General features: G+C 36.3%; 2 pseudogenes; one reads left to right on the top strand and one right to left on the bottom strand.

The window, feature by feature from the left end:
• Window positions 1–19,356: 19,356 nt before the first annotated feature.
• Window positions 19,357–19,885, top strand: LOC110224012 (large ribosomal subunit protein eL20 pseudogene; annotated as a pseudogene).
• A 31,317-nt stretch (window positions 19,886–51,202) lies between these two features.
• LOC110192287 (ubiquitin-conjugating enzyme E2 L3 pseudogene) lies at window positions 51,203–70,257 on the bottom strand (annotated as a pseudogene).
• Between the last annotated feature and the right edge of the window lie 1,832 nt (window positions 70,258–72,089).

Here is a 72,089-nt window from a genome sequence, read left to right as displayed (position 1 = left end):
TGTTTTCAGTGAAGGAAGGATTTCTAGGATATGAAAGAGAAACTGCCTTTCTAATAACTCATGGACGCTGTGGCTACTATGTAAATCTCTTTATCCAATCAATCAGTCCTGAAATAAAAGACACTGAACTGATGCTCAGTTAGAATATAAATTCCCAGTCACATGAGGTTTTATGACTTACAATACAGAAAAAAAGGATTTCTCATTCCCTTGTAAGATGATATCCACTGGGCTCATTAGTTTCAGTGAAATATTTTGGGATCTGGAGCTTATAAGGTAAACAGGTTATTATATTCTGGGGAACCATCTCTGAAATAGTTAACATGGCTCATCTGATGACATTAGCTTTGTAAGTAATTTCCATGATGTCAAGGGCACACTGGAGATTAAAGAGGGATTAAGGCCTACTTGCACAGTCAAAGCATCACAGTAAATTGACTTGACTTGGCAGGCTGCACCTAAAGTTGGCAAGTTTTCACTAACTAATCATATAAAATCCAGGTTTGTGGTGTTAGTTAGACTACACTTTCACGACAGCCAGGAAACGTTAAGCTTTCAAGGTGGGAGGTTTAAAAGGCTGGTAAAGGGGAGGGCAAACTGTCAAGGAGAATTTCTCAATATCAAGGTGCCAAGGGATTCTAAGCAAAGCAAAGGCCCTTTTCTATTTTTGGATAGTATTTTCAAAAGAATTTGGATTTATGTCCAAAATATCTTCCCTGCAGTCCCTGAAATTTTTTTTCCCTGAAAAACAAACAAACAACAAACAAAAACTGTCACTAATGCACTCTTCTGTGAAAGGAATATGGCTTGACCAGGAACTTCACTGAATAAAGATGAGTTTATATTTTAAAAAGGAAACAGCTGGATGGCAAAAGCAAGGGAGGTAGGCAGCTCTTGTTTCATTAGCTAAGGGAAACTCAGGGGCCCCAGAGAGAACAACTGGGATAGCAGCCATGACAGAAAGAAAAAAAGGAAACAGAAGATCATAAAGAACTAATAATGAAAAATGGAAAGTGAGAAAGAGCCAAGAAAAACAAGCAATAAATAGATTTGAAAAGGGGGGAAAAGAAGAAAAGAAATAGAAATCAGGAAGGCAGGAAAGAGGCAGTGAAGAGAGCATGTGCATTTCATTTTTAAAGATTTAATAATTCTGAAAATCATTAAAAGCCCAGTGGAAAAAAAAAGTGAAAAGATAACCTTTCAGATGCAGGTTTTATTTCTTTATATCATTCCAGAGCCTATTCCAATGCTTGGAGGAAAAAAAAATCAAATAAGCTCAGAAGGTTAAAGTCAGTGTATGGCAGTGTATAATGTACCAGTGTTGGCCTCTTTTTTTTTTAAAGTTCCTTGCCTGATGGTAGGGAGAGGAAGTGATTAGTTTGACAAAGTAGGATCTAGAGCATTTCCAATCTGATGAATCAGAGTTCTCTAGGACTAGCTCATAAAACATATATCCTATGATTGTTTAGAAGTATCTAATAAAACTTTACCTATACAGTAATCACTTAATGTGAGTTTGTATCTAATGAGGAGTGGTTAACAAACTCACGAGTCCTTCTCTAAACAGTTTCAGATGAAGAGAGAGTGGATTTAAGGAGGGGCTTAGACGAAAAACAGATCCTAGTCTGTCCTTTGTCTTGAAATCTGTTCAACGTGATAAAATATACAAATGAGGCCAAACTCCATATAATTCAAGGCAGAACAAGTGTTGTTGTTGTTGTTTAAACCACCCTGCTACCAAATCCATAGTAATCCTGGAGCTTTAACTAGTTTGCAGATAATACCTTACTAAAAGAAATGGTGCTATTTTAAAAAATACAGTAGTATTCATTAGCTTTTAATAGGAACAGTTGTTTAAGAGGGAAAAAATTAGCTTGCCGATGCATACTGGAATGTACATTAATCTTGTTAATGACAACACAGTTAATGGTTGGCAAAACATTACTTTTGAATTAACCTTTCTCTTGAGGTAGCTATGTTTGAGAAGTAAAGCCAGGACACAAAAGATACAGGAAAAATGCATGAAGATGGGGATACAGGATTTCCTATGATTTTATGTTGTTCTTCATTAGGAAGCATATTGGCAGCAAATGCTAACATGTGTTAGGATGTTTAGCTGTAGCCAAATAAATGTTTTCTATTACAACTCTGAATTCCTTGCCTAGTCAGAGCCCATGCTGTTCTGCTCATGTCTTACAAAAATCCTTTATAAGTCATCCTAGGGCCAATTTTCTGTTGGCTCATATAGCTCAACTACTTTAAACATATGTATAGATATGTATTTCTAAAGGGTTACCTTCCATGCTGGAAGGTTAGGTGGTTAAAATACCTAAATACCTAAACACACATGCACACATATACATAACATTCACATACATAATGAATGCATGCATGAGGAAGCCTTTGGCTGGTGACTCCTGCTTTCCTAATAGTAGTTACTTGACAAAAAAAAAATCTTTCATGAGCATGCTCAGTATCAGCAAAAAGTAGGAAATGGGTGTCATTGACCCAAAACTCTAACTCTTTACTAATATTTGTTTTTCTTTACTTGGTGGAATTGAAGAGAGAAAGAAGTAAAGAAAGGTAATGGATTTTATATTAATGACAGTTCTCTACTTGAATGGGGTATATTCCAAAAGTTTGGTTGTGTGGGACTAGGAAAATATTTTCCACAGAAGCTTTTGTGTGTGTGTGTGTGTGTGTGTGTAAATGGTATACACGTTCTCAAATGAATCCCTAAAATCCTGTTTAACCCATGATGTAACTGATGTACAATTTTGTACTAATAGTTGTGACCTATCTCCTTGAAACTAAACTCAGGGTAAAATCTTGAGTGTTTCCCAATAACTTCCATGGCTTGTGCTCCAATCCAGGATTTCCCTCATACAAATATTGGCTTATTTCTTGACAAAATCCCAAGACAAAGTTCACACCTTGTTAGACATTTCATAATTGTAAAGGAAGCATATCTTACTTGGGTTTTCCAAGGACATAGTATGAAGAGGAACTGAGCATCATGTATAACAGTATTTCCTTGGGGTTGGAGAGAAATTAATCCATCTTGTAATACGTTTCCTCTCAATCTTTCCCTCTTTCCTTGTCACAAATAAGAGTTCCAAGCAGCAGATGGTTAAGAAAGAAGGAGGAAGAAATCTCAAAGATCAATAATGGGGAGCAAAGTAAAGTTCATATGGGCACTGAGCCATATAGTTGGAATAGCTATTTGATACCTCAGTCACCATGGCGTAGAGGATAAAAAGGTTCTGAAGCCAGAAATACCCAAGTTCATGTTGCACCTCTGAGACAGTTGTACTGGTTGCATGAACTTGGGCAAATAATGAAACAATACTCTAAGTAATCCTCTCATAGTATTAGTTGTGAAATAGATGTCAATCTGCATTGTTTAGAGGAGTTGCCAGTTGCTTCAAGATCAGAGATCTATTTACTTCCTACTCTCTTGCTCTACTTTATAGAGCTTCACTCTTATCAATGTGGGCAATATCCTCACTAGTGCAGATTATAACCTACCCACACTTTCTCATCCTGGATGACTTCTGCATCTTTCTTTTATAGATTCTCCAAAAAGAACCAATCCAATGCACTTGGGGACTTGCTCTAGGCATTTTACATTTGGCAAGAACCAGAAGAGCAATCTATCTGTGATATTCTTCTCTCTTATCATATGACTGTCTCTTTTCCTTTTCTGATCATGCATTTTCTCAATTATATATCCTAGGCCACTTTTTAAGTCTTGGTAATCATCAGGACCATAGGACAGCCTGCTTGAATCCATCACCATCTCTGCATTCCCCTAAAGGGTACTTGCAATGATTCCCACTCAAAGTGAGCTTAGAGTCAGTCTCCAGGCCCAGGTGAACTACATCAAAGGTACTAACAGAACTGGTGGATCTGATTCTAAACCAAGGTCAGGTCTCTTCCAACAAGGAGATTCTGCAAAAAAGAAAAGTTAGGGGAATGCGGCATGTTTTGAGAGGAAGATGATGAGTAAAGCTTGAGATATGGTGAGTTTGAGGACTCTGCAGTACGTCTCAGGGTAGCTATATAGCAGACAGCTGGAAACACAGGCTAGAGCCCTGGGGAACAGTGAGGGCTGGAAATGTAGATTTGGGAGTCATCTGCATAAGGGCACAGACAAGTCAGGCCTGTGTAAATGGAAGAAGACTGTAGGTTATAATCACTAAGGTAGGGGGATTTATTGAACTAAAAGCTGACAATATAAACTCTGTAGCATGTTAGGAAAGCTATCTGCTCAGATAATTCTGTTTGGGTTAATGGAACCTCTTATTAATTTATTTGTATTTCCTTAAGTTCTATTTCAGGGACAATTTTTTTCTCTTTTCACCTATGTAGCAGAAACTTCTAGAGTGCTCAGTGGGCATGATACCTGGAGATTTATGCAGCTTGGAATTTTGATTAGTTGTTACCAAATTCTTTTATTTGCTCTGCAAGTAAGGGATAATCAGGTTCTGAAGCAATGCTGAAATATTTCTAGCTTTTCTTTTTTTAGTTATTATTTATCCACATATCTAGCTTAGAAGTGAATTTTCAAAGTGTTGCACTGGGTTTTAGTAGTGTAGCCCCCATAGACTTTAATAAGAATCAGTCGTACAGCTAGGTGGTATCATAGATAGAGTGCTGGGCCTGGAGTTAGGAAGACTTATCTTCATGAGTTCAAATCTGGTCTCTGACACTTGCTAGCTGTATGATCCTGGGCACAGTCATTTAACCTTGTTTACCTCAGTTTCTTTATCTGCAAAATGAGCTAGAGAAAGAAATGACAAATCACATTATCTTTGCCAAGAAAACCCCAAATGAGGTCACGAAGACTTGGACATGACTGAAACAACTGAACAACAACACACATCTAAAAAGCCTCTTCCATTGCTTTGAAAACAATCTATTTCTGTGTATGGGATGAATGGAAAACAACTAAAAAAGGCGAAATGCAAAAAAAAATTATATTCTGTTCCGGAAGAGAAGGATTTTTCTTGGTCTTTCTTAAATGAAGCCTGATGAACTAATTATGCCAAAACCTACATAAGCCATGAAATGAAATGACCCAATATCAGAAGTAATTTCTTCTTAGGAGAAAGGAGGAGGAAGACTGTGGTATCTACAGCAGTAACACCCCCACCCCCATTAAATAGTATAAACTAATTACTAGTTAATGTGAAATCATTGAAATATTTCTAGACCTTAGATGTCCCTCGGGCAAACATAGGCTAATTCTCTAATAGGCAACCTAAAGAGGTATTACAATAGACAGGATGAAGTATTTGTAACAGCTCTATTTCCTCTTGCCTTGAATTTTATAAACAGAATAGAGGCTGCGCCACCGCACAGATAAAAAGATTCTCCTCTAGCTTGACTGGTAAAGACCTATGTTTTGAAGCTATAAACTTAGAAGCACTTGGAGGTGCCATAAGAATGAAGAGGGCTCTGTCATTAAAGCTACTCAGAAAATTAAGACTCCTCAAGATTCTATGCCTATAAGTCTATCAGAACGTTTCCATTTCCCTCAGTAGGAGCACAAAACATTTCATATTACATAACCTTTAATGTTCACTTATGTTGATGCTTTTGGGTATATCTCATAACAATTATATCAAATTCAAATAGAAACAGATCCCTGTAGCTATATATTGACTTAGAAAACCACAAATTAACATTACATATGTTGTATTATACTTTTACTTATTTCGTTAAATGTTTCCCAGTTACATTTTAATCTGATTCTGGCTTTCTTGGGGAGGTTTGCCTCAGTTTGACGTCTCTGTCTCAGACTCTGTACATTAGGCTAATAAAAAGGAAACACACGCTTATGTATATAGACCCAAACACATCAGGAACATTTAAAAGACAGAAAATTTTACATTCTCTGAATTATTAAATAGTAAACATTTTAAGAAAATGTAGTGGTGGTAGTGGTAGAACAGAAAGCTACAGTAAACCATCAGAAGAGATAATATCTGTAAAGTTATTGGCATAATGCCTAGCATATAATAGGCACTTGATAAATGTTTCCTTCTCTTCACAATCACAAGGAAAAATAGAATAAATTATTTGGAGCTGAATTCCTGTTTTATAAGGCATTATTTACAATATTTTGTTTCTATACGTCCCAAATGCTTCCCATTGTGTCCAGAGGATAGTAAGTACTTAATAAATGCTTATTAAGTTGACTATAGCTACATTGCTAACATCCAAAAGAAAATACCATATTAAATAAGAATTAACTCATAATATCAATAATCCATATTTTCCTAATCATAGTGGTTTTATCATGAAGAGATGTTTGTTCAGAACTTTGCTGATTCTAATATATTTAGTTCTAATGGCTATGAATATAAGGTTCACCACACTTCCTGTCATAGTTATAACTATTCATGTTTATAGTAGAGACTCATGAGATGGGGAGGCAAGGAACTGAGAGTGCTGAAAGTGATTATTTTCAATCTGGAAGTTGAGGAAATGGTAAATCTGAGGCATAACTGAGAAGGGTCCTAAACATTTTTCTGAAATATGTAGCCCATCAAAAAATATATTGTCCAAATTAAAAAAAATACAGCACTCTTATTGGTTCTTCATGTCTGTGCTACAGACCACCATTCCATGCCTGATAGATATCTCTTTGGAATTGATAATGACACACAGGAAAAGTAGAGCCTATAGCACCTACTTTTAGCACCTTTCCCAGGATGGTAGCCACTATTGTTGCTTTATATCCTTGATCAGCTGTCACTATTCATAGAATAATCACTGCCATTAACACATCAAGGCTCAAGCCATCTGCTACTACATGGCACAAGTCTGAGTTGTTAGGTTGAAAGATAAACAGTTCTACTATTTTTCACCATTGACACTGTTAGGCATGAGAACCCTACCATTGGAATGGAGGTATGTCATTTTCTAGGGGAAAAATTTAAGGGAGACTATTAGTGAGAAATCAGATCGTTGGAATAATGCAACTGGCAAAAGTATTTTCTTAATATATATAGAAGCCTCAAATAAAATTTATTAGATTAAACAGCCAATTTTCAATATTGATAATTTATGGACAAAAACATCAATTCCTTACGGTCATCACATCAAAAAAATGAAGTGAGGCTACCTCACTAATTTTGCAATTAAGGTAGAGGTTAACACCTTCCAAAAGGAAACCTCAAATCATTGGTTGAGGAGTTCAGCAATGGGAATAGTAATTTTTTTTGGTGGGGTAGGTGTTCTCCCACTGGTTATTGTGCTTCCTCTGAAGGAACTATCTTGAGCAAATGGCTAATAAATAAGGAGGTTTTTTAAAAATTGTAGAGTCATAAGGAGCTCAAAGACCATTTTGTATTCTTTTTTTTTTTTGGTGAGACGATAAGGGTTAAGTGATTTGCCCAAGGTCACACAGCTAGTAAGTGTTAAGTGCTGAGGCTGGATTTGAACTGAGGTCCTTCTGACTCCAAGGCCAGAGCTCTATTCACTGTGCCACCCAGCTGTCCCTTCATATTCTTTTCTTAAAAGAAAACAATTTAGGTTTTTCAAATCAAGCTAAGTTTATTCTGCTCTTATTCTTGTTAAAGGATTCCATAGAGGAAGAAACCAGTGGGTAAGAAATTTGTACTAATTTCAGCAGTTGCTCTGGTTTATACAAGAGTAGAAAAAGAGAATTCTATCTCTGAAGAGTATAGATCTAAGTCATTGAATACTTAAAAAATAGACAAAGATTTCATGTTTGTTTTTTTTTAATGTTGTCATAATAGAAATAATGAAGGAGGCTAGTTACAACACATCTTGCAAGAAGTTGTGACAGTGGGGGGAAATACAGTATTTGAGCTCTGCACCTAAACTGCACCAGAAAACTTTTTTTTAAAAAGAAATAGTATGTTAAAGAAACGGTGTACTAAAACAGTATTTTAAAGAAACAGCATTCCCTGAGATTCCCTAGAGAAAGAGCGTCTCCATTCTTAGCCACGGCATCACATTGATTCCACTTCAACTACAGATGTAGATATACAGCATCTCCAACCTCAGATGTGTCCCAACATAATTGAGTATCTTTATTAATGATGGTAAGAAGCACCACCAACTGAAAGGTACATTTTTAAGGTCCATATTGCCTTTCATATTCTGGTTGTTTTTTTTTTTTAGTTAATTGGGGTTAAGTGACTTGCCCAGGGTCACACAGCTAATAAGTGTGTCAAGTGTTTGGTCTGAGGCCAAATTTGAACTCAGGTCCTCCTGACTTCAGGGCTGGTGCTCTATCCACTGCACCACCTAGCTGCCCCCTTTCATATCCTTAAACACCTAAATAATGCTCATGGTCATAAAGGCCACAAATAGCAGAGCCAGTATTCAAACTCAGGTGATCTGACTACATATTGCTTTTCAATTAACTTTCCAAGTCTACACATCTTTTAGCATCTCACCTCCTCCATGAAGACCTGTCAGACTAAATGAAAGAAATGAGCCAATTCCTCTAGTTATCCTGTAAACTTTTGTTTTATTCACAGTGTTAAGTTCAAAACCCCAAACCTTGAATTCATTTGTAGATAGGGCTAGGACTTATAACTGTGATTTTGCTGATATAGACAAGGAAACTCCCTCTATCAATGCAAATCAGTACCTTCTTTTTGACTTACACTCTCAGAGACTTGACTAAACCTTGAGTTAAATTATTTGCAGAGGGTAACACAGCCTGTACATAGCAGAAGTGGGTCTCAAACCCAGTAATAATCTCTCAATATTTGTCTCTAATAAATTTAACAAATATTTGTTGTGCCTACTTTGTGTGGGGTTCTATGCTAAGCAATAGGGATAAAAAGATAAAAATCTAAATAATCCATGTCCTCAATGGATAAGCTAGGTGGATAGAGTAACAGGCCTACAGTCAGCAAAACTCATCTTCTTGAGTTCAAATCTGGCCTCAGACACTTACTAGCTATGTGACCCTGGGCAAGTCACTTAACTCTGTTTGCCTCAGTTTCCTCATCTGTAAAATGAGCTGGAGAAGGAAATGGCAAACCACTCCAGTATCTTTGCCAAGGAAACCCCAAATGGAATCATGGAGAGTCAGACATGACTGAAAAATGACTGAACAACAACAAAAGGTGTTTAGGAGAGGGGAACGAAGCATGTATATAAACAACTATGAGACAAGTTAGAAAATGATTAAGTTTTTAGGAAAGGTAAAACAGAGTGACTTGCAAGATTTTCAAAAATGATGTGGGATGGAAGAAATCATGGAAATGTTCATAGAGGAGACAGAACATAAACTGAGTCATGAGTGAAAAGAAAGATTTCAATAGGTGGATATGGAGGGGGAAGGCCATGTTATTTCTAGGTACTGGAGACCACATGTTGCAAACATACGGAGGTATGATAAAAGTCAGTAACTTAAGTAATTTAGCTTGGCTGCAGTGTGGAGTGTTCAAAAAAAAAGTATCATTAAGGTTGTCCTTCAGTTTGCTTTATGGCATACATTTATAGTTTTTTTCAGTTTGTTAATGTAAGTTATTTTATAATATGAGATCTATCATTTATTATAATAGGCAGCTGGATGGCACATTGGTTAGAGTACTGGACCTGGAGTCAGGAAGACCTGAGTTCAAATTTAGTCTCAGATACTAACTAGTTCTATGACCCTGGGAAAGTCATTTAGCCTCTATCCATCTCAATTTCTTTATCTGAAAAATGGAGGTAATAATAACATTTACCTCTCAGGGCTGTTGTGAGCATAAGTATCAAACAGGCTTGTGTAAGAACCAGATTAAAATACAATTGGGAAATAATTAACAAAATAAAATATGAAAATGTTAATCTGTGGTGTTCTAAGTCAATACCCTGCCTACAGGGATTTTTATGTATTCATTCAGTGGCCTTGTTTCCATTTGAGTTTGATACCACTGGCTGTAAGGATCAAATGAGATATTTGTAAAGCACTTTGAAAAACCTAATGAGTATATAAATATTAGGTATTGCTATTATTATTTAGTTTTGGCATCATTAATAAACACTATTTGATGGTGATTATATATCTAATTTCTTTTGCCTAATGAAAAATATAATTTTGTGGGGGTGTTTTTCACCTTGCATAAATAACTAGTAGTTATTTCAATTAGTAAAAAATATTAACTTAACATTTTTCTCTATTTTTGAAGGGGGAAGAGGAAAGCATGGAGGTACACAGGAGGTTGAAGATGGAAGACAACAAGCAAATTTCACATCATGTTCTCTAAAAATTCAAGGTGATAAAGACATGAGTAGACAAAACCTCAGGCTTGGGATTTTGATTTTGTTTAGGCAATAGGGTTAAGTGACTTGCCTACAGTCACACAGCTAGTAAGTGTCAAGTGTCTGAGGCCAGATTTGAACTCAAGTTCTCCTGACTCCAAGGCTGGAGCTTTATCCATTGTGCCACCTAGCTGCCCCAGAAGATCAGATTTTGAACCGTGGCTTTGAAAGGTATTAGCTGCTTTGCCTTGATGAAGCTTTTCTTTGGTCCTTGGTTTCCTCATGTGTAAAATGAAGGTGGTCATTAGATAATCTCTAAGATCCTTTCCACCTTTGAATCCTATAAACTGTTAGAACCTAAAAGTGCTGTATTACAATGAGACATGTTTTCTTTAAAAGGTAGAATTATAATGAATCAATAAATTCAAGAGGTAGTATGGTTCAGTAGAATCAACAGGTTTAGAGTCTTGGTTCCATCACTACTGGTATGAAAGTAAATTAATTTCACCTCTCTGAGCCTCAGTTTCTTCTTCTGTAAAATGAAGGATTTGTGCTAGGTTTTCTCCAAGGTTCCCTCTAGCTATGTGACTGCCAAAATGATTTCCCAAAGCATAGTTCTGACAATGTCACATTCCCTTGCTCAGCAAACACTAATGGTTCCCTGCATTCTCTATTTCAACTCTATACTTCTTAATTTGGCATTTTAAGCTCTCTATAAATTGGCTTCAGTCTTATTTGATGCCTTATTCTATTTTACTCTTCTTCATGCAGACTCTGATCCAGCTAAATTGGGCTTCTTACTGTTCCTCCTACAGGGCACTCCATTTCCCATTTCTTTGCCTTTTCATAGGTTGTCCCCCATTCTTGGAATGCTCTCCATCCTTACCTCTGCCTCTTTAAATCTCCAGTTTCCTTCAAAGTCCAGCTTAAGGATGACCTTCTACCTGAGGCAGTTCATGATTTCTACAGAAATTAATGCCTGCCTCCCTCTCCCAGTTATTTCTTATTTTTGTACATCTTTTGTGAATATACTTCTATGTGTATGTGTTGTACCACACTCCCCTTAGAACGGAAATCTCCTTGAAGGCAGGCATCTTCGTATTTGTCTTTGTATTCTCCCCACCCAGAAGAGAGTGCCTGGTATTTAAAAAGTGAAGGCACTTTTAAAAATGCTTCCATTGTTTCTTAAGAGCAGCAATATAGCTTTTCATGGAGATACAAACTAAGATAATCTGAATGGGGCAGCTAGGTGGAGTAGTAGATAGAGCGCTGGCCCTAGAGTCTGGAGGACCTGAGCTCAAATTTGGCCCCAGACATTTGCTAGCTGTGTGAACCTGGGTAAGTTAATTAACCCTGTTTGCCTCAGTTTTCTCACCTGTAAAATGAGCTGGAAAAGGAAATGGAAAACGACTCCAGTATCTTTATCAAGAAAACCACAAAAAAGGAGTCATGGAGAGTTGGAAATGACTGCAATTACAACAATAAAGCTTACAGGAGGCAGCTAGGTGGTTCAGTGGATAGAATGTTGGGCCTAGGGTCAGGAAGACCTGAGTTCAAATACAGTTTCAGACACTAGCTGTGTGACTCTTGGCAAATCACTTAACCTATTTGCTTTAATTCACTGGTCAACTGAAGAACGAAATGGCAAACCACTCCAGGATCTTTGCCAAGAAAACCTCAAATGGGGTCACAACGAGTCGACAAGACTGAGCAACTAACCAACAACAGTGTTTACAATGTAGTTTCTGTTCTCTGGAAGTATCAGATAAGAGAACTTCTGCATATAGTTGGTGGGATTTTTGGAAATCCTATTAACAGACACATGACATGTATCCAAATCCTGAAATTATTTTTCTGAAATTATTTTTAAAGATCTCTCATTAATTATAAGAAATAAAAATATCAACAATAATCCAGGATACTGGCCACAGATATAAGTAAACAGGTATTATTCTTGTGGAAAGGCAAGCATAAAATGATCAAAATTTCTCAATGATGAAAGTGTTAAAGTAATAACTTTTGCATAATCTATAAAACATATCTATATACAGCAGCAAAACCTGTAAATGTGTAATGGACAAAAATAATAAAACTATTGAAATAATGCGTTTTCTCAGTACCAAGACTATCCATTAATTTTTTACAGTTTTCCACTATATAACATTAGCCTTCATAAAAAATGATATTTTAAAATGAGATGGTTGGCAAAAGAAACAAGTGATAGTTAATGGAAGAACTGGATTACAATGCTGTGCTTTGCTGGGTAAGGCAGAAGGAAAAATAAAAATCATTTGGAGCATTATATGAAATTCAACAGTTATGCACCATATGCTTTAAAGGGGTGAACAATGCTTAACAAAGTTAATAGGATTTTATGGCTTTATTTTCTGTTGTTTGCTTCTTTTGTCTAAAACAATCAAATATAAGCCATTCAAAATAATGAAACCCATTTTCAGATCCCTGATAAATGAAAATCAGTATATCCATTATCAACATGGTTGTAATTTCAGCATATGCACTGAAAATTTTAAATCTCCAGTGATACTTGGAGGTATGGGCAATCTCTAAATAAAACAGTTGTAGTCATTATTATTATTATTGCTATTTCATAGTAATAGTAGTATTCTGATTTAAAGACTATGGATTCATATTTGTGAAGTGAGGGTAAAGGTATTATAAACATACAGAGATCAAAATTATAGTTTAGCTTAGATCTCTGCCCCCCATGATCCTATGCTTAGCTTAAACTTTTTCAAATTAGGGAAAATGTTGTCAATTATTATTATTATTATTATTAATTAGTGGTGGTAGAAGAACCAAATTGGTTTGCTTTAGGATTTAAACAGAATTTACAACAATATCATATTTCATTATAAAGTCTTCAAATTCCATTTTGTTTGAGTGACACAACTTTAATCTAAGTTCTTTCATACTGCAGCACTTCCAAGGGTACCTATGCTTCTAACAGTCACACCGGCTATCAAAGGCAATATGGACGTCTCCTAACTTCTGACTTTTCAATCTGGTGCACTGACAAACACTGATGTGGTTTAGTATGCAGAGAAATGGATTAGAAGTGAGGATACTTGGATAGTGTGACTTCAGTGGCATGTTTCATAACCTCTTTGTACTTTAGTTTCTTTATCTTTAAAATTAGCAAATTAGATTAGATGATTTCTGAGATTCCTTCTAGCTCTAAAATTCCATAATTCCAAGTTGGATTATATTTCTCTCACTGTGTTCATAAACTCATAGATATGAATATAGTATAAACATTTATTGAGCTCCTACAGTATGCAGATCATTGTAATAGGACCTAGTAGACATACAAGGTTTAGATAAGACCATGACCCCTTTTCCAAAGGACTCTAGTAGAGAACAAAATAACGTAGCTAAAAGGTTTGTCTCGGATCCACTTATGAGACATTTAAATATGCACTGATAAAAGGAGACTTTCTTACCCCTTATGGATATTGCTAAACTCTTCTATAGCCAGGATTTCTTGTTTTAGTCTTTATGTGATATTGAGAATCCAAAGAGCATTCCTTTTTTTTTTTTCACTTCTTAAATGCATCTGTAACAAGTATTAGCCATTAACCAAAGCTTTTCCAGGTGCAATATAAGAGCTCAGCCACAAAGACTTTGCTTCCATTTCTCCACTCTGTAAATTACTCAATTCAAACAGTGGAACCACTTCCAGAGAAGTAGGTTTTGACTCAAAAGAATGCATTGTAAATAAAACAATGTGTTTTCAAAATTAGTACACATACCAAAAATGTATTTACTTAATACACCTTAATTGCTTTTGAAGGAGCCATTAGGCTCAACTGAGTAAATAATATGCATTACCAAAATATGTATAGCACTTGTAACAAAATATGAATTTGACCTAGTAAATACAGTGTGACAAGGTACTTTTCTCTTATTGAATTCCCCTTTACTTCTCTTTGCTAAGTATTCTTTTTATCCCAAGACTGTTATTAGTGAAGAAGGGAGTTATTTTTTCCAAGGCTTTGAGTGTTTGCTTGTTCTGTTCAAAAGTTCATAGTCATAACTGGAAAATATGTTAAACCTGCTGTCAGTCTAAATGATGGGGCTTCCCAGATGGTTGGGACCTAGTAGATTTTCCCCTGTTGGACCTTATAACAGAACCATTCTGTTTAAGAGTTCCAGAGACCATGGAATAGCCTGGGAAACACAATGAAAAAAAAAGAAAAGTTTTCTTTAAAAACCATTCATAGATTTCTAGGCATACCAGGTTAACACAGCTGATGTTCATCCAAGTGGAGATGCCAGCCTGTGGCTTTCTCTCACTATTATTAGTGAGAAGCTGCAGCAGAAGGGTTAGTAACTGTTAGGATCTTTTTTTTTTTTGGTAAAGACATGAAACTTTACAGAAATGGGAGTTGAACTGGAAAGCTCACAATGTTTAAAAAAAAGGCGGGAGAGAAGGTCTGGAAAACTCACTAAAGTATGAGAAAAGGAAGTTTTTCAAATTGGTGTAAAATCATGGACTTTAGAGAAACTACAGGAACACTGTAGAAAAGGACTTGTTTTGTGTTTGAAGACATGAGTTTAATTTCAATTTAGAGACACACTGGTCAAACATTCAAAGTTCCTCCACATTTTTCTGGAGAAAAGGAACAATGGATCTATTAGGCAACAGAAAGGACCTCATTCATTTTCAACAATACTTTATGCATTGTTTACAAAGCATCAATCTTTCAGTGGCTGTGGGAGAAGTCAATGTGCAATTTAGTTTATTGACTTTTATTTCTAAAGATCTATTTTCTTTGTTTCCCAACTACCTTAGTAACTGTCTTTCCTCTTTGCACCAGGATGATGTAAGGATGGAAATCAACAACCATGGTAGCCCTAACTGCTTTGGAGAATAACATCCTTTCCCTCAAGCCAGAATGTTAAACACTTTTGTGAAAGAGAATATAATGATGTGCATTTGTTGGCTCTATTCATTGTCCTGGCCTAGAGAAAGTGGAATATTTGGCAGCTAAAATAGTGGGATCTGCAGAGGATGAAAGAAAGCAAAAGGTGTTAAAAATTTCCCAGGTTGAGGTGTATCCATGATGGAATGAACTATTAAAACATATCTAAATTGAGGGGAACAATCGGAGATTTGAGAACTGAAAGCAACTCTGAAGTGTTAACAGTAAGAGTTTGGTTCAGATTACTATTCAAAGTAATCTTTATACAAAGCCCTTGGTTTTGCAGACTTGGGATAAAAATCTCAGAAGAACAGCTTTACTTGTGAGCTTTTCGATATTTCCACTTCTGGTCCTGGCCAGAAATACTGTGAGAACACCCTTTCCTTTGGTATTTGAGCCCTTCTGGTTCTGTTCCTGGCTGGAAACCAAAGTGAACAAAACACAACTGAACATTTCAGAACCTCAAAATAGTAAACTAAAAAAGGTTTGGTATGAATTTGGTTCTAAAAATGAACAAGTTCAGAAACTCATTTCTAAATGAGCTAGTTCATCTTTCTCCAATGTGTAATAAAAGAGAAAACTGGTTTGACAGACCCAAAGGAAGGGTATTTGTAATAAAAATCTAAAAGGAAAGACAATTCACAATGAAAATAATTGTAATGAAATAGTACATTCATAGCAATGGAGACCAGGTAATATCAAATGCTGTCTAATGCCATTTTACATAATTTATACCCTCATATGGTCAGATTGCTAGGGACTGAACATAATCTGGTTATGTGAACACTTGGGTAATACAAGCTTTGAGATCTTTCTCTTAGGGATTTACATGTCACATATTTCACTGTGTGAATTGACGCAGTAACGTCTCTTTAGTCTCTGTCCTCTGGGTCCATATTCAGTCAGATGTGATATTATACGTAAATATATGCTGCACAGTATGGAAGTAGATGGGGAAGGACACTAAAGTATCCCACTGTGCAAACTCCACATACGAGACTCCACTCACTAGTCTTTGCAAAGTCTGGTGTCTAATTTTTACTAAAGAGAAATGGACATAAAAATAATGCAAGCAAAATGACAAGGCCAGTGGTCCAACAAGAAACCAAACTCAGGTCTCTTGATTTTCCTACATGCTGCTTTTAGGAAATCATTTGAGGGACAGAAGTGATTAAGGTACACATAATTTCATGGAATCATTAGTATAGGAAGCATGGTTGTTATGACATTAAACTAATTTATTTTTAGTTGCACTCATATATATCTATATACTTATATATCTATACATATGCATATACATATATAATGAAAGTGTTTAAATTTGGTATATGTATTTAATTGCATTTGAGGAACTAGAAAAACATTTTCCTTCCCACTATCCTCTAGCCCCAAAATATTTGTGGGGGAAAAGGCATTGGTACTGTCGATGCCATTCCAGATTAGGGAAAGAAATTGCACTATTGATAAGTTTGCTTCTGTTCTAGTTACCTATTGCTCTTGCTTTCAATGTCAATCTTTTCTTTTTCCATAGTGATCTAAACTATTAGACTCTCCCTAACTAATCATTGCAATCTGGTCTGCAAAAAACTATTCTCTTTTAGTCATTAAGGATACTACTACTACTACTACTACTACTACTACTACTACTACTACTACTACTACTACTACTACTACTACAATGATGATGATGATGATGATGATGAGAGAATGACGATTGCTACTACTCATAATGGTAATTATAATCATAGTAACAAGGATGGCTTGGATTTATATGAAGTTTTGCAAAGATCTTTATATATGCTATCAGAGCTTCACAACAACCCAGTGAAATAGGTGCTATTATTATCCTCATTTTACAACCGAGGAAACTGAAAGGGAGAGAGTTTAAATGACTTACCCAGGGCCACAAAGCTAGTAAGTGTCTGAGGCAGAATGCAAACTCAGGTTTTCTTGACTCCTATTTCAATACCCTATCCAAATCTCCTAATTTACAAATACAGTAGTTCTTTCTTAGTCACAGAATCACAAAAATGTTAGAACTAGAAGGGCATTTAAAGACAGTGTGTTGTCCAGCCTCCATAGAGGATGAGTATGATTTCCAAAGAGATGAAAGTACTTGTGCAAAGCCACACAGCCAGTCAATGACAGAATTCTTAGATTTTATTCCAAGGCCCGGATCTACTGCTCACACCTCAAATTCAACATGTCTTCAACAAAGTTCCTTGTTTTAGCCTCCTAAATGATATCATCTACTGGACTTTGCTATTCTGTTAATAACACCATTTCTCCTTTCACCAACATAATTTTTTACATACTGCTCATGCCCTAATCCATTTATTACAATCTGTTTATTCTGTCTCCAAAATATGCCTCATGCTTCTCATCCTTTCTTTTCTCACCATAACTACTTCTGTTCAGATCATCATCATCACTTTCCTGAATTATTTCAGTAGCATGGTGTTATGTGGTGTCTCTGCTCCCAGTTTCTTTTCCTCATTAAAACCATCCTAAAAGTGAATACTTCAATAATTTGTGATCTCATTGATAGGAGGACTCTCCTCAGAAAGGGTAGATTGTAACATGTCCATGTTCTTTCATCCTGGGCAAGTTGTTCTCTGTCCTTCCATAAATATTCCATAAAAGGTCTACCCAATGTACAGAAGGCCTTCTTCTGATCTTTTTAGCATTCTGTAAGTATATATTAAATACCTGTACAGCTCTTAATTTATATGACCCATCTACTTTTCCAAGCATACATTTCCTAGATGATAACTTGATTGCCAGGTCTTGAGCTCAAGTCCTCATTATGGTGCAATCTAATTCTGTCCATCATGCATTCCTTAGTGTCCCCTTCAGTCATTTACAATTTTTTTTCCTCAGGTTATGGACTTCATGATATAAAGCAATATACATCAACAGAAGGAATAGTGTTCTTAAAAAGGGATGTGTGTGTGTGTGTGTGTGTGTGTGTGTGTTTGTGTTTGAGTAGCTAGAGACTATTGAAAGCACCTCACAATTTCCCAAATGGGCCAGAGATGAGATCACCTGGAGAGCCACTGCTAGGAGAAAGAAGCAAGCATGCTCTCTTCCTCCTTGTCTATCTGGAATGACTGTCTAAGATAAATGTACAAGTGCATTGACTCAAAGGACTTGCCTTTCAGGCCATTGTCATAGTCTGTACACTCCACTTCCTCCTCCTCCATCTTCCTCCTCTTCCTCCTGCTTCTCCCCCTCTTCCTCCATCTACTAAATGCCTTGCATCTATATAGTGCTTTAAAATCTGTAAAGTGCTTTTCTCAGCTATCCTATAAAGTGGCAAGACTCCCACTGGTAAGAATATGTGGATGGATTAAAATCTCTACTTTTGCAAGATGGACACTTTTCAATGAGATCACATATTCACTTAAGTATTGATGGATAGGCATACCTTGGAGATATCACAAGTTCCATTCCAGAACATGCTAATAAGGTGAATATCACAATAAAGCAAGTCACATGAATTTTTTTGATTTCTAAGTGCATATAGAAGTTATGTTTACATTATACTGTAGTCCATTAAATATGCAATAGTATCACGCTTAAAAAACCAATGAACATCCCTTAATTAAAAATACTCTGTTGCTAAAAAAGTGCTAACCATCATCTGAGCCTTCAGTGAGTTATAATCTTTTTGTGAGTCAATGATCATAATTTTTGCCTCAATGTTGATGGCTGCTGACAGATCAGGGTGGTGGTTGCTGAAGATTGGTGTGGCTGTGGCAATTTCTTAAAATAAGACAACAATGAGGTTTAACACATTGATTGAGTCTTTCTTTTACTTGAAAATTAGAGGCCATGTTAGGGTTATTATTTGTGTCTTAGGGAGTAGGAAGGCCTGAGGAGAGGGAGAGAGACAGAAGAAAGGCTGGTACATGGAGCAGTCAGAGCACATAAAACATTTCTAAATTAAGTGCACCATCTTATATGGGCAGGTTCATAGCATCCCAAAAAATTACAACAGTAACATCAGAGGTCACTGATCACAGAAAACCATAAAAGATATAATAATAATGAAAAAGTTTGAAATGTTGCAAGAATTATCAAAATATGACACAGAGACATGATGTGAGCATGTGCTGTTAGAAAAATGGTGCCGCCTTTTTTGTAGGTTGGCAGGAAGTGAGGTGGCAGTACCATGAAGGCCTCGGGCATCCTGAGAGAATATAAGGTAGTTGGATGCTGCCTGCCTCCTCCCAAGTCCAGTGCCACCTCTTTATTGGATGTGGATTTTTGCTCCGAATCATGTTGTAACAAAGTCCCGATGCTGGTACTTCATTTCCCAGCTGAAAAAGATGAAGAAGTCTTCTGGAGAAATTGTATACTGTGGACAGGTATTTGAAAAGTCCGCTCTTACAGTGAAAAACTTTGGCATTTGGCTGCACTATGATTCCAGGAGTGGAACCCACAACATGTACAGGGAGAACAGGGACTTGACCACTGCTGGTGCTGTCACTCAGTGCTACTGAGATATGGGAGCCCATCACTGCGCCTGTGCCCACTCCATCCAGATCATGAAAGTGGGAGAAATTCCTGCCAGCAAGTGTCTCTGGCCTGCAGTCAAGCAGTTTAACGACTCCAAAATGAAGTTCCCTCTGCCCCACAGGTTTCTGCTTCACCAGCACAAACCACGCTTTACTACCAAGAGGCCCAACACGTTCTTTTAAGTGCAGAGACAAGGAAGCACCTGTTTTATTTGATCTGTTTAAATAAATTTCTCAATGGAAAACCCCCCAAAATGGTGCTGATAGACTTGCTTGACACAGGGTTGACACAAACCTTCAATTTGTGAAAAACCCAATATCTGTGAAGCACAATAAAATGGATTTATCAAAGAGGAAATCCTGGAAATATAAGACCAAATAGGAGGCTATTGTAACAATCCAGGTAAGTAGTTTAAGAGTCTCTGAATAAAGTGTCTAAGGAGAATTACAACTAAAGTCTCCTAACTGCAAGTCCAGAAATATGCCGCACTGTTTCTTCATAGGCATTCTTCGTCTGATTTGTCATCTGTGAATTATTAGGCTGACCTATTTTACACAGTTTGAATCTCCCTGAAGAAGCCCTACTGTATTCTAGGCTTGATGCATTCAGCACAATGACATTTGTAAGTAGGAGCATCTGGAGGACCTTGCCATTTATAGTGAATTTCTCCTGCATTTGAACATCCTTTGTGACAGTGGCAAACACCTTTGGTGCACCTCTGTCTCATTCTTTGATGCTTCATGTGGTTTTCATCATCTGAGATGGTTGAACAAAGTTAGATTTGTGGTTGCATCTATCAAGGGATCTTACATGATGTTAATATAAGTACGGAAGCCTCCTTATTTTTGGAAAGCCTTTAAGCCTACATTTTTACTTTTCAAGTCAAATGTCTTGATACACAACAAACAATAAACACAGTGGGATCCAGTATTCTTTAAACTTTCAGTCAATTATGTGACTGTGAAGATCCTCTCTGCTGTAGAAAATTCTGTAAAGTGCCATCCTGTTTTCCTAGTTTGTAGCCATAACTTGTACTTTTGGCACATGGGGATAAGAAGCCTCAAACAAGTCTTCTTATCAAGTTTTCAAGAAAAAAATTAGTTGAATGGAAATGGGGAGAGGAGAGACAGAAACCCTAGGATGATAGTCTCTTTGGGCAGAGACCTGAGGACAGCAAAAGGCCTCCTGATGCTTTGGAGGTATCTCTGGGTAGAAGGGAGAGCAGAGTAGGGCCAGAGATGAACTCATCTGGAGCTCTATTGCTATGAGGGAGAAGCAAGCTATCTGGTTGCTTCCTAGTTTAATTATTCTTGTTAATCAGATGCCAAATACAGGAGCACAGTGGTTTCTATGATGTCCAAGGAGTATAAGTGCTGTCAGCATCTACTGAATTTTGATGCTCTGGAACAAAGCTCTGGCTACTCCATCCTAGTTTTGGCTCTACATTTCTCATAATTTCACTGAAGATGCCTTTGACGCATGAGTGTATTATGTTCGTAAAGATAATACATGGGAAAAATGGAAGCAGTTCTGTCTACGGGAAATAATGTTGGAGTCAGAAAACCTGGGTTTGGAAATTCTGGACTTGAATCTCTCTTTTGACATTTGCTAGCTGTGTGAGCTTGAGTATGTCACTTATCTTTTTTTCTATTTTTAATGTTTTAATAGTATTTTATTTTTTTTCAAGTTACATGTCAAGAAAATTTTTAGTATTCATTTTTACAAGATTTTGAGTTCCAAATTTTTCTCCCTCACTTCCTCCCCTCCCCTCTTCCAAAAATGGTAGGCAATTTGATATAGTTTGTACGTGTGCTATCATGTAAGAAATATTTCCATATTAGTTACAGTTGTGAAAGAACAGATTAAAAAAACCATGACAAAGAATGAAGTGAAAAAAATACACTTTGGTCACATTCAAAGTTCATCAGTTCTTTATTTGGATATGGATAGCATTTTCCTTCTTGAGTACTTTGTACTGATCTTGGATCATTGCATCACTTATCTTTTCAGAGTTAGTTTCCTCATTTGTAAAATGGACATAATAATGCAATCACAAATCCTATACATCAATGCCAGATTAATCTCCCTACATCACAGACCCATTCACATCAGTTTCTCATTCAGAAAGATATAATGGCTTCTTCCTATTACCTACTGGATGAACCCCAGACTTTTAATATGACTCTAATCTACTTTTTAGCCACATCTTCTGCTACACTTATTACATCTGACCATTGATCTAGCCAGATTGGATCATTTAATTTCACATGAACATTTTTTTCACTTGCCCACTTTTTTCATCTATCTATCTATCTATCTATCTATCTATCTATCTATCTATTTTTCTATTTATTTATTTATGTTTAGGGATGCAATCAAGGTTAAGTGACTTGTCTAGGGTCATACAGCTAATAAGTGGCATGTGTCTGAGGTCAGATTTGAACTCAGGTCCTCCTGACTCCGGGGCTGGTGCTCTATCCACTGCATCACCTAGTTGCCCCACTTGCCAACTTTTGTACCTTCATCCAGGCTCTCTCTTCTTGAAATAACCACTCTTCATTTGCCCATGAAAATCCTAACCATTTTTCAAAGCCTAGTTCAAAAGCTTTCTCTCCTCCTCTAAACACCAAACTACTTTGTACCTCACCAATAGTACTCAATATACTCTATTTTGTACCTATACATGTTTTTTCAATCTCTCCTACAAACTGAAGGTTTCTTGTGAACAAAGGTCATGTCCTTTCTATCTTTATATTTTGCATAATGTTTAGCACAGTGCCCTTGCACAATGGAGGTGCTTAATAAATGCCTATTTAAATGAAGGAATATATTTGTAGACTTCAAGCAGAAGTGCAGTCAGAATAGTTTAACAAGTGACAATTCACCAAAAACATGACAGATTATATGTCCACTTCCTTTCCCATGAAATAAAAAGTTAGCCACGTCATAGTTAGGATGACTTTGGAAATAAACAACAACCCAGACCACAGCAATATTTATTTAGATGATATATCTGGCCCAGTTAACCCAGCCGTTTAGAAACATGATGCTAATGAGGCCAGAATCAAAGGTTTGATTCTCTTAGACATTTTGACTTCACAAAGAATATATGTCAATTACAAGGCTATGTATAGCATCCTCAGTCCTATTTAGTTTTCTCCAAAAAGTGAAGTCCTTACTCACCAGAGAGCCTTTGAAAGAGCAAGATGGCTCAATAGAAACTATCCCTGCTTCTAGAAAATGAAAAGCACGTCTATCACTACCAGTAAGTCTATATAATATCTCCCCAATTATGAAAGACATATCCTTTTTATTTATTGTGTACTCATTTTATGTCACAATTTCAATGTTTGTGGTAACCACTATGATTTAGCTACATGTAACAATAAAAAAAAACTTAAATCTGAAATGCATTAAAATTAATCACAGGAAAAAATCCAAATGTTGCATCATAATATATAGTATGAACTGGAAGGATTATGGTTCTAATTTTGTGCTGGGGCACACAGCCAGCTTAACATGACTTGAAAGAAAAAAAAACACATTTATCAGCAATATACTTATCCAAAAGATATTTACCCAATTAACAAAAAAATTACCCTTTCTCATGCAGCAACAAAATATAGTCTTCACCTTATGATTTGTATAAGGTAAGTTTAGGATAAGTTGTCTTAAAATTACCGATTGAGATACTATCAAAAAGGACTTAAAATTAAACTTATCTATGTCCAGACACAAGAATCACTTGCCATCTGTCTTAAGTTTTACAAGATTTTTATGACTTTTAGGAGTCTTGTGTATAAACTGCTGACTCAAGTGGCAGAATTTCACCTTCTCAGTTCAGCTAATTCCTTGCTGTGTGATCCTGGATAAGTCACTTAATTGCTTTGAGTCTTATTTTCTTTGTTTGTAAAATGGAGATAATATTGCTTATAAATCCTATACAGAAGTGCCAGATTAATCATCCTTTATCATATCCATTAATGTCACTCTCTTACTCATCAAAATTGCACACTGGATGAAGTTCAGGAATTATTAGTAGTTCCAGCTATTTCTAAAAAAATTGAGGATTGGTTGCCCACTGAAAAACATCTTACACAAATGTTTACATTGTGCCTATATAGGTAAAATAACAGGGAGAGCTACTGTTGCACTTCTGGCACTTTACAGAAGATATTTTGTGAATGAAGGATGAAGGTCTTTGAGGCTCAAATTCACACTGGCTGTCTATATTAATCAGATTTACCAGACCATTGCTCAAATCTTCCATTTCTTGTCCTATCATTATAGGATTTTGTATTCTCCATTTCTGAATGATAGCATGTCACATTTCACATGATTTTAGTTTAATCATGTCATAGTTCTAACGGGAACTTGTTAAAGTGGATCAACTGTTTTTCTCATTTAATTTTAAAAGGCCCAAAATATAGAACAGAAACTTGGTAAATAATGATAAAAGTAAATGAAAATAGTAAAACATAAAGTATGCATCAGGAAGTCAATAAGCCTCACCTGAAGTCTGACTACTTCTTATATCCACACCAGATAGACACTTAAAAATGCTTTAGCTTGTTTTGAGTTGCTTGCAAACAACTCTCTAGCAAATATCTTTCAATGTCTCGACAACAAAACAAATAAAAGAATTATGAAAGAATATTTTAAAACATTTTTACAAATTGGAAATGATGTGCATGATCACTGGAGTATTTAATATATCTTTACCTTAATCATTGATTTCATTGTTTCTATAGAAACTAATGTGCTTGAGAGAAAATATGGAGACTAAAAAAATGAGACCAAAATAGCATACGTTCCAAGAACAACATAGGTAACAGTTGCTTTTAAATGCTCCTCATTACCTTCTGGAATCACCTTGTATACAGTGATAATATCCTTATAATTCCTCAAAATATCTTTCCTTCTTTTCTATTGTTAGTCCTCTTGCAATTTATAGTGTGATCTTTTCATGTATTAGAATATTTTAAATTTCAGTAGGAAACCACACAATACACTTCTGACATTGATATAAAACTGAACTAAATTAAAAAATAAGAAAAGAGAAACTTTTTTTTGATGAATATAGAAGTTATTCCCCAGAGAAAAATAAAAGAGTATGTGTAAATCAATTTTGAAGATTCAATTTTGGAGTATAATTCAGACCTTCCTTAATTATGGTCTGATTTGACAGAATACGATAATTCTTTCCTAAAGGAAACAGCTCCTTAATTTCCAGTAATAGGTACTTCATCATTTCTCAAAATGGAGCAAAACCAAACAATCAACCCTCAAGCCCCACCCCAGAATATCATATTTTCTCCTGTTATTTTCTTCAAGTAGCCTCCTTACATAAGAAATGTGAAAATTCTGTTTCAGTCATTAAGTATGTGTTTGCATGCACACATTTTAATATGAGAATAATGTGTTTTCTCATGCCTGGATCTGAATCAAATAAGTTCCCCTTTCCAAGTTATATGCATCTGGCATGAATGGTTTCACACTAACAGGAGAGGTAACAAGTTTGTAACTGAAATGAATTTAATTCTATCTACTTTTAATATGAAAATTTGCTTGTAAGTATTTAATAACACATTTAATAAATATGTTTCAAAATAGCTTTAAGTGATTTGGAATAATGTTTGTAATGACCATCTACTCTGAAACTTTTCACAGTTACAAAGTGGTAAGAGCACTGACTATGAAAGTCTCCATTGTATGCTTTTATGATCTGATGACTCAGCCTTTCTGGGTCTCAGGAAGATCTATAAGATGGACATATCTTTCCTCTTCCCATCCCACTGGGACAGTAAAGGAATCTACAAAATAATGTCTGTGAAAAATAAGATGATATAGAACAAATGAAAATAGTCCTTTATCTTTCAGGCAGATCATTAAGAAGTGATGGTCTAATATTTGAAAACTTTTGTTTTTAGTTAGCCAGAAAAATAAAAATTATACCTAATGTACTTCTGTGTTTTCTATAAAATTAAGAATGGGCAAAATATCAAGCTCATACAAATCTCTTAAAAACTCAATTAGAAAAGTACTGAAAATAGTCAAGCCACAATTTATCTTGTCAATCCACTGAATAGATAGAAAGTATAGATAGTAGAGGTGAGCAACTAAATAAGAAGCTGTAGGTGCTATAAGGGCAAGATAGAACATTTACAAATACAAATATTCAAGAGCATATGCAACAGAAACAAAGGTGTGTGTGTGTAAATATGCTCCACAGTTGCATCTTCTTCCTCTTCTCTGCCCAGTCTACTCTCTTGATTCTCTGTGTAAGGGTGTGTACCAAAATTGCACAGGATAGGAAAGTATGCAGTGGAAGGATTAACTACACTAATGAGATCAAGGATTCATTGAAGCATCAATAGATATATATTTCAATCCTTCAGTGAACTTGTGATCTCATTGATGTGGTTATTTCCTCAAGTGATGCAGATTATATCCCACTTACGTCTTTGAATCTAATGTGACTCTTATCTTTATACTTTCATATATGCTTCACTTAATGTGTTAGAAAGCTCCCTCTAGATACTCTTTTATCAAAGTTGATTTTATTTTGACACAAAATCTTCAGGTGCACTCCTGACTTTCTTGGGCTTTCTCTATAATATCCCAGAAACCCCTTCATCTTGGAAGCTCATTTTATTTGACCCCTGGACTTCATATATTGGAATTACTCTCCCCTTTCGTGGTTCCTCCCTCTAATGGGCTAGTTCTTCTTAGAGCTTCTATATTAAGAAGTAGGCTCAAGTCTCATACCTTTATAACTCCTTTTTATATATTGTCTTCCCCTATTTGAATGTATGCTTCTTGAGGGCAGAACTGACCTTCTTTCTGCTCCTATTAGCATTGCCAGGAATTAGCACTGTTCCTGGCTCATACTAAGGACTTAAGAAATGCTTATTACCTTGATACAACAGCTATTTCCCAAGAAACTTCCCATTATTCATACTCCTCAAAAACAATTAAGTAAAATTTTCTAATAATGTAATTTTGAATGATAGCAATTACTAGTTTTCACTTTTGAAGTATACTGAATGTTAATAGAAAGAACATACACATTATAATATCTTGGTATCATCATCATCATCATCATCCATTAAATCTAATCTGAGTTTTGCTGCTCTTTAGGGCTGTCTTTCCACTATTGTTTTCATTGTGTATTGTTTGGGCTCTTTCTTTACTTTGCATTACTTTATATGAGTCTGTTTGTGTTTCTCTGAATTCTTTATATTCAAGAGACCTGGTGGCAAAGTGGACATAGAGCTGGTCTTGTAGCTAGAAAAACCTGAGTTCTAGTATGTGCCTGTGTTTTATATCAAACTTTTCTTGTATAATTAAATATCAGTTCCCTCCAACCCCACCCATTTATTGACATTTATCTGCTTGGAGTATAAACCCAGTAATGAGATCTCTGAGTCATAGTTCCACTGGAAGTAAATTAATGTGACTGCCTTTTCACAGCCATTGCAACATTGAATTTCCCTATGTTTTTCCATTTTTTCAAATTTAATAGGTACATAGAGATACTAGAGAGTTTTAAATTGCATTTCTCTTGTTATTGGTGTTTGTGAACATTTTTTAAAATGGCTTTTGATAATTTTTGCTTCTTTTGAAAACAGTTTATTGATATCCTTTGATGGCTTATCTTTTGGGGAATGCTTCTTAATCTTTGTATTAGTTCTGTATAGATTTTAGATCTTAGGACCAAATATCTTGGTTGTTTATATTTGAAAATTATATTTGTTGTTTGTTTTTCCTTTAATTAACTATTGTTAAAAGATTCCATCAGTAGAGATCTACAGAATGTCATACCTGAAGCTGTCTGATCCCCACCTTTGATCTCAGACATAGTCATACCCTTTCCCTGTCCCTGCCCAACCCAACCTAGTCCCTTAATTCTATTTTTGATTTTATATATGTGTGTGTGCATATAAACAAATACATATATACATGTATATGTATTGCATATTTGTATGTATATATATGTTTATATATGCATTATGCATGTATATGCATACACACTTTCCATGATCAGCTTAGATGAAAGTATGGTTAATGAACTTTAATTTCTTCCATCTTTGTTTGAATGACTTTCCTGGGAGGCCTCCAATTTCAAGAAGTTCTAAGTCACTTCATACCTCTTCTTTCTCCTTCCTCTAGGATACTTTAATCTGATTTCTCTTCATGAAATTAGCCCATAATTGTTCTTTGTTCCCTCAGTGATACTTAAATGTGGGCAGGAGTAGTAAGAGAAAACAGTCTTGTCTTCCCCTTGTTACATGTAAATACAGATAATTATGTAGTCTATTAATTCTTTATGAATTTGTTTACTTTTAAGTTTCATTTGTCTGGTGAATTTTAATTTCAAGGACCTTGCTTATTTCTTTCCCTTTTCAGGGCAAAAAATTTTGTTGTAAGTCCACCATTTTTATGTAGAAATGTGCTCAACTTTGTGGGATGAAAAATGCTTTCCTCTGCTGTTTGTTACATTGTAGATCAACATTTTCCTTCATTTGTAATCGTTAATGAATAGTCTTATGAATTTAAATTCATTATTTATAAGTGATCCCCCTCACCTTGACAGCTAGCCACTCTTTCTCTGATCCTCAAAATTCTGGAGCTTGATAACTACATTTTTGGTTGAATTAAACTTGGGCTTTCTCTCTGACAGTATAATCCTAATATAGGCAAATTTCTTTTATGATTTAAAAAAAATGTGGTACTTTTGCTCTATGTTTCATCATTTTTTTTTCTCTTGGAAGATTGATTTTCTCTATTGACAAAATCAATCACTTTTGTTTGTAGACTTCCATTGTTCTTCCAGCTTTGCTGTCTTTTGACTTTACTCATTAGTTTTACTATATCTCTTAATTTTTGTTTTTGATTGCTATTGTTTTCTTTTAAAAGTACAACTATTTCATCTTTTGTACCTTCTGTTCTGAACTGTCAATTCTATTTGAGTTTTCAATTTTTAAAGGCTTTAATTTCCTTCCTTATAACTTTCTTTGAGAGATATGGTGTAAGTAGATAGTGCATCAGCCTTTAATACATAAAGACCTGGTTTAGTTTTGCCTTTAACACATACTTGCTGTTTGACCATGACCAAGTCATTTTATCCCTCAGTGTCCTGGACAACTATTTAAGTTACAGTAAGATGTTGGCCTCCTTGGTGCTGGGGGTTTTCCCATACCTGTAAAATGATCAGTTCAGTACTTAACAAGCACAACTTCCCTCCCTTCCAATGTATGTTTCTTTTAATTCTTTTAATAAGCTTCTCAATCACTTCTTTTTTAGTATGAATGAATGAAATATTTATGTAGCACTTTTTATGTGCAAGAACTGTGCTATGCAGTAGAAATATAAATAGAGAAGTCAGACAGTAAGGAGCTTACAGTCTAATGGGATAGACAATACAGGGAAGATTTCAGCTTTAGGTCAGATGAAAAGGTTCCATGGTCCTGGATGTAGCAGCAAAACAGATGGTAATATTACTTCTTTAATGCCGTTTCTAATAACGTGTCATTTTCTGGTGTTTAGCCATTTGGCAATATCAAGAACTTTGGTGACAAGAACTTTTTTTTTTTCCTGGATCTTCAACAGTTGTGACTGTAGCACCTACAGGAGCAATTGCAAGGCTATCTTTTCAGGGGATGATTCCCAGGATGATGACTATGGGCAGAAGGCTGGAAGAATTGCTTTTCTCAAGCCTTTTAGGTTTATAATCCTGAGCTGTCTCCTAAGGGTCTGAGGGGAGATAGTATGCCAGGTGGTGGTGATTTAATTTGGCTGGGACATACTGCCTCCTATCATACCCTTAAGGTGTCCTGCTGTGTCAGCTAAGATGGGTTGCTTGTTCTGGGAGCAGAAGCTGACCAGTAGTTGGTAGAGATAGCTACCCTAAACCCAGAAATTGCTTCCCTAGATGACAGTAATGAGGCTTGGGCAAAAAGCAAGATTGGTAGACTGGGTAATGATGCTACTCCCAAGGCTCCTGTATCCATCTACCTATTGGTGGCAGGTGGCCAGGAGCTGCTCCAAATGATGGTGAGAAAGGTGGGGTAAGACTAGGTTTAAAGATCTGATTTTTTAGGAAACACTGCTATTCCCTAAGCTCCTGGGTTCAGGGTTCTAGGGCATCCTCTAATATTGGGGCCAAAAGATGATAAAGGTGAAGGTCTTGATGTTGGCTTAATTTACCTGGCTTCCACTTTCATTTCTCTCCAGGATAAATTATCTGGTGTTTAGTAAGAGCTGAACTTTAGTTCAAGTTTTATCATAATTAGTTCCCTCAGTATTAGTTGTCTGATGTTAAATGAGGGCTGAGCAATGCCTAAAGAACTTCTCATATTACTTATTTTCATGGCATTTTTCTCCAATATGAAGTATTTTATGCTCACTTTGGGAAAGCAAACATTGAAGACTTTCCTATATTCTTCATATTTATAAAGTGTCTCCATTGTGAATATTTGATTTATTAAAGGCTGAGCTCTTACTGAAGGCCTTACCATATTCATAGGGTTTATCTTCAGTGTGAATTCCTTTGTATTTAATATAGCATAGACACTTACTGAAAGCCTTTCCAATCAGGAGCACAGGTACAGTGGAAGACCACTCTCCCCTTACAGAGAAACTTAGAGCTAGCCAGTTTTATTTGTTCTAGGCCATGCTAGAACCTACACCACCATGCTTGGTGTACAGGACTGAGCTAGGAATAAGTTGTCAGCTATTGGATAATCTGAGGGAGCAAGCAAGGTGCAGAATTTCCCATTTCTTCTCATTTTCTGTTTTTTTTTAATTTCTTTTTATTCTGTTCCCCCATTTTCCTTAATATTCTGGACATCTTCTTCCTCCAAATGAATTTTGTTATTCTTTTGATGAGTTCTATGACCATGGTAATTTGATTGGTTTAGCACCAAAATTATGAGTTAATTTAGGTATCATCATTTTCTTGTTATATTAGCATAGCCCAACCATGGGCAACAAATATCTCTTCAGTTAGGAAAGTCTAACTTAACTTCTGTAAAGAGTGTTTTGAGTCATATTTATATAAATCTTCTGTGTCTTAATAAATTGATTCTAACATATTTTCTATATTTTAAAATTATTTTGAATGGAGTTTCTTATCTCTCTTTGTGGTTTTTGTTAGTACTGTATAGAAATGGCAATTATTTTGTGGGCTTATTGTGTATCTTGTTATTTTACTGAAGTTATTAATAGTCAATTAGTTTCTTCACTGATTCATATGTTTTTTAAGTACATCATATTGTTTTCAAATAAATAATGTTGACTCCCTTTTGCAGAAGTTTATACCTTTAATTTCACTATCTTGGAAAGTTTTACTTTAAAAGGATATAGTGGGTTATATATTCAAAAGGGAAAAATGTAGAAGTCTATATGATCAAATAATTTTGTGCTCCTTTAAGAAAATGTAAGTCATTATCCTTCGCCTGTCAGTCAGTCAATAAAGATTTATTAAGTGTCTGTTATGTGCCAGGCACTGTGCTAAGCACTGGGAATACAAAAGGAGAAAAAAAAAGACAGTACATGTTCTCAAGGTGCTCACAATCTAATGGGGGGGACAATAAACTATATACAGGATAACTAGGAAATAACTTAAAGAGGGAAGGCACTAGAATTAAGAGGGGTTGGGAAAGGCTTCTTGCAGAAGATTTTAACTGACACTTAAAGAAAAGGAAGCTAGTAGGTGGAGATGAGGAGAGAAAGAACTGAAGGCATGGGGACAGCCAGAGAAAATTCCTGGAGACAAGAGATGAAGTATTTTGTTCAAGGAATAGCCAGGAAACTAGTGTCACTGGATCAAAGAATAAAGAACAATGTGTAAGAAGACTGGAAAAAAATGAGGGGAAGGGAGCTAGTTAATTAAGGATTGGAAGATTTTGTATTCAATTCTGGAAATGATAGGGAACCATTGGAGCTTATTGAGTAGGGGGGTGGTATAGTCATACCTCTGCTTTAGGAAAATAACTGGAGGTTGAATGGAGGATGGATTAGACTGGGGAGAGAGATGAGGCAGGAAGACCCCCCAGCAAGCTATTGCAATGGTTTAGGTAGGAGATAATAAGAGCCTGCACCGGAGTGGTAAAAGTATCAGAAGAGAGAAGAGGGAACATTTGAGAGATGTTGCAAAGGTGAAACTGATAGGTGTTAATGATAGATTTAAGATGGAGGGAGTGAGAGAAAGTGAAGAGTCAAGGATGACACCTATGTTGCAAGACTGAGGGATTGGGAGAATGGTATTACTCTCTATAGTAACAGGGAAAATAGGAAATAGGGAGAATTTAGGTGGAAAGATAATGAATTTGGTTTTAGAAATAATGAATTTAAGATGGCTTGGACATCCAATTCAAGATGTCTGTAAGACAGTTGGATATGTGAGGCTAGAAGTTAGAGAGGTTAGGGCAGGACAGGTATATTTGAGCATCTTTAGTGCAGAGATACTACTTAAATCCATGGAAGCTGATGAGATCACTAAGTGGAGTAGAGAGTGAAAAGAGAGTGGACCCAGGATAGAACCCTAAAGTTAAAGGGCATGATCTGGAGGAGGATCCAGCAAATGAGATTGAGAAGAATAGTCAGATGAGTAGCAGAAGAACCAAGGGAGAGTGGTATCCTGAAAACTAGAGAAAAGACTATCAAGTTATGGAGTACGATCAATGGTGTCACAGGTGCGGAGAAATGAAGAATGAAGAATTGGCCTTTAAGAGATCATTGGTCATTTCGGAAAGAGCAATTTCAGTGGAATGATGTGGCCAGAAGTCAGATTATAATGAACGAAGAAGAACTTGAGGGAGACAATGTGGAAGCACTTACTGTCAACTGCCTTTTCAAGGACTTCAACCACAAAGGGCAGAAGAAATACAGGATGAAAGTTAGCAGGGTAGAAGGACTGAGTAAGAACTTTTTGAGATGAGGGAAACACGGGTATATTTGGAGGTGGTGTGAAAGGAGCCGATAGACAGGAAGAGATTGAAAATAGGAAATAGAGTGAGGATAACAGAGTCGACAATGTATTGGAAGAGATGAGACAGGTTGGGATCACGTGAGCAGGTAGAGGATTTAGCTTTGGTAAGAAGTAAGATCATCCTGTGAGATATCTTGTGAAACAGCTTGACTCACTATTGAGGCAGGCTCACAAAAACAAGCAAACAACAACAACAACAACAACAACAGTACTTTTAGGACACTATCCTGAGGTCCATAGCGCTCATAGTCTAGATCTGTCTATATGTTGAATTGGATGAGACCTGTCTGATTACAAAGGAGGCTGTCAGTGACATTCATGCAGCAGGCTTCATACTGTTAGATCCTGTCCATCATACAAACTGTCTCCAATCAGGAGGAGCAATTATCTTGATTCTTTCTATTTAGATGAACTTCCATAGACTCATATATCCAATGTTCAACAGAAATGCAGCTTATTTTACAATTCTTTAATGGAACCCACCCTACTGCTGAGAAGTCATTACCTAATTCCCTATTTTCTGGATTATTCATGTCAATGACTTAATTCCTCTGTTATTGTTTTTGTTTGTTTGCTTTTTGGGGAAGGCATTTCACTGCTGTTTGCCTTCCATACCACAGGAAAAGCTGAAAAAGGGAGAGGAATCTTAGTCAGCTTGATGACTTTTTAAGCAGAATCACTCCTAAAGTGATTTGGGGGGAGGCAGAATAAATTAAAACTAATAACAAAAATGAGAGTCTTTTATGATCTAAGTTTTGTTTATCATACACATTGTGTTAAATATTGGCTACTTGTGAAAACTCCCACTGATCCAAGATCTTTGTATGCAACTAAATAGCTATACTAAAGCATGCACAGCCCTTTAATGTTTCATGGCTTAACATGGCTGCTCTGGAGGCAGAGAGTTCAGACAGTGGTGGTTGTGAGCTAAACTCTTCCATTGTATTGATGTGTGCTGTAGTTGTTTTAGCCAGAGTCCAAATTGATTAAGTATTTAAGCTCTCCATATTACTGTGTAGCAGTTAGAACTCTCAATCAAATGGTCAAGTATTTATTAAGTACCACTATATGCCAGGCACTGTGCTAAGCACTGGGCACAAAAATACAATAAACAAAACAATCCCCATTGGCAAGGAGTTTATGTTTAATACAGGAGACAACAAGCATACATATATATGTATATGTATATGTGTATATTTTCTCATTATATAATATCTACATGTTATATGTGTATATTATATATTATATGTCTATACCTTAATATTGTATGACACATGTATATCGCATGCATTGGTATTATATTAGTTATGTGCTACATATTAATAATATATTAAATAGCAAGTAACTCATTAATATAAATAAATAATAGAATAGAATCTTATATTGTATAACATTTTATATAGCATATATGTGCAGCATAAATATAAAGAGAATAAATTTGTTTCCTTTAGAAGTATCATAAGAAACTATTACGAATTTATAAATTCATTTGAGATGACAAAAAAAAAATCATTCCAAAGAATGTGATCCCTGTAGTCTGGTGAAGAATTTTCTGTTTAAATATAAATTTAGTGTAATTATCATCCTTTGAGCCCCAGAGTTAAGGAAAGTGGAAAAAACTGGATTTCTGCATCAAATATGTGGCATTCACTTGTTAAATTAGTGTAAGAGCTAGGTGTTTTCTCATTCTCAATTGTTAAGTATCAGCAACCTTTATTTGTAGTATATTTCATCTAGATTTAAAATGATTAATTTATCCATAATATTTATTAAAAAATTCTTCATTATGCGATCACACCAGGTTGCAAATGGAATTTTAAAAATTAAGTGGGGAAGCACACCATATGTCATCCCACATCAAGGTACAAAAAGATGCATTAGAAGTAGCTAGATGGCACAGTGGATAGAGCACCTGCCCTGTAGTTAGGAGGACCTGAGTTCAAATCCAGCTTCAGACACATAAAACTTACTAGCTGTGTAACTCTGGGCAAGTCTGTTTACCCCAATTGCCACACACACACACACACACACAAAATGCATTAAGGAAGCACTTAAGAGCCATTCCATTGAGCTTAGGTGCCAGGTGACATACGGTATATTTCTTTCTTAGCTCCATTCTTTCTTGCCTTTCATGTTTTCTACTATCCTAACCTTTAAGGACAGCAATCATTGACCTTTTTTTTCTTAACCAAATAAGGAAAAGAATTGTGGATGATTCCCAGTAAGCATCAATGTCATGGTTTTTGTTGGACTTTAACAGGTAAACTTCTAAAAATTAGATAGCCTTATATTTTATTTTAAACTGTAACCTGGTTCTTGTTTAAAAACTAGAATCACAGGTAAAATATTTGAATAAATTAGCTATGTGGAAGAGGATTAGATTTACTGTTTTGGTCTTCTGAGAGCAAATGGGGTAAATGGGTAAAAGTAATTGGAAGATTTTGATTCAATACATAGACCTTTTTTTTTTTGTTAACTATTAAAGTCATCCAAAAATAGAGTGGGCTATTTAGGGAAGGAGTGAGCTTCCATTTGCTGGAGGTACTAAGGCAGAGGTAAGGTTATTGTAGAGAATTTTAAGGCTTCAGGTATGGGTTGTACTCAATGACTTTTGAGGTAGAGTCTACATGGAATTCTGTTATTCTATGATTCTAAGTCAGAGGTTCTAAAGACAATAGAAGATGTTTCCACAGAATTACTACACTGAATCTTTTGAAGTGAAATGGAACAAATGTGATGAGGATTTTTTTACTCCCAAAATAGAATATTATAAAACAGAATAATACTTGCTTTAGATATTAATTTCTTCCAGCTAATATGTGAAATTTGAGACTTATTTTTTTCTGCAATACATATATTATTTCAATTATCTCTTTGGATTAAAGGGAGACTATAAAAAGTGAAGAAATTTTCCTTGTTTGGGAAGTACATCTAGACAGAAAATATGGTGTGGTGGAAAGCTCATGGAACTTGGAGTCAGGAGACCTGGATTCAAATCCCAGTTCTGAACCTTGCTGCTCTGGTCCTTCTAAACTGTGTAATTGTGAGCATGTCACTTAACTTCCCTGATGATCAGTTTTCTCCTCTGTGAAATGGATCTAGTCTCTCTTGAGATCAGAGCCAACTCTCTTCTTTATTGCTAGAGGTCCCTTTCCTCAAAATTCCTCCTTCCCTTGGGGGACTATCTCTCTATATTCCTGAGTGTCTGGAGCAGGGGTGGGGAATCTGCAGCCTTGAGGACACATGTAGCCCTTTAGGTCCTCAAGTGTGGCCCTTTGACTGAATCCAATTTTTTTTCTGTGAAGTTTGGATTCAGTCAAAGGGCCACACTTGAGGACCTAGAGGACCATGTGTGGCTTCAGGGTCACAGGTTCCCCATCCCTGGTTTTGTAGTATGTGTTTCTGTTCCCTAAATCATGCCTTAACCTCTCTGGAATTAATGAACTTTGCAATTACTGGGATATCTCCCTCTGAGTAAGACTGTACTAGATGCCAAGGCTTATAGGAGGGGGAGGAGAGATTTTTCTCTTTTCCCTCATGCAGGGATATTTTTCACAAAGTGCTCCCAGACTCTAAATTCTCTCATCTTCCCCAGGGCTTAGCTATTTAAAGCCCCCATGAGCATGGTTAATTTGTTTGCTCAGCCATGCCCTTATGACTCAATCAGAGAAAGTTCATATTTGTAAAGGGTGTGGCTGAAATTTTACAGTTAGTTTAGCACCTTGTTACCACATTCAAATTCTCAACATCTGTGACTAAATCCTGTAACTACATCAACTAGTTTGGGGGGTTTAATCATAGCTCCCTCCCTTATGTAGGTAAGTTAAGGTAGAGTTGAGGTAAGGTAAGCATATACAGTGATACTATGCTACCATCTAGTTAATCTAATCCACTATTTAACCAGTGACCTACTGATTTTTAGTGTGAACTGACTGAATCAGCCACATATTTTAACATTGGTTGGATGTAATGATATTCAATATTTATTCATCCAGCAAATATTTATGAGGAATCTACTGTGTGTAGAACACACAGTTCTAGGCCCTAGGTGAAATGTGAACTTTTGTTAATGTGTTTTCCCTTGCCTTCATGGAGCTTTCAGCACAAGAGGAATGCACAAACATAGACAATTATATTATGTAGTATTACAGAAGTACATTAGGATGTTGTAAATGACATTTGGAGAGGAAAGTTATTACCAAAGAATGAACAGGGAAGGCTTAATGGAAGAGAAGCACATAAATTTGGACTTTAAAGAATGGATAGGAATTTAATATAAAAAAGGAGGATGAAAATATTCTAAGCATAGAGAACAGTAGGCATTGCTCAGGGTTCAGAGAATAATGGAGTTATAGTAGAGCAAAAGTTGCGTGAAAGGGAGTTATCAGAGATAAAAGTAGAAGGTAGGGTCAGGTTCTACTCAGGGATGAAACAGTAATGATTGCATCAGACCTTGAAACATTCAAAGTCTCCTTAATGAAATCTGTGCTAGTGATAAAGGAAGTAGACCAACTATTCAAAGTGCAAAAGTAAAATAGATGCAAAATACTTATTCAGATTCTGATATATAGCTGGACAGCCTGTTGAATTAGGATCCATCTCTGTCCATATGTCAGCTGTTTCCCAGCCACACACAACTTCATCTGCCATATGCACATTTATTGTCATTTTACAATACCTAAACAAGATAGGTACTGTAGAAATAAAATGATTTGAAAAAGAAGAAGAAATTGGGCTGAATTACATTTAAGAAACAGTACAGTGCTTTCAATCATTCTTATCTGCTCACTGTTAAAAAAAAGTTATTTATTTACTTAACATTAACATTATCCTAGCGATGGTATGTGACTGAATCATGGAACACTGTGATGTTGGAAGTATAGAAAATTATAAATAATGCAAAGGACAATGGAAAGACACACAGTTGTCATGAGCAGGCTGCAGAATGTCGCCAGCAACAATGTGCACATGAGAAATAGAAGAGAGAACAGTATCAGTGACATGTGCAATCAGAAAAGATGATTTGGTCATGTTATAAGAATGTGGGACAACAGACGAATGTTGGTAAGTTGATTGTTGTTGCTGTTCAGTCATCTCTGACTCTTCCTGACCTCACTTGGGTTTTTCTTGGCAAAGATACTGGAATGGTTTGCTATTTCCTTCTCCAGCTCATTTTACAGATGAGGAAACTGAGGTGATCAGGATTAAGTGATTGCCTAGGGTCACACTTCTAGTAAGTGTCTAAGGCTGTATTTGAACTCAAGTCTTCTTGATATCAGGCTCAGCACTCTTTACACTGCACCACCTAGCTGCTGATAAGTTGGTAACGCCAGTCTTTCAACAGAATGAGAAGGCTTCCAGGGTATTGCTTGGAACTTCTATTGGAAGTTTTAAAGAAAAAAAATAGACAAAAAGTGTGAAAGATGATACTACATTGAAGGGAAGTGACCTCCGTCAGAAGAGAGGACCTATGTTAGTGAAAAATGGATCCATCAGTGTATAAATCAAAGCAAAGCAACACATGATTTTTTTGAGCCTCATCCTCCTCATTCATACAATGAGAAAACTGAACTAATGATTTCCAAGGCCCCTTATAGCATTGCTATTTTATGACTCTGTATGTATTGCTTATCTCACCAGGAAGACATAAGGTTTACCTAACTCACATTATAATGAAACTCAAACTAGGTTAAAAGATCTTGCCAATTTTAAAGCTTCATACAATTGTTAATAGTTACTATTGTTATTAGCAATGTAATATTCGAGGAGCTAGGTGGCATAGCAGATTGAGTGCCAATCTTGGAGTTAGAAAGACCTGAATTCAAATCCGGCCTCAAACACTTACTAGCTATGTGACCCTGGGAATGTCAATTAACTCTGTTTGCCTCAGTTTCCTAATCTGTAAAATGAGCTGGAAAAGGAAATGGCGAACCATTCCAGTATGTTTGCCAAGAAAACCCCAAATGGAATAAGGAAAAGTCAGACACGATTGAAAAATGACTGAGCAGCAACAACAATGTAATATTAATGGTATAAATCTGAGCTGTGTAAGTAAGTCTGTTCTATTCCAATGGCTCCACATGGCGTGAAAGTGACCCTAAATTCTCGAAAACTGTATCAGAGAAGTGCAGACTTAAACAGGTCCTACTAAGATGCAAACCCTTTAAATATAGGCTTAGAGACAGACTTTGTAGCCTGTCCTTTGAGAATAAACCTAATAAAACTTGAACAGGTTCATTATTAGGTTAACCACAGGCATTTTTGGGTCATAGTAACTAGCAAAGGTCTTACACTATCGCTTAAAGTGGTTGTGATCTGCTTTGGCAGAGGGAATAGATGGCCATAAAATGCACACCATTAGGTACGTAGATAAATCGATGCATAGGTCATAGAAGCAGTCTGATATAGTGGAAGACTTCATTCTACTAACAGGTTTGAAGCCACAATGTTATCTCTTACTGCTCACCCTCCCTCGCCTAATGTGTCCAATAAATTGCCAAATCTGCCATTTCTATTTCACAACATCTCTTGCTTCTGACACCTTCTCTCATCTCACAGCAATCTACTTGAGGGGATGGGATCAAGAACACATGAAAGAGGCTGGCCTTAGCAAAGCAAAAAAGGTCACCTGCTGGTCAAAGATTAGAGCAAAGGAAAGAATGATTGATGATGTCAAAGGGTTTTGAGATGAAGAAAAGTGGGGAAGAAGTCTCAGTTTTTACCGTAAGATAAGAGAAATCCTAAACTGAAAGCATGGAGGGAAGTAGGATGTGCAGGTGGCTTGAGGATAGAGTAGGTTTGGAAAAGCTTCTCTGGGGAATGGGTTAAGGAGTTAATTTTGTTGTTATTCAGTTGTTTTCAGTCATATCTCAGTCTTCAGGACCCCATTCAGGGTTTTCTTGCCAAAATTACTGGAGTGGTTTGCCATTTCTTTCTCTAGCTCTTTTTACAGATGAGGAAACTGAGGCAAACAGGGTTAAATGTTAAACCCTTGCCCAGGGTCACACAGCTAGTAAGTATCTGAGGTCAGATTTGAACTCAGGTCTTCCTGACTCCAGGCCTGGCACTCTGTCTACTGTGTTACCTAGCTGCCCTAGGAAGTCAATTAAGAGTAAGTAAAAAGTTTGCTTTGCAACAGTGAGGGCCCAGTTGAGATCATACAAACATCAGTTTATAATCTGCCCAATTAAAACTGGTGTGTAACTTATCATAGTACCACTTAACAGCATGTAAATAGGACTTCACCAGGGCAGGGGTTTGACAAAGGAAGGCAGTGATAAGGCAAGGGTGGAAAGGGTTTAAGAATAGAGTATGGCATGGTATTGAAGTAGGATTGAAATTGGGAAGGGAAAAAAGTGAAAGTGAAGCAAGGCAACAGCCATAGAAACTATTGAGAATAAAGAGACTAAGTCACAATGAGGGAAAAGAATAAATTTTGGAGGGGTTCTCACCCTCTCTCATCTCTTCTATCTCTCATAAGGGGAAGTAAATAGACAGATAGACAAATGTCAAAATTTTTGATAATGGAAGCAGAACACTTGTGAGTAGTGGTAGAGAGCAATCATCCCTGTTGCATGGCTGAGGTGAAGTAGAGAGGTGAGTCATGGGATCTGCGGTTGAGAAATTGGGAGTCAGTGTGTTTCAGGGAACATAAGCACAAATTTTAATGTCTCTCACATAAGGGACGTTAGGAAGTCTGGGAGGAATAGAACAGTGAATGAGGTATTGAAGTCCTTGAGAAAAGAGGGAGCTTAACCTAGGGATTAGTAAGTTACAGCCTGTATGGAATGAAAAAATGTAAATAAAATTTATTTCAAAGGAGGAGAGTTCGCTGAGTGAAAGTAGCAAAGGGAAAGTCTCGAAGTGGCAGTGGGGAGCAAGGAATATCATGATTCTCTCTCTAAGACCAGTGTGATTGGGTAGGGAGAAGGGAATGAGAGCATGTAGAAACAGTGCTAGGAAGGGTGGCCAAGAATTCAGTGTCATTTGGGTAAAGTCAAGGTTCTCAATGGAAATGGATAGAAGGAGTGTGAAAGAAAGGTCCAGAATGAATGAAAGTTTGTTCATTATAGAATAAGAATTCTTGAGGTCACAATGGAAGGAGTAGACAGGATTAGAGTGGGACACAGAGGGGTCAGGAATGAGGATGAGAGAATGGAAATGAAAGTGCAAGTTGGGAATAATTTATTCCTAGGCAACTAGTAAACACAGTGATGGAGTGAGTTTTCAAGGCTTAAACTTTGGGCTGTGACCCACCCACAGTTTAAGAAATGCAGAAGGGGTTGCAAGTGGAAAAAGTTTAAGAAGCCCAGGTCTAGATAAGGGGGGGAGAGAGAGAGAGAGACAGACAGACAGACAGAGAGAGAGAGAGAGAGAGAGAGAGAGAGAGAGAGAGAGAGAGAGAAAGAGAGAGAAAGAGAGAGAGAGAGAGAGAGAGAGAGAGAGAGAGAGAGAGAGAGAGAGAGACAGAGAGAGACAGAGAGAGAGAGAGTTACGTTAGTCAGGGAAACATGTGAAGTATCTCTGTATCTCTGTTTTTCTCTCCACACACAAACACACATAGATTAGAAAAAATGTATAACACGACTAATGCAAAAATATATTTAATATGAATGTATTATGTAGAGCCTATATCATATTGTATGTGGTCTTGAGAAAGGGGGAGGACAGAGAGGGGGAGAAAATTTAGAACTCAAAATCTTACATAAGTGAATGTTGAAAATTAAAAATAAATTAATTAAAAAAAACATTGTATAGCCATTTTAGGTGAATAGCATGATGGGATAAATGGGTGAGTCTCTAAGCCTCTCTGGGCTTTAATTTCCCCATTTATAAATTGAAATATTTTTAACAATTGTTAAGTAATTGAGTAATTATAATTGTAACTTGTGGTGTGCCCAACAGAAATGATGTGTGACTTCTACTAGCACCTCTCAATGGCATGTAAGTAGGAGCAGAGGAAGCAGATGACACAGTAGGAGTTAGGCAGGGTAGGGGGTTAGTACGGGGAATTACAACAATGGTAAAAACTTTCCAAAATTCTATGACCCTATGAATAATCACAGTGATAGGCAGTGTGTGGCACAGTGGGCAGAGAGGAGTCAAGAAGCTCTGGGTTGAGATTCTTTCTCTGACACATTACTGTTGTGACCAGTGACATATTACTTGTCTTCTCATTGTTCTAGGCAGCTCTTCAAGAGAAGCTAAAAATGAGTCGCTGATTTGTATTGGTAGAAGGAGTTTCTACAATAGGAGATCTCCACAATGAAATTACATACTAACACATCCCTTGAAAATGATAATACAATCTGGCAATTCTCTAGTGCTTTAAAATTTGCAAAGTGCTTTACCCATATTACTTTGTTTTAGCCTTACATCCATTAAAATAAGTGCAGCTGGTATCATTATCCTGCCTCATAAATGAGGAAGCTGATGTTCAGGGAGTTTAAGCGATTTGCTAGTGGTTCTACAGATAATGTCAGAGGCAGGATAGGAGCCTAGGTATTCCTGACTTCAAATCCAGCATTCTGTCCATTATACCTCAGTTGCCTCTTGGTTCTACAGCTTTTAAAAGGCTTTTGAATATACCAAGTACTGTATTCAGTACTCATTTTAATATCCTCACTAAAAAGAAGGAACTGATAGGACCAAACAGCTCCCTAAATTCCTGGTGTTCTTTCTTTCAGACATATACTACATGAGCCCAAAGTATATGAAGACAGCTTTCACATGCTCCATTTATATCAATGTAACAAACATTAGAGATTTTAGAATATCAAACAAACCTTGGATATCTCATCAATCTAAACTGATTAAAACACAGTCTGGATAGATGAAAACCATATTCAGATATTATGAATGTTGAGACAGGCAAAGGATCTTTTTTTTTCCTTTTTCCATTGAATAGCAAATTCAATGTAAGTGATTCCTGTCACTGGACAATTATATAAGATGTTGCTTTGTATATAATTTAGTTAGTGCACACACACATTCCATGAAGTACTGACAAGGGTAAGAAAATATACATGCATGCATGCACCCACACACGTGCACACACACACACACACACACACACACACACACACACCCCCCATAAAAACTAGTCCAACAAAAGCCCTTGAGCCATTCACTGTAACAAAGCAATAATCTTTTCTTCAGAAAAACACCCACAACCTTCAACTGAAAAAAAAAGACTCATTGATTTAGTAGATAGTATTGAACTTCTCAAGGGGAAAAGGGGGGCATTGGGGCATCATAGAGTCCAAGTTTATTAGCTGAAACCTCTACAATGCTTAAATATTGAAAGCAATTAACTCAAAAATACTCATTACCCCAGAGGAAATAATATAAGGGACTAGTGCTTCCATAGGTTTTGTTTGTATTGTATTTGTTTCACAAATGTAAAAATCTGATGTTTATTCTAGATATGATAGCCCTTCCATCTCTCCAGTGATTTTTCCTTCTTGCTCAGTCTCATTAACCTGGCCAGTTGACCTGCATCATTCTGGTGTTGACAAAGATAGGCAGTATGAACCTTAAACTGTCATAAACACCTATAAAATTCGACCTTACTTGCCTGCTCCTCTTATGAAGGTTTGACAGCATTACACCAGTCATCTGATAAGCTGAGGTCAAAAGTCACTTGGTTGCTTTGCCTTTTGTTTGGGTGTCAAAGAGTCAAAAGCTTTTAATGTTTTAAATTAACTAAATACTTACAGTATGCTGAGCCTATGAATTCTTCAGCGGGCAAAGTTAACCTGGGAGGCCCTGAAAAAGATGAAAGGCTAATTATAATTTGACTTATTCCTGAAACAAAGTATTTCATTAAAAATCTCAAAGTATCTGATATATAATATATTTTATTTTTAACATTTGTTGTTAAGAAAATCAAATGAAGTATTTCAAGTGAAGTCTCATTGAAATGTTGATAGGGACAAAACAACAGAATATCAGCAGCAGTAATTGTTAGGGTTCCAAAGGTTTGCATTACTGTTAAAAAGAATACAGAGAATGTCCCCAAATTAGTTACTAGTTCATCATTTTATTCTCTTGAAGTTTTATCTTAATGTAGATTTAGGAATACTTAGAATACCAAAATCTTATGCAAAGAAACACAGAGTACACAACAAAAGACATTAAAGCAATTCAGTTTAATTGAGGGACATATTTACAACATGAAGGACAGTCAGGGAAGATGGTGGAAAAAGTTCAAGTCTCCTGGGACCCAATTAGAATCTGCTGGGACTCTGGAGGGTATGGGACATTCTCTCAAGCCAATAAATTCTAGTGGATTTTTGTCTGAGTCTAGCAGGACCAGGGAATTGGGGGGGGGGTGGAGAGTAAGGAATCTAGATTGAAGCACTGGTACTAATTCATGCTGGGGCGGTGAGGGGTGGGGAAAGGAAGGAAGACTCCTAGGGAAATTGAGGCTAGATAATATTAAAACTATTCTTCAGGAAAGGGGTTTTGAGCCTATTACTGATGGCCTTACTCTGACAGTCTGAGTCAGAAATTGTTTTGACTTGGGGTGAGAAGGCATAATCTCTAAATATATTATTTTAGGGCAGCTAGGTGGCACAGTGTACCAGCCCTGCAGTCAGGAGGACCTGAGTTCAAATCCAGCCTTAGATACTTGACACTTACTAGTTGTGTGACCCTGGGCAAGTCACTTAACCCTAACTGCTTCCCATAAATAAACATTATTTTATGGTATTTTTTTTGTTTTGATTTTGTTTTACTTTATACCTATGATTTCACTGATATAGAAAACTCCAAAGGGAGGCATTGTCTCTGTGATCCTGCTCTGCAACAGATATTCTTAGAGATCTTCTTGGTTTCTAAGAGGTACAATAACTTGTCCGGGATCACATAGCTATTATATGTCTGATATGAAATTTGAGTCCAAGTCCTCCTGACTTCAAGCCTGGCTCTCTATCTGCTGCCAAGCTGCCTCTTGGATTGATGTTTTATGCCTGTTTTATAACACTTTGAAGATAGTAGCCTATAATACTTCACATTACTGCTTATAGATCTGTTAATGGAAAGCAGGACAGATATGCAAAGCACCATGATGATTCTGTAATTATAAATGTTAACAAGAGCATTTCCCTATACTAAATACAAAAGTCATCCTACTGGATCTGATCACTGAATTATGAAGACACATGTGGAATATACTCGAGAGGGAATCATCATCCATTGTATAGTGGAAACAATGCCTGATTTGGCATCAGAGGACCAGGGTTTGAATCATGACTCAGCAATTTACCATCTATGTGGTCTTGGGTAAGTCATTTCACTTCCTGTAAGGCCCCATCCACATCTAGACATATGATTCCAAGATCTTCACCTAAGTTCCCTTATTTGTAAACTGAGGGAGTTGGAATAAATGATCTCAAATTTCCTTTTTGCTCCAAATCTATGACCTAGCTTATTGTCACTTTCTTAAAAAAAAAAGATTCAATTACAGAGGCAAGCCTACATTCTTTCGGGTTTCCTTTTTTTTTTTCTGAAGTGCTATATATCTTATTTTCAATTACCAAGTTGTCATAGTACTAGACAGCCAGAAGAAAAGAGATTTTTTTTTTTTACTCTTTGCTTGATGACTCAGCTCCTCCTCCTAATCTTCTTTCTTTTTCTTTACCTTCTCCAGACACTGATTATATGGCAAGTAGTAACAGAAGTACAGACAGCATGAGGAATTGTGGGCAGATATATAAGTAATGAGTGACCTAGTATATTGTTCTTGTGAAATAGTTCATAGAGATTGACCTTGGTTTTCAGTAATTGGTACTGATCTTTTCCTTAACTTTAATTCTCTGTACTTCTTTTTATAAATATCTTATAAGCAATCTCTATTTAACAAAATTAAAATTTCTGCATGTTCATATGTCAAGGTTATTTGTTACTGTACCTTGTAGAATATGTGCAGTCAAGTAACCATCAACAATTTTTCTATTGATTTGATCACATTTTTAATGCCCAATTTTCACTGTTAAGGGTTCCTCATGATGATAATAATTAGCACACTCTTTAAATGCACATGTTAGTATTTTTTTAATGGTAAAACCTTGAAACTTAATTTCAGACAGTTCTAACAATGAAAAGTTTTAAATCACAGAAAGTAAGTAGAGAGACCATTTAAATCTGTAGGCCAATACACGTGGTCTTACATTTACTTGGGACACGATGAGCACCTAATTCTTTTTTTTTTCATTTGTTCATTCATAAAAAGAATAAAGCTAACTCATCTTTATATAATACATTTGGTTTTACATAGTACTGTACTCATAACAATTCTGTGAAGTAAGGAATGTAAATATTACTCCCTTTTTTATATACAAATAAAATTAGTCTCATGGATGATCTAGAATTTGAATCCATGACTCCACAACTTCCAAATGAACTGAATCTTTTGGTCCAAAATATTTCACTCCATGCACATCTGTTTACATACAGGGGAGTGCCCAAAGTTTTACAGATTAAAAAGGGGTTAACAAAGCACATTGTTAACTTACCTTATATGGATAGGTAGTTGTAGGAATCTTGAAAAGATATAAAACCTGATTTCCTGTCTTATCCTTGACATAGTTCCATTAGTATTGCTGCTTTCCCAGCTGCATTTTGGGGAGTATCAATATCCATGATTCCTATTCCCCACTCCCATTCTTTTGGTATTTTATCCTCTTTGATATCTTGTAAAAATATCTCAAAAAATTCAGTCCATGAAATGTATCCTTATTTGCTTGCTTAAAACACAAGTCAAACACTGAGCTTGTTCAGTTCAGGGTTTTGGAATTCAAATTGTTGCTTCATGTATCATATACATATATTACATTGACAACCAGTTATGAGATGTTTTGACTACAAATCCCCTCCTCAATATGAGAGGAAATGCAGTTTGAAATAATCTGTTTGATTAGATATTTTGAAGGTAAAAACCAGAAAGTTTGGCATGAGACTCCTTTGTTAAATAGCTTTCCCAGCTATCATGACCATTGACTTTCCCATCCCTAGCTCTTGTCAGTCAAAGGAATGCCATTTAAGTAAGAGACCCTATCAGCTGAGACAGCTTCATATCAGAATTATAATTAGAACCTTAGGGCCAATTAAATGAAAATAAGGTTGGATTTAGAGACAGAGTTCCTGGGTTAAAGTTTTAGCTGTGAATATCCAACATGCATGACTTTGGAGAAGTCATTTAAACTCTTAAGAGTTGCAGTTTCCTCATCTATACAATAAAGGGGCTAGACTAGATAATTTATAAGGTCCCTATTAACCTTAAACCTATGATCTCATGATCTTTCTCTCATCCTGTATCCTTGGTTTCCACTTCCTCCTAACTATACTTAGTACTTTTCTTGTCAAATGACAAAAAAAAATATCCATTTCCTCTCTTTAATACCTGGGATTCGGAGGTGAAAATTCTCCATTATCTTTCCCTAAATTCTCCCTCCTGTTTCTCTCTAGTCCCTGTCCTCTGCCTTTGCTTTCCAGTGTGCTCCCTAGAATTTCCCATTCTACTGTTCAAAACTCCCTCTCAAACACTTTTCATATTCTGGAACTCACAGAAACATGAGTATTATCCCGAAGAGACCTAATCACTTGCCATCCTCTCCATCATTAGCTATTCCTTTTTATATGTCCATACCTCAGCATTCACAGAAACTTTACTGGGATAGGGGAAAGAATCATCATACTCCTTGTTCCCCACTGCTACTTCCAGACCATCCCTCTGACACTGATAAATACGACTTAATTGTGCTATTTATGATGTGTGGTGAAGTAGATAGAGCTAGCTTTCATTTTCATACATTGTGTCCCAAAAGCCATTAATAATCTAATAGGTTAAAATTACATTAAGACATTTGGGATATTGTATATAGTACTTAAAAGTTTGCAAAGCACTTTATATTTCTTATTTAATAATAAAAAACCTTCTGTGAGGTTAGTTATATCTGCATTTTACACATGGGGAAATCGACATCGAAATAGATTAAATGACTTGCCCAGGATTACTCAGCTAATAAGTGTTGAAGCCAGACCTTCCTAAATTTAAATGTAGTGCTGTTTCCACTATACCGTCTAGCTACCAAGCTCTGGCCAAATCAGAGCTCTACTTTAAAATTATGGGGAGAGATTTTAGGAAATTTAAGATCCTTTCCTTTCTCTAAATCCTATGAACTCTTAAGAATATTTGATGGTGCACAGATGTGTACAGGACAAGACAAGCAAATTAAGAATGGAATGTCATTTGGGACTTTGAAAGACAGTTTTAGCCAATGTGGTATAAGCTTCAGTATAAACTCGTTAGGTAAACATATTATCTAATTTTCCATGGTCATATCTCACTCCTTCACAATAATAAATATATCAAAATGAATGTAGAATAATAAAGTGGGATCACCAGAAATGAGTTCCTATAGTCTACATTTTGAAAAAATGGATGATGATAGAATTTCCAACAAATTGCCATCCAAGCTGGTGTCCCTAAGCAAGGTAGACAGAAAACAATAACAATGTTTCAAAGAATTGTGGACCCACAGTAGCAAAGAACATGGCATGGCTAGGGAGTATTGGCAAAGTGTAGCAGCAAATAAAGCATGCTTAGGAGCTTCAATCTGAGGTAAGATGGCCAAATTTAAGTAAAGGCATCAGGCTAACAGAACCCCAATCAACAGTCCAGCTTGACAAATTGTGGCTATTGCAGCTGCAAGCCATAAGAAGGTCTTTATGTGTGCATGGCTGGTTATTTATTGGCCTTTTCGGTCATGGACAGCAGTGACTGTCAGCACTGACATTTGCATAGGGCTTGGTTCTTATCAAGATAACTGGTTTTGCCCTACAAAATGTTATATCAAAAACAATTGCTTCTAACTGGTATGTTATGTTTCCAGCCAAAATTGTTAATTAGCAGCTAATCATGATGACCCCTGGATTTATGCATGATTGACAGCTGAGCCTGTGTGTAAATGATGATTAAAGTGACAGATTGAAGACAAAAGACATTACTGGTCCTGGATATTATAGATAAGATAGGTGTTAACTGAGCTCCAGGTCAGGTTAACACTCAGTTTATCTTAACACCCTCTTTAGCTTTCTCTTTTTTTTTAATGCCCTGTGGACAAGTAGAATTACCTACATTTTTGATCATTAGAAGTAGCAAGGTTGAAAGTAAGTGTATGGAGGTTACCTTTCATTGAGTTATCATAACAAAGTGGGAAATTGCTTGATGAATACCTAGAACAAGGATGTTTTACAAATCCCTCCCCCCATATTCTGCATGGATTAGAAGATATCTAGAACAGAATATGCTCACCTATAGACATTATTCTTAAAAAGAGGTTGTCTTAATCTCTTAATAAAGTTTTCTTAACTGACAAACCAAAGATTAAGAATGACCACAGTGGTAAAGAGACTAGAAATTGCATCATAAAGTACATTCTTTGGAACTCCAGAGACTACTAACCAAAAGAAGAAGATAGGGAAGGGAGCAGTTCTCTCAATATGAGAAAGAGCTTTCTAATAATTAGGGTTCAAAAATGATTGCTTTACTTTCTGAAGTAGTGAGTTTCCCATTGTTGGAAGTGTTCAAGCAAAAGATCAGATGACCACCTGTGAAGAGATTTTAGAGAGAATTCTTGCATGAGGCAACAAGTTGGATTATACAATCTCAAAAGTCTTTTCCAATTCTTGAGTTTTTTGTGAACTCAATCCAGGTGTAGAGTACAAATGAAAAAAACAACAACAGCAACAACCCCCCCCACACACACACACACACTCCACCCCCTTTCCTTCCTAAATTTTCTGGCTTTATTGTTTTCTTTGAAACCCCACTTTTTGTGCTTCACACATATGTTCACTTGCATGTGTGAATGTGTGTACACACAGACACACACTACTTTTAAGTTCATTCCAGAATCTTTAAGGGATGGGAACATTACTGTAATAAATGATATCACTAAATGATAAGAGCAATACCTGACTGCAGTCAACTTAGATCCTAGGCTATTATAAAAAGATTAACACCTTGTTCATACAATAAAGACTACAGTCAGTCATTAAGCAGTGGCAGCAAACACTGTGTCAAGGAAACATTTCTGGCCAATCCCAAGGCTGTGACTGTGAAAGGAACATACTTAAAAATAGATACTTACAAATGGAACATGCAGAAACTTCAACATTCCATTAAAGAAAAGCATAAAGTAATAGTAAAAAATGATCCCAGGAATTGCAATAATGCCAAGATATGGAAGTGATAAATACCATAAGGACAACACACAAGACTTCTGCCAAATTGGTCGCTTCTCTAGCATAGGATTCACTTCCTAAAAATTCCAGACCTCCTAAAAAGACCACTCTTGATGGTGTTTTGCTATTGTTCTGACAATAAGCCTTTAAAAAATCTTCTAGTTAAGCACTACACAAGAAATTTACCAGATTTTTAAAACTGAATAAGTTAAGGGTTTGTTAGTAAGGCTAAATTCTGAATGGAGTGCCTAATCTGATTGTTTTGACTAAATTGAACTGTTAATTCAGTTTGTCTATATGAAGCTTAAATAAATGTTCCATTCAATGAGTACCATTGATCTCTATTACTCCTAAGAAGTTCTTAAGACAAACCTACTTCTTAGGATAAGCCAAGATCCATATCCTGCCTTGCTTCAGGTCAATTGTACTAAGTGTCTAAGTGATTTAATTCCTAAAACTCTATTTGAGGAAAGTTCCTCCATTGAATCCAGTTTGGTTTTTGTAACATTTGTGCAAGCTGTCACTGACAAACACTCCCAGTGAAAAAAGTGTAATGTGTGCCAATTAGATTATCTTTTTTGGGGGGAGGGTGTTGCCATTTAATCGACATCATTTTGACAACATCAGCCAGATTTACACAACAGCCAAGCTCCTTCCTCATCACAGACTTCACCCTTGGCTTTGGCCTCATTTGGGTTTTTTAGATGTTACAAACTCACAACCCATACTCACATAGTACAGAACCACAGGGAGGGAAGACAATAGGACTGCTGGATTTTAGGCCATTTTCTTTCAGGGTGTGGTGGTGGGGGGAGTGGAATGCGGGGTTTCCAAGGAATTGTTCTGGAGATAGGGAGTGTGATTAAAATGAACTTAATAAAATAAGACCTACAAAGGGAAAGGGAGGGATCAGGAGTGTGCACTACTCACTAACTTTCTGTTTTAACTTGAAGAAAACTGAAGATTTGGGATAGATTTGGGCAAGAAAAGAAAACGCCATGCTTTAAGGTAGACTAAAGCAGTGATTTTTAAAACAAAGAACTCAGAACTTGAACATCTTAAAATTTTTAATCTTTTCTTTACAGCTTTACCTAGACCACTTTTGATTAAGAAAACTGTAGAAAGTTAGTAACTGCCACAAGTTAACACCAGGAGGTGGCCCCTGTCAATTTCCCAAAGGGTCTACGTTGCAGGATGTTGGAAATAAACTGCTCTGGGTCTCCACTCATCCTGGTTGGAATCAATCATGGAAGATTTAGTCCACGGGTTGCTTTTCCCCATATTTCTTTGTAAACTCTTCAGCGTTCTTACAGATTTTTTTATGGTCCTTAGAGTACTCTTCAGCTAGGTCAGCCCAAAGGGGGTGCTCAGTCTGGGTGTCTTTCACCAGTGCTACAAGGGACTGGATGACTTGGTCAATTTTGGTTGCTGACTTCTAGTTTTCATTACTAATTCTGGCAGACAGACCTGCCGTTTTCATTGATATTACGGTGGTAAATCTTTGTTTTAAAAGTGATCTTAGGTGGATACTATGCTGGGAAATTATTTCAATTCTGAAGGCTTCCTTGTCATATGGAGGGTTGTCAGGAATGATGAGCCCTTGCCAAGTCAATAAATTAGCTTCATCAACCTGGATGTCAAAACACAAAATATTTTCTGCCCTCAAGTAGCTTACATTCTGAGTTAAACATGTATATTGATTCCACAAATGGAAAGTAAAAGATGATATTGTGATTTAGTCAAAACATGATTTTTTGGTGAATTTGGACAAGGCCAGGTCTACAGGATGTGAAAATAACTGGTTACTTCACTGAAAATATCATGTAATAACCAGCTGATTAATTAATTTTAATATTAGTTTGGGGTGTTTCCATTTTTTAAAGCACATTCTTAGATTACAAGGGATAATAAGACTAGGATTATGAGAGGTAGATGTAAAGGGTCATTAAAATTCAGGATTGGTTGTAAATATTAAAGAATAGTCCTCAAAAATGAAGTTTTCTTTGGTCCTCTTGATATTAGATATTAACCTATCCATACTGCAGAACTGTTTATATTCACATTAAGAAAAAAAATTGAAGGCCAGGACCAGCTGTTCAATCATTATTTTCACATTAGCACCTGTTGAATTAGTGGCATTAGCATCAGTTGACTTAGTTTGCACATATTTTAGTGGGTTTACTCTTCCATCTGATTTTTCTTGCTAGAAGGGCTTTTACAATGGTTTTTGGACATTGAAACAATAAACTGCTCAGTCATTACTGGAGCTGTCTTATATTGTAAACGAATGAAATGAAATGGCAGGTGCCTATATATGATCTAAGGTCCATTCCATGAGGTGACTCATTTGAGATAAAACCTGGAATGATGTCTTACATCCTCAGAACTTTGTAACACATATGTTTGTGCCTATAGAGGCTTGATTCTTTGTGTTACCCCAATGTTGTAAGTTTGTGGCCTAATATATTTTAATATGAGGGATTTTTTAAAAAATCCTATATCTGACTTTCAACCTTTTTTCAGTTGCAGCAACTGAGAACATAGGAACATTGGAAACACTCAACCTGGCTTTTTGGTTTTGATTAAAGCTTAGGAGTTTTCCTGAAGAGTTAATTCTCAAGGTTCTTGTATTATGAATGGTAGATAAGTTATTTGTATAATTGTAGCCAGAAAGGTTTTTTTAAAAATGATTATTATATAGTTCACAGGTGAAATGAAAATTAGAATGTAGTTTTGCTAGGGGTCATATGAACTTTAAATCAGTTCTTGGCCTTCCTATTGGGTGCTTTAGTCAAATTTTCTCTCCTTCCCTCCCCCAACACTCTCTCTGTCTGTCTTTCCCTCCCCCCCCCTTTTCCTGTCCCTCTTCTATATATAATATGTACATGAGGAAGTAAGGTATATAAACCACTTTATATCTCATTTTGGCATTCACATAAACTACAGACTCCTTGGAGTCAGGGACTGTTTCATTTTGGTCCTTGTATCCTTAGTGCCTAGCATGGAGTTCAGCATGTTTTTAAAATACGTTTAAATTCAGTAACCCTATGAAGTTAAGTACTACCAGTACCTTAATTTTACTGATGAAGAAATTGAAGCTCAGAAAGGAAAAGTGATTTGCCCTGGGTCAAATTCAGGTCTTTCTTCCTGATTCCAAGTCTAGTACTCTATCCACTGCAATATATTCTTCTCTAAAGGTAAACACTTTTCTAATAAACAACAACAATAATAATAATAATAATAATAATATAACATTTATACAGTGCTACTATGTGCTAGGTACTGTGCTAAGCCCCTTACAATTATTATCTCATTTGATTCTCCCAACCACCCTGGGAGGTAGTTGATATTATTATTCCCATTTTACAGAGGAGGAAACTGAGGCAATAGAGTTTAAGTGACTTGCCCAGGTCATGTAGATTGTAACTATATGAACCCAGATTTGAATTCAGATATTCCTGACTCCAGGCACAGCTGTACCACATGGCTACTCCTATTTTCTTTTTCTATAGTGATTATTATTCAATTCAGATACAAAGGGCAAAAGAGCATTGCATGCTGTACATAAATGGGATGTGAACATATTACCACAGATGAATTGTACACAAGAGATATAAGGTAGCATCAGAGAGTTGTACGATTGGAAAATTGAGAGAGAGAACAGATAGCTTACATGATGCATTGGCATCTTAGTTACTAGTTCCTGCCCTCCTGCCTACAAACATCCCAACTCTCCCACATCCTTCCAAAAATCCTCACTTCCTCCTACCATCCCTACTAATATCCTCTATTATCCCCCCCTTCTCAGTGAAGCTCATTGAAAAATTCTACACTAAATTCTTCACTTTCCCTCTATGTTCTCGCTTTCTTCCTGACTGCTTGAAATCTGACTTCCGATCTCATCACTTATCGGAAATGAGTGTCTCCAAAGTTACCAGTGATTTCTTAATTGTCAGACATAATGACCTCTTCTGAATCTTCATCTGACTTGATCTCTCTGCTGTACTTGACACTGTCAGGTGTGTTGTACTGCTGGTTATTCTTTATTCTATGAGTCTTCATGACACTGTTCTTGCCTTGTTCTTTTACTACCTGTCTGACTGCTCCGTCTCGGAATCTTTGCTAATTCATCATATCACACCAACTAAATGGTAGTGTACCCTAAGGCTCTGTCTGGGGCCCTTTTTTTCACTTGATGAATTTACCAGCTCCCATGAGTTCAATTACCAGTTCTATGCAGATGATTCCCAGACCGACATATTTAGTGCCGTCTCTCCCTTGAGAGTCTTGCATCGTGAATTGCCTACTACACATTTCAAACTGGATGTCTCAATGTCTCAAATTCAACCTGTTCAAAAGAGAACTCATTATCGTTCCTACTAAACCCTACCCCTCTTCCAAATTTCTTTAATAATGTTAGGGGCACCATCATCCTTTTAATTACTCTGCTTCATAACTTAATTGTCATACTCAACTCCTTACTCTCACTCCACATATCTAGTCAGTTGCCTAATCTTATTTCTTTCAGAACATATCTCACATATATCACCTCTCAGTTGAGGTCTTTGTTATCTCTTGCCTGGACTGTTACAAAAGATGCTTATTTGGAATCTTTGCCTCAAGTGTCTTCCCACTCCAGTCCGTCCTTCAAGCCACACTGCTGGCAAAATGATTTTCCTGAAGTGAAGATCAGATCACATCATTCCCTTTTCAATAATCTCCAGTGACTTTGTACCATCTCTAGGATCTGGAATTTAAATCTCTTTACAACCTGGCTACTTTCTACCTTTCCAGTATCAATCCCCTCTATTCACTCAGTTATATAGCCACACTGATCTACTGCTATTTCTCCATGCAATGCTCCAGCACTTGTCTCTGGTTTTGGGCTAGCTGTTCCCCATGCCCAGAAGGCATTCCCACCTCATCTCAGCCTCTTAGAATTCCAGGTTCTCTTCCGGACTAATCTTAAGCACCATCTTCTACATGAAGCCTTTTCTCATTTCCTCAGCTATTATTAGACTCCCCAAAACTAATCTGTAATGATTCTGTATCTATTATGTATGTATATACATATATCGATATTAAATATGTATATGTCTTATGTTAAAATTTAATCTCCTTGAAGTCAATAACTGTTTTCATTTTATTCCTGAACCCTCTGAAATTAGCACAGTTGTGCTTGGCATGGGATAAATGCTTGTTGATTGATTTATCCTCATGCCGCTAAGAGATTTAGAAGAGGGCCTTTAGCAAGTTTTGAGAGGCAGCATGGTATAATAAATAGGGCAGTGAACCTAGAGTCAGGAGGATCTGACTTCAAATCTGGCCTCCAAAGTTTACTATCTGTGTGACCTAGACAAGGGATTAACATGAAACTAAAATGAGAGAGGTAGACTTGATAACTTCTATGGTCCCTTTTAGCTCCAAATCTATGATCAGATTATGCTCTGATAAGTTAGATCGACCCTTGAAGAAGATTGACAGGAAGATATCATTAAAAGTTTCTTACACAGTAGGAGAAGTATGGATGGGGTGCACTTTACACCACTAGAGAGTATCCCCATGTTGAGATTATATCTCTGTTGAAGTTGGGGAAGGGGGATAAGTATTTATATAGCACCTACCATGGGCCAGGCATTGTACTAAGTTTTTTGAAGAAATAGTATTTTATTTGATCTTTACAACAACTCTGTGAGGTAGGTGCTATTATTATCTCCCTTCTACAATTGAGGAAAATGAGACAAAGAGAGATTAAGTGACTCACCCAGATAAGTATCTGAGGCCAGATTTGAGTTCAGATCTTCCTGATTCCAGATCCAACACTATATATACTGTGCCACTTAGCTGTCTCTGTATACAATATCAGAGGCCTTGGTACTAAATTAATTTAAAAGAGACATAGATTTTACTGAAATGCTTTATAATAATATAAACTATTTGTCTTTTAAGTAGTATTCTGACTTTTTCAGAATTTAAAAAAAATAATCCAACTTGTTATGGCATTTAAAAGGAAATCTGTGACATCATGTCAGTGATAGATGAACATATATTTTGCTTGGTTGCTGTGATTTTTGGCTCCATCCAACATCCAAACTGGCTATAAGCTTGTTGCTGTGCCATTTTATTTCTCTTTGTTAAAGCAACTTAGTAGCATCAGAGAGAGTTTACATAGGCAGTATTTTTTTCCCTTTTACAAGCCATATGTCATTGATATGCACTTGCCCCAAGTTTATATTTTTAGACCAGAGCTACAGATGGAGGAGGGAAGAAACAAATTCTGCCCACTAAGGTGTGTGTTCTTTCAGTCACATCTATAGATTGAGTAAATGTGACCACCAGTAAATGCCTAGATTGGCATACATAAGTCCTAAGTATGGACCATTTTGAAAAATAACTGGAGGACACAACAGCATGGAATTTATGAAAAAAAATTATTTGAGATTAAATTCCTTTAAGTTAAAATATTAAGAAATCTTCTAACTATATTTATTCACATTTCCCCTCTTCTACCTTTCTTGCCATATACATTTTGAGAAAAAAGTCAAGGGAAAAAAACCCATTTTCTCCATTTAGTTCTTCCTCTTTGAAACAGTAGCCATGTTTCTAAAGGTATCTTATCTAAGAATAATGCCTTTTGTTTTTTCTAGGTTAGTAAAATGGTTAAACTAAGGGAACAGCTGGCTCTTTGGCGTTGGCTAGGATAAGGCTAGTCTGCTTTCAGAACATTCCAGGGGACCTTTCTGTCTTTTGGTGCTCCAATCAATGACAGACATTTGCAATGTCTTTCCTTGTTTTGGATGTAAATACATTTGCTAGCCTTTTTCTGTTCATACTAGCAAAGTGCATAAAGCAAGAGTAGAGAACAGCCTCTCTCCTCAGATTAATGGTCATAATTATGTTGTGCTATCTGTTTCTGCTAGACTTCAAAATGAAATTCCCTTTCTACCCACCAGGGAACCTGCTAACTACTTGGTTCATCTCAACTTTCCTCAATTCCTGGATTCTGAACTTGGCCTGCTCACTTGGATATTGCTTCCTATCTATCCACTTTATATAGATATCTTAGGTATGAAACTTGTCTCTTTTCTGTGGATTTACAGAATTTACAAAGCTTTCCATGTAGCAGTGGTTGACCCGGCCTTGGCCCTCATCCCACAAAAAAAAAAACAACCTCATATAAATTCCTTTTCATCTAAGCAGGCATATTCTTTGTCCTAATGTATTTTGTCCAAGAACCAATATGACATAGCCTACACTGCCTCTTTTTCTACTTCTACTTCTTTCTTGTTTCTATCTTCTGTATACCTTTTATTGTTGAGAGGGTGCTAGGCTACTAATTTCCTCAGTTTATTTTAAACTTTATGGAGAAATTGGAGCATAATTATCTGGACATGCAGCAGCTGTCCAGTAAAACTTTTTTTTTTCATGAATCAAAGGTGCTTTCGCTACTTTCTATCCCAGGCAGAAGTTTAAGAGTGAGAAATTGTGTTTTTGCTTTTTTTGGAAATGACATAGTAAGACAAGACACTAATTGATCCTTAGGTTGAAGCTTAGTATTCTACCTCATAAATCAGAGCTTCTCAAAGGGTGCCCTAGTTTTGGTTAGGAGTTCTGGGAATTATATGGAACTGACTTGGAATCACCTGTTTGAGTATGTCTCCTGAGTCTTTGGCAATGGTGCAACAATTCCTTACGGCAAATAATTATTTGGTGTCACGGAGGAAAAAAAGTGTGAGAACCATTGTCCTAAGTAAGTGGGTAAGAGAAGTAAGACTTCCAACTGGACTAGGACATCTGCAAACAAGGCTTATGACCTCATATTTCCTAGTGTGGTTATTAGCTTTCTAGCCTTGTCTCAGTATTCTACTCCACCCTAAACTGTCTTGGGCTATTCCCCATTCTCTGGGCATGTCTGGCTTTTTTTTTTCTACTTCCAAGCCAGTTCATGTCCCTTCTTCTTCCTGAAACATTCATTCCCCTATATTCAACCATCAAATCTCAGTTAAAATCCCACTTCATTCACAAAGCTTTTCTATATCCACTCAGTTGGAAGGGATTGCTGGCTTCTCAATTCTCAAAACACTTTCTTTGTACTTCTATTCAATTATCACATTCTTGTTATCATACTACTATAACACTGGTATGTTTACTTAAGCACATGTTATACATATTCTATAGGCTTGTATATTGGAGGGAAAGTCCATTTTTTTATTCTTCTTTATCTCATGTACCATACCTGGTACTCAGCAGTTGTTTAAATGTATATGATCTCAATTCTATGTAACTATTACTTTTTACATTTTTTAACTATGATAGAAGCAAGAATTTTGATGATTGATAACAGTTTCTGCTGATACAACAGGGTCATATATTCCCATTAATTTTACTTTCCTTCCACTTTTGAGGGGGAAATATTTATTGTTCAAAAAAGTGAGGTAGGGATGGTGGGTAGTAATGGTACATATGCTAATAAGCACAGTATTACTAGTGTTAGTTGATAATACAGATATATTACAAAATATTATTCTTTAAAGCAAGATTTATATGTAGCATTTCAGAAACATCCAGGACACTTTTTCTGGGCAGTAATAGCATTTAGCCTTTCATCCAAGGTTAATTTTCTAGAAGAGGAAATATTGCTACTTCAAATTCTTATCATACTTTCCATAAAATTCAGTAGCTTCTCATCTTCTACGAACAGCTCACTTACATTACTTTTCTTCATATATTCAACTTTTGAAATTCTTATGGATGTGTTAGGTACAGAGGAATTATTTCATGCAAAATCAGCTTGATTTTCAATTACATTTTGCTCTTCCCTGAAATCTGTTACTGTGGGTATTTTCTGTTTTTGACCTGTTCATTTTGGTTGAGTAAAATATTTAAGAAAACAATCCAGATGTGGAAACTACATCACTTCAATGAATATATACAGCTAGAAAAGAAGAGATCACTTATACCTTATCCTTTTCAGTGGCTCAGGTTTTTAGTTTCTACTTTGTGAGCTCTATAAATAAATTCAAGTACACTTCAGAGATGGAATTAGAAATGAAAATCTAAGGATCTAGATGTAATTAGAGGTACAGTCCAAAGCTGTATCCACCTTTGTAACTGTTACATCAAGAGCCCTCTTTTTAAAAAATCTTTTAAAATGAAGATATTTTGTTGTTTCTTTTTTGTTTGTTTTGGTATGTTTTTCCAGACCTGTTAGGTCAATGATATAGAGCAGGTATTAGCCAACTTTTTCTGTAAAGGATTTGATAGTAAAAATTTTAAGCTTTGCAGGCTGAGAGGCTAGCAGAATTGAGGATTTTATGTAGATACTTATATAATAAGAGAGAAAACAAATTTATACAAATTGTTGTTGATGAAATTCAAAATATAATAATAGTGTTGCAATATGGGTTTCATTATGAGAAGAAAGGTGTCCATTTTTTGGAGGGATCATATTGTCTTTAACTGAGGTTCAAAATTAGTGTTCTCTATCATAAAGATTAGTTGAAATATTCATCTATTAATGCTGATCTCTAATGAGATTTTATGTATTTTATCTTTGAAAATATCTTTTCACACAGTACTGTCAAATACTGATATCATTCTGTGAGTATATGATTTTAATTGAGCATATCCATTGCTTGGAAAGCATTTATAGAATCCTATTAGATTCTTCCCTTCGAATTTGTCTTTTAGCATATCATTATATTACGCATTAATCACTTTCAATTTAAGCTCTTCAATGGAACAGTTAAATGGATTTTAAAATACAAAAATTCAGTTTTCACTTGCATTGATGTAAAAAAAATGCTGCTGGAACTGTAGTTTGAGTTCAGGAAATATATCTCCTTCAGATTTGTGTGGGAATGGAGATTCTCACTCTCATTGTTTTAACTTTTGAGAGTAAGGGAAGTCTGTAAAGCAGTTTGACAATATTTGTGATTCAAACAACATTAGGTATTGCTGAATTTGCTTTAGTGCAGTTTAAGTTTCATGTTTAAGACCTGTTTTGCCTTGTAACTTTAGTTTGCATTCATTAAAAAATATCGTCATCAACAAAGCTAACTTCCAAAGTCATTCACTATCTGACAGTTTTCATTCAGAAAAACTTTGATCTTGATCATGAGCTCAAAAAAACTTAACAATTTTCTTTCTCTTCTTTTCCTTGTTTCAACATGATGGATATGCACTGGTGATAATAAAAAAAATGTTGTGGTCTGGCAATAGATAGTAAAAGCTCTTTGGTTAAAACTGCATCACTGTGATTTGTAGATACTGAACAACAGTGCAAAGATATGAGAGTGTCTAATATGATCTCTGTCACAACTACTCAACTGAGCGGTAGCAGTTCAAAAACAGGCAGAGAAAATATGTAAATTAAAGAACATGGCTATTTTCCAATAAACTGTACTTTTGGACACTGAAATTTTAATTTCATATGATTTTCACATAACAAAATATCATTCTTCTTTTGATTTTTTAAATCATTCTCAGCTCATGAGCTGTGCAAAAACAGGTGGGGGGCCAGATCTGTAGTTTACTAACACCTGATGTGGGGAACTCCCATTGGAACACACTCAATACCAATGTAAATAAGCAGTTGTTCTTCAAATTACAGTATTAAGAGAGCCCACCATCTTTGCTAGCTATTGTTCTGTATCTCTCCTCCATTTTATAATTAAATTCCTTGAGATTTCATCTCATTCACTTCTAAACCATCTGAAATTTGGCTTCTGACCTGGTCTTTCAACTAAAAATGCCCTTTCTAAAATTATCTCCAAATTGCCAAATCTGATGAGTTTTTCTCAAAATTTGACTTTCTAGACCTCTCAGAAGCATTTGACACAGTTGATCACTCTCTTCTGGATGTTCTGTCTTCTTGGTTTTCATGACATTGATCTCTCCTGGTTTTCCTCCTATTTGTCTGACCACTTCTCAATCCCTTTCACTGGTTCTTCATCTGTTTCCCTTCCACTAACTGTAGGTGTTTCCTAGGGGTGTGCTGGCAAATATTAGCAACCAGCTCAAAGAAATAAAAATGTACACATGACTCACTTTTAAGGTTAATTTGCTTTATTAACATTTTCTTCATCGTTTTAAGTCTGTAACACCCAAAAAACCCAACAAATGTAGCTTGATTTATAACATTTGACTGATTTCTGAGGAGCAAATGCTCATATGAAAATTTAATAATAGGTTCTCATAAGCTAGTACGAACTTCCTCCAGTACACCCCTAGGAAGGCTTTGTCCCAGTCTCTCTCAACTTTTTGCTCTATACTATTTCTCTTGGTGATTTGACCAGTTCCCAATGGGTTCCATTATCATCTCTATGTGGATTACTCTCGGATTTATATATTTAGCCCTAGACTTTTCTGAGCTAGTCACACATCACCAATTGCCATCAAAGAGGAAGCCTCACAGGCATCTTAACCTTTACATGGCTAAGCATCTTCTCCCCAAAACTTCCCATCTAGTGAATTTCCTCATTACTGTTGAGGGAGCATATACCCTTCCAGTTACCGAGACCTTCTCTTCTACTTCTAACTCTCACTCTTCTCATGTAATCAGTCATGTGTGGTATCTTTTCTGCCTTTAAAATATTGGGTATATAGATATAACTTTTTTTTCTAGTTACACAACCACCACCTTAGTTCAGGATCTCATTGCCTTTCACCTGAATTATTCCAATAGCCTTCCAACTAATCTCCCTGCCCTCAAGTCTCTCTCTACTCTGTTCCATCATCCAATTAGCAGTCAAGATGACTTTTTTTTTTTGGTGAGGCAACTGGGGTTAAGTGACTTGCCCAGGGTTGCACAGCTAGTAAGTGTTATGTGTCTGAGGTCAGATTTGAATTCAGGTCCTCCTGACTCCAGGGCTGGTGCTCTATCTACTGAGCTACCTAGCTGCCCCAAGATGATTTTTCTAAAGCACAGTGTATCACCTCAGTGAACTCTAGTGGCTCTTTATTACCTTTTGGATCCAATATAAGCTCTTCTGTTATTTAAAGCTTTTGATATTTTGCCCCCTTCCTACCTTTCCATTCTTCTTACACTATGATCCAGCTAACATGCCCTACTTGAAATTCCATGAACATGACACTTTGTGTTCCATCTCTTTGCTATTGCTTTGATTGTACCCTATGCCTCTTCATTGCTTTGCCTTGAGTTCCCTGGCTTCCAGTCAAATCATACCCCTTTATAAGAGACTTTCTCAGTCCTTTAAGCTGCGGATGCCCACTCCTTTCAGATTTCTTTATATCTCCAGTGTGTATGTGTGTGTGTGTGTGTGTGTGTGTATGTGTGCGCGCGTGCATGCATGTGTGTGGGTCTGTGTGTGTGTGTGTGTGTGTGTGTGTGTGTAAAACAAACCTGCTTATTTACATAGCTGCCAGGTGGCAAAAGTGTCCAGCGTACTGAGTTTGGAGTCAGGAAGACCTGAGCTCAGCTTCAGATAAGTACTATGGAACATGGGCAAGTCACTTAATTTCTATTTGCCTCAGTTTCCTCATTTACAAAGCAGGGATAACAACTGCACCTGTTGTTATAAACAAATGAGATAACAATATAGAACACTTAGCAGAGGGCCTAGAATGTAGTAAGTACTAATATTCATATATAATAAATATATTTATATATATTTATTAAATATAAGTGCTATATAAATATTAGCTATTGTCATCATAGTGCAGCTAGGTGGCCCAGTGAATAGAGTGCTGGGCCTGGAGTCAGGAACACCTGAGTTTAAATCTGGCCTCAGACACTTACTAGTTGTGTGACCCTGGGCAAGTCACTTCACCCTGTTAGCCTCAGTTTCCTCATTTGGAAAAATAACTATAACATCATCATCACATGAAGTCTCCCTTATTTGAATGTAAACTCTTTGAGAATAAGGACTACTTTTATCTTCCTTTGTATCTACAACGCTTATAGTAAGTAAATAAGTGTTGTCGTTAGTCATTTCAGTCATGTCCAACTTTGTGACCTCATTTGGAGTTTTGTTGGCAAAGATACTGGAATGGTTTGCCATTTCCTTCTCCAGCTCATTTTACAGAGGAGGAAAATCTAGTCAGAATATAGTTTGAAAAAGTCCTTTTACCTAGAAGCTGGAAAGAAAGAGAAAAGGGAATAAGTTGGTCTCTTGTAATCCACTGAGTCATCAGCTTTTCTGGCTCTACAACTAAGTCAACTCCTCTTCATCATATTTCATTGTAAGTCCCTTATCAATGAATTGATACACCTGGCTAGGACCTCCTTCCCTTCCCCTCACCAAACTTGTGCATGGTTTCCTATGAATAGTGACTAGGCATATTCTATTGGGTACTTTACAAATATTATCTTATTTGATCCTCACAACAACCTTGTGAGGTAGGTACTTTATCATACCAATTTTATAGATGAGGAAGCTGAGGCAAATAGAGGTTTTCAAATGACTTTCCCAGAGTCACACAGATAGTAAGAGTTTGAGGAAAGATTCAAAGTACATATCTGGTACTTCATCCACGTTGACAATTGTCTCCAACGCTTGGGGGACCATGCATCACCCAGAGGTGTGTGATCAACCATTCAGAGGACAAGAAGATAAATCACACCCCACCCTCCCCACAAGGGTCTTATCTTCAAAATAATACATACTTACTGATTACTGACCAACACTTCCCCAGCACCCCCCCTCCTCACCACCCTTACCCTCACCCTGTGTTATCACTTCCCATCCTGTCCTTGTATAAGCTCCCAACTTTTCATCTTCTGTGTTGTATTTGACTCTCCCAGGGCAGTTATAACTTAAGTCCAACCTACACACCCACAGAAGTGGTTATGCAGGTGCTGTTACTCAGAGGGTGGGGCAATCTCTGTGCTTCAAGGTTAGTGACCAACAAGTCAATGAAAAGTGAAAACGCATGCTTCATTGAAGTTATGGTCAAGGTATAGAAATATTATACAAATAGAGCAAGGATGAAAGGCACATTGCTAAGTAATTTTTTTTTTACAAATATTATCTGATTTGATCCTCACAACAACTCTAAAGGGTAGGTGCTATTATTAACTCCATTTTCCATTTGAGAAAACTGAAGCCAACAGAGAGGTTAAGTAGCTTGACCAGGGTCACATAGCTAGTAAAGGTATGAGGCTAGATTTGAACTCAGGTCTTCCTGATTCCAGGCCCAGAGCTCTATCTACTGAGCTACCAATTGCCTCAGGTATCCATTAATCTTGATTAAGCATTCATGAATCAATTATTAAATATACTATTTGTCTTAATGTGGAAGCCATCCCAAATTAGTGACTAATTTCTTCAGTTGCAACATATTTACTGTGTACTTTAAGCAAAAGTTACAAATTATTTATAAGTTGGTCTCTTAAATTTTTTGACCATGTACTCTTATTTAGTGAAAAACATTTTAGCACACACCTCTAATGCAGAGGACAGGAGCTGGACCTATGAATTTACTGGTATTGGATATTCTCAGATTAAGAAATTTCTTCTGCCTACGTAGGTCACCATTCATTCCGCAATGTATAGTATTACACCTGAGACACTAGAAAGTTAAGTGACTTGTCCAAAGTCTCAGTCAGAACTTCAACCCAGGTCTTCCTGATTCAAAAGCCAATTCCCTATCCATTATTACCATTTTGCCTCCTATTTTATTTAACTGTACAAAAAATATTTTTGCTCTTGAGAACAATGTTATTGTTCATTATTTGAAAAAAAAAATTCCTGTGTGTGTCCTGGGGGGGTGGGTGTAAATGTGTATTTCTAAGTAAATAACTAGGTTAGTAATGAATTATTCAGTTAATTTATTGATGTAGGTAGCCAAGTACGCAGATTTCTATTAGATAATTCTTTTAAAAATACAATACAAAAATCAAATAATATGACATAAGTTAGTAAGTACAATAGCTTTTCAGTAGGGGTCTTTTTTTTTTTTTGCATGTATATGCTTACCATACACAATACAAGAATAAGCAAAAGTGATTTGTCTTTGATTTCAACTTGGCAGAAAGTCTTCCACTATAAATCCATTTCTCTTCACATAGTTTTACTTGGTGGATGGCATTATACCTTTACTTCCTATTCATATTTAGATATTCAATTATATTTTTGCATAAGTGTGAGGAACAGCAAGAAGGCAAGTCTGGCTGGACCACAGAGTAAAGGTTTGTGAATGCTGTATCATATTGGTCAAGATGGATTGGGGCCTGATTGTGAAAGGCTTTAAAAGCCAAACGTTAAAATCTTTCTTTCTTCCTTTTCTTCCTCCAACGAAGCACGCATTAAGTAGAAATCTAACCTTTACACACTAGATATAAAGAAAAATGTCTTCAGATAGGATACTTTCAATGTAAGATATGTACCTCCAAATGTTTTTTCCCTTAAGTATATGTAAAATAGCTAGCATTCTTCCCTTTCCTCTTTAGGAGGTGGATTAGTACCACCTGTCTCAGCTACATAGTCACTTGATTCGGCAGGAAAAATGGTATTAGGAAGGGAAAGCTCCTTTGAATGAAGTATTTTAAGATTATTCTTTTGGTTGCTAAACTGCTACCTTTGTATTCAAAAGTGATGAGTTGTTTTTTTGGCAAAGAGACAGAAACATCCCAAAAGGTGTTAGGTTAAAAGAGGAGGGTTGAAAAATACTTGAGCAAAAGCCTTTAGAAAATGAAAGGTGTTAGGTATTGTGGTTATTTCTTACATCTCTTTCCTCTCTGTAATAGGGCAGCTAAGAAGAAGATTGTGATCTTCCCTCTTTAATGAAGACGAACTTGGCCACTTTTTTGGCCCTTAATTCTCTTGGTTCTTTGCCATCCTATTTGGCTGCTCAGGTGACTCTGCACGTACGAAAAGGAAGGCATATTGTCTAGTGGTGCAGAGAATGGACTGTGAGTCAGGATTCTGGAAACCTGTTCTTGACTTAAATGTTTATCACTGGTGTTATCTTAGGCAAGTCGTTTAACCTTCTTCTGCCTGTAGTTCTTTTGTGAAATGGGGATAATGGTATCCTCTCAGAGGAGTGGTGGGAAGATTAATGAGTTAATGTTTTGTGAAGTGCTCTGAGATTCTTTGCTGAAAGGTACTACATAATAATTACAATAAGGCTTTGTTCTTACATAGTGCCTTCCTTCCAAGGAGCTCAAACTGCTTTTCAAAAATTATTTCATTAATCCTCACAACATCCCTTTGAGGCAGGTGGCAATTATTACTTCTTTTTCCTAAATCAGGAAACTGGGACAGAGAGGTGAAAAGACTTGTCCAGGGTCACATGGTAGGTTACTGATGAAGGGTGCCCATGACTCCTGGACTTCTATGCCCTCAGTCATGATTGTTTCCTAGGTCACATTACCACTTGACTCTCCTGATGAGCTGTAGCTCTAATTCTATTTTTAAAATATTGCACATAGTGCTTCAAGAAAACAGCTGTAACAATGCTCTTTTATGGGCAGATTGTTTTCTCATTTCATGCAGCACACAAATGCCTTTAAAAATACACTACAAAAAACAAATCATCCAGAATGCAGCTTTTCAATAATGGTACGGTGAGCAACTGTCACTCTTCCTTCTGAAATCCATCAGGCAAAATGGTTAAGTCTACATCATTTACTTATTATAATAGAAATAGAGTCTTTGTAAAACTATTTGTTAACTATCTCTTCAAATTACATACAAGAGAATGAGTTTCAATGAGGTGAGTGTTCATTTTTATTTCACATGATAAATTATTTTGTGGTTAGGCATATTTATTTTTATTTTCACACAAAATACACCTTTGTAAGTATATATTCAGTTTTTAAGAGGCTTTTCTTAATCTCTTGTATTTTTTTTTCCTTGTCAAAAAACTTTTATAAGTTTCAAACAGTGAGAAGCCTCAGTGGAACTGCTTTGCTTTAATCTGAGGATCTCAAAACGTTTTACAAGACATCAATGGACATCCACTCACCTCTGCTTTGGGAGATGGGCTAGGTGGAGGTGCTCAGAGTTTTTGTTATTGTTGTTGTTTTTGCTTTGTTTTTTTTCTGAGTACTGTACCAAGCTACTCTGCCTAAGACTTGACTTATCATCATATAGAAAGTTTGTAACAGTATAGAAAGTTTGTAACAGAAATAGAAGTAAAATGCAGAAATTCTGTTTCATCCACACTGTGAAATTGCTAGCACATAATACATTATTCTATATCCTCTGGGTACTCCATAAATACGCAACTGACTGACTTTACTGGAAATGCCTTTAGAAGCTGTGTCGTTATTCAGGCAACCCTTTCTCCACAAGGAAATTGATCTCTATCTTTAATTGTCAAGAGTCCCGCTCTTATGCTTTCCCCAAGTAAGACACTTTGTTCTATCCTTGAATAGTGCAATCACTGTTTTTCATTTAATGAACAAGCATTTATTTAGTACTTGAAAATCACAGTAATTTATTCCTCCTAGCATCCCGGGAAGACCCACTGGAATTCTCACTCCCACTTTATAAATGAAGAAAATAAAACACTGAAAGACAAAGCCTCATCTCCCAAGATTGCTTTCAGTTTGCCTTCCTCTTGACCCGGAGAGGATTATCTAAAACCAATGATAGTCCAATGACAGCCCTACACGAACTGACTTTGGTCTGTTACAAATTTTTTACCAGCCAGCAAAACTTTTACTGTCAAGTGTCTCAATTCTTAAAACTGGTACATTTTAAGAAAATTGACTCTTGACAGATAAGTGAATCATACCCCAGCTCCATGTGGTTAATGTGAATAGGCTCCATCTCCTAATTTCCCGAGTAGAAGGTAACAGCCATAATAATCCTAGGAATCATTTCTGTCTGTGCAGCCCTCAGCCCTCAAGCCTGAAGAAGACATTTTTTTTAAGTAATATGATCTAATTTTTTTTAGTACGCTTCAATACAGTGACACTGGTCTCCTGACTGTTCCTGGAACAAGACACTTCATCTCTTGTCTCCAGGCATTTTTTTCTGTTCTTCCTAAGCCTGTAATGCTCTCCCTCCTCTGCTCCGACTACTGACCTTCCTGACTTCCTTTAAGTAAAATTCCACCTTCCACAGGAAGTCTTTTTCAATCTCTCTTAATTTCAGTGTCTTCCCTCTGCCAATTATTTTCTATTTTTCCTGTATACAGCTTGCTTCATATTTATTTGTTTGCCTTTTGCCCCCCTCCCCCTTTAGCTTGTAAGCTCTTTGAGGACAGGGACTATCTATTTATCTCCAGCACTTAGCACAGTGCCTGGCACATAGTATGTGCTTAATAAATGTAAATAAATTGATTGAATTATTGCAGTTTTTTTTGTTTAAAGACTCATTCAGTGTATTCTCAGACTAAATAAATATCAAGTAGAAAGGTAATTTTTAAATGAGTAGAAGAAAACTGCAAAGAGCATAACTTGGTTTTGTTTTCAAAAAATAATAGAGTCATGTATTTCAGATTTGCCTACACCTTGCTGTAAATGTTCACTGTGACTGACCACCTTAAAAGAAAAGATAAGGTTTTATTTGGAATTATAATACCTATTATTATAAATTCAGGTCCATTGTTTGGCTTGGATCTTCCCAAAGATTGTAGTATGTCATAAAAGCATAAAAACAAATAATTTTTTGGCATTTGAAGACAAACATAAGTCAATTGATTATTTTCTAATGAATCTCTCTTGAAATAAAATGCCAGGTTTCAAAAATATCTATTACTAATTTAAAAAATCACTTGTGAGGACTTTGTATTTAATTGTTTTCAAATGCTGTTAGCATTATGAAAATATTAAAATCCAAACAAAGAAATTTGGTTTTTTGTGGTTCTGCAATTTTATGTAGCAGCTATGTTTAATTCCAAGAAAAAAAAAATAAGTGAGTCAGAAAGAACACCAAAAAATCATATGGGTGATCTCCAATTTTATTATTATTATTATTCATAGTTTGATACATACATACTTTGAGAAGAGGCATTGAAGCACAGAGGCTAGAGAGATGTCCAGGCAGGAAGGATGACTTGGGTTTAAGTTTTGTCTCTGATACATACTGGCTGTGTGCGACCCTGAGCAAACTGCTGAACTTCTATTGATGCCCCACACAACACTTAGAGTATAAATTGCAGAACATTTGCTTGCCTGAATTGAGATACCTATACCAGTGGTGTCAGACTCAATAGAAATGGGACCCAATAAACCTACATAACAATTCTTGCAGATCATATATTGATTTAAAGAACAGCGCATTTATATATTTCTTTTAAAAAAACATTAATACATTAAATATTAAAAATCAAATAGGAACTATATTTTAATCTTGTTCAGGCTGCACTTGGACATGTTGTGGACTACATGCAGCCCTTGGCTGGAATGTTTGACACTTCTGCCCTACACCAGTGAAATCTTAGGTTCAGACCTTATGCTTTGATGGATCTGTGTTTGAATCGATATGGGTATTTATTCTCTTCAATGATAAAATCACAACCCATTTATGGTAGGCCAAGCCCGTCCTGTAAGTTCATTGCAGAGGATAATGGGATCATATTACTGCAGAGCTGTAGAGTGACCTCAGGAGCCATCCATTCCAAAGTCCTCATTTTAGATCTGAAGAAGCTGAGGCCCAAAGTGAAATGACTTGTTCAAGGTCACACAGGCTGTAAATCTCACAGGTAAGGTTTGGACCTAGGCCCTCTCAATTGGGAACCAGTGCTCTCTGCACTGAACCATGCTGCTTCCAGTTAATGTACTGGGAACCTTCCTGTAAGTCCCCTGACATTTCATGGATACCAGTGGAGCACATGTTCATCAATTCTTCCTCATTCTTGCTGCAACTGGACTTCTTTTCTTTTTATCTATTTATATATTTCTTTCATAATGTCTAATGCAGCTCTAATCCTATTCAACCCCTTTGCATAAAAATTTTGCAGATGCTTTTCATAAAATTAATGTATCTATCTTAAAATATAATTATATAGATAACTTTTATTTCAGTGATAAAAGAAATGAATGAAAAATTAAAACTTTTCATCTAGTGAATAATTAAATATATTAAATTATTCCATAAGCAGCAAACATTTACAATTTTCCATAAAGATAGTAGATTTTGATACAAACTTTCAGGAGTATTTGGACAAAGGGAACAGGATTGATTTTGATGCTAGTGAAAGTAGAAGTGAATCACAGAATTTAGAGTTGCAGGATATTTTAGGGATCTCTCTTCATTTTACAGATGAGAAAACAGAGTCAGAGAACTGAAGGATTTTCCTAAAGTCAGGTAGTAACAGAGCCAGAATCTGACATAGATTTTCTGATACCTGAGCCATGTTCTTTAAATTCTTCGTCTTGATGCTGCTGCTGGTCATAGTGGGGAAAACTCATTTTTTGTTGTTATTTTTGTTCATTTGTTTTTAGTAGAAAACATTTCAAAAACACAGCAAGGTCAACATTAAGAATTACTGGGAACACCACCTTAAATCCCAGAATGTTCCAAATAACTTAGTTGCTTTCCAAAGAATTTCTATTCCAATTTTTACTTTTTTTTAGAAAGTGCAAGGGTAGACATGGGAGCATAGGGATTCTACTTTGTATATAAAACCAGGTAGAGAACATTATATTTCATTTGTAGTTCGTGTAGGGTTCTAAATTTTTGCATCTTACAAATTATAAATGCAATTATTCACCCAGTATTTGTAACCAGTATTTCTTAGATTTCATCCTTGAGTGTCCCAACATCTATAGAAACCTTGAGGATAATCTAATTCTTACACTTTAATCCAAAGTGTTTTCTCCATGAATTTTATTCTATTATTCCAAGTTATATCTTCTTTTACATTAAAATAATTCCTCTTCCTCTCTGCCAACTCTACTCTTTGAAGATTTTTTTTTATCATGCCCATCTCCAATAGCTGTGTTTTAACCACACCACATATATAAGTAGATCTTTTAATCTTTCCTTGTACTTAAATCTCTCCATTTCCCTTGTTTGTGTATACATCCACTCTAATCTGTCCCCATCATTTTGGCACCAAGCCAGTCAACATTCTAGTGGGTTATTTTAGGTTTGGACTCATCAGTTATGAAGTAAACTGCTTTCACCCCAACTACATCTCTTTCTAAGACAGGGCCAGTGGGGCTTTGCTAGAGGGTGCTAAAATAGAGATATTGATAGGCAGCACTGTACTTTGGCAGAAAGAAACAACTGAATTTTGCACCTAGTTTAGCAAGAAAAATTAGTTCAAATAGGAAAACAGATGTGGCACTTTATTGGCCAGGTCACAGAGGTTCCTCATTCCCCTCACCTGTGGCTATACACCAGGTGATCTTCATAGCCTGACCCAGCCCTGCTCCCTCTCAGAGAAGATATCTCTTCAGCAGTACCTACACGTTGTTGTCCTTGAGTCTTTCTCTTTCCCCACTCCCACAAGGCCATTCCAGGGTTTTTCAGCAATGGCTCATGATGTCTTGATTTCTAAGGTACTCCTTCCTCCTCTTTCCTCTCTTTATCCCAACTGAATTTTTCTTAAAGTGTTCTTTGGATGGTATGTTTTGTGCTGCTTTCCCTGAAACTATCTTGTGATGTTCTTTGTTATGAGAGATGGCTTTCTGTTCCAGGGAGTGGGGAAAGATACATCGGGGACATTAAAGTGATGCAAAAATAAATCATATGGATAAAAATGAAAAAAGAGAAAAATAGCCTAGGAACATGAATAAAAAAAAGAAAATGGGACATTGAGGGTAGGTGTGGGTGAGACTGAACACAGTGAATTTTGGTAAGAAATGAGGTAGAAGCTGGGTTGGGGGGTGGGGGGGTGGGGAAGAATGATGGTCAAGGTGGAAACAAACAAATGTTCCTGCTATAACAACATGGTAAATTTGAAAAAATGATTCTGGTATACAGACACCCAGCCCTCAGGATAGTTATTTGGACATCCAGCTGCATTGTTAAGTCCATCATTAGCCTCTATTGCAGTTAGACATCTATCTATCTATCTATCTATCTATCTATCTATCTATCTATCTATCTATCTATCCATCTATCTATCTATCTTCAGCTCTATACCATCTATATTTAAAATCTCTCTGTAGCTCTATATATGTATATGAATGTGCAAATATATATATAACTTTACAGAAAAAATCTTGTGAACATCAAACTAAACTACTTACCACTTTCTAAACCTCTTCTGGTCTGTGT

This window comes from Phascolarctos cinereus, unplaced genomic scaffold (assembly GCF_003287225.1).
Source record: "Phascolarctos cinereus isolate Bilbo 61053 unplaced genomic scaffold, phaCin_HiC Scaffold_3;HRSCAF=262, whole genome shotgun sequence".
Lineage (NCBI taxonomy): Eukaryota > Metazoa > Chordata > Mammalia > Diprotodontia > Phascolarctidae > Phascolarctos > Phascolarctos cinereus.
The sequence above is the reverse complement of the archived record's forward strand: the minus strand, read 5'-3'. Positions and strand labels throughout refer to the sequence as shown.